This window comes from Sparus aurata, chromosome 1, assembly GCF_900880675.1.
Source record: "Sparus aurata chromosome 1, fSpaAur1.1, whole genome shotgun sequence".
In the NCBI taxonomy this organism is placed as follows: Eukaryota; Metazoa; Chordata; class Actinopteri; order Spariformes; family Sparidae; genus Sparus; species Sparus aurata.
In genome coordinates, this window is record NC_044187.1 from 38,967,330 (window position 1) to 39,039,418 (window position 72,089).

Here is a 72,089-nt window from a genome sequence, read left to right on the forward strand (position 1 = left end):
CGTTGACAGAGTTGATGTTATGTTGTGCATATTTAAAAAGACACAAGGGCTCTAATCGTTATAGGATTTTCTGTAGCCAGGCTACCCACCAGAGTATACATCCTGCCTTCTGTTGACACCAGCACACGTTCAGTGTATGTAAACAGCCAACCTCCATCACCACCTGCAAAACAACCATAAAGACCTACACAAACAATTCAAAACTAATGTTAGCCATCATAAACTGTATAGTTAATTATATGCAAACTTAAATATTTGTTTATTTATCGCAAGTTATATCGTCATTGCAATATTAAACAGTGTTATCGCACATCGCAGATTTTCCTCATATCGTGCAGGCCTAGTTAAACTGTGAGTTAACACCCGGGCAAATACAAGACTGATTCAGAGTTCCAGAGCACATGATTGTTTGCATGCTGTGCTGCTCTGAAAGTGATCACACCAGGTGGTGGGTTGTTGAGACCTGATGAGGGAACACTCTAGCTGATGACCATCCCTATTCAAAAACATCTTCCTTTTCATCCAGTGCAGTCACAGTAGACTGCTGCGAGAACACACAGAATATCTGAGATGTGGCTTCAGAATTCAGAATGGCGTCATTCTCAGTTCTCCAGTACTCTTCTCATGACTATTCATTAACGGCACAAAAAAGTATTCTTTCCTTGTTGTGGTGGAGACTGAAGAGAGCAGTGATTGAGAAAATTACACAAGGCAAGAAGGGCATCCTTGTTACGCACGGTCACAATGAAAGATTTGAAAAATTAAGGTTTTATCTGATCTGCAGAGGCAGCAGGCCCAGGGGTCCCACCAGGCCAGACCTTTTGTTTGAAGGGACACTTATTAGGGCCCGAGCAGGTAGACCTGCGAGGTCCCTATTGTAATTGGAAGGAAAGAAATTTTATTCTCCAAGTTTGAGTGCAGTTTTGGATGCCTGAAGATACCTAAAAACTCACCAAATTTGGGATATATGTCACATCCGGCGAAAATTACGATCCTGCATTGTCACTGGGTGTGGTCATGACCTGCAGGCTCTGTAGCGCCCCCTAATGTTCTTCCCTGCCTTCCACATGCGGGTAGACGAACGAAATTCGGTACGCAGATTCATCATGAGCAGACGCACAAAAAAGTCTAGGGGGACCATGCTGTCACTCCAACAGGAAGACAGCCATTTTGATGTGTGGCGGCATTTTTGTCCAATTCAAGCCTACTTTGAAAACTATCTTGTCCTAGAGCTTAAACACCACAGTCTTCAAATTAACTAAATTATCTTCTTCATGCCTTGAAGAACAAAAGTTATGGAAATCATTCAGCTGCGTCAAACTTTAGTGGGCAGGGCGGTGGACACCATTTTTTCCCCTCGCGGTCAAGCATCAAGGCTTTATAACTTCAACATACAATTTCCTATCCACACCAAACTGCTCCTGAATGTAGAGGCTGTCTCCCCGAACAAATCTCAGCATCAATACTAAGGCTGCCATTTTAAAATATTGCCAATCTTCGTACTTAAATGATCTCCTCCTACAGATGTAACACCACCCACTTCATAGTCACTCAGTATTATCCTCTGACCTTGAGGATGAAAAGTTATGGAAATCTTTATCCTACAACATACCTGCTGGCCGCAGTGGAGCGGTCAATTCAAATCCTTCGCCGTAAAGCATCATGTCCTCATAACTTCTTCATACAATGTTCTATCTCGGCCAAATCTCTCAGGAATGCAGAGGGAGACGCCCTGATGAGATCTGTGTTGTCATGGGGCATGGTTGTGACCTGCGGGCTCTGTAGCGCCCCCTATTGTGATGCCCCGCCTCCTACATGCACGTAGAAGGACAAAATTGGTACACACATTCATCATGACCAGACGCACAAAAAACCCATTTTGACCCATACTCTTAGTCCAACAGGAAGTCAGCCATTTTGATGTGTGGCGGCGTTTTTGACAAATTCATGCCTACTTTGAAAACTATCTTGTCCTACAGCTTAAACACCACAGTCTTCACATTCACTCAGTATCATCTTCATGCCTTGAAGAACAAAAGTTATGGAAATCATTCAGCTGTGTCAAACCTGGTGGGCGTGACGGTGGATGCCATTTTTCCCCTTTGCTGTCAAGCATCAAGTCCTTATAACTTCCACATACAATACCCCATCTCCACAAAATTCCTCATAAATGTAGACAGCCTCGCCCTGAATACATCTACACATCCCTTCAAAGTCGGCATTTTGAATTTGGCGGCCTTTTTGAAATATTGCCCGACATCATACTTTCACGTCTTTCTCCTACAGATTGGACACCACAGACTTCACAGTCAGTCAGGATACTCCTCGGACCATGCCAAAGACACGCTAGGAAAATCTTTATCCTACGTCATACCTGCTGGCAGTGGCGGAGCCCGCCATTAAAATCCTTCGTCATGATGCATCGAGTCCTAATAACTCCTTCATACTATTTCCTATCTCAGCTAAATCTCTCAGGAATGTAGAGGGAGTCGCCATGAATAGATCTGTGCATCAATACTGTGTCATATCCATAGTGCCACCCACTGGACACATGAAGTAAGTTTTATCTCAGTCAATTTGGGCTTCCTACATGCATGTACATGAATGAAATTTGGCACGCATGTGTGTTGTGACAAGACGCACAAATAACTCATTTAGACCCATACTCTAAGTCCAACAGGAAGTGGTCAGTTTTGGTTAGAAGCACATATTGTGTGGTGTAAGTGATACAAGTCGCCACTAGATGGCATTGTTGTCTTTCAAGTCACGTGTATCGAACCTCAGAATAACCTCTGAATAATCCCATTCCATTCCAGGAAGTCAGCCTCATATTTATCAGATTTTATTGAAACTTCAAAGTGTGGCAGCATGCACTTTATAGAATGCAAACTAGCAAACAAAGCAGAAATTAGATCAAAAGCTTGACATTGATAGACAGCCATAAATACATTTTTGAAAGAAGGCAAGTGAAGCATTACTTTACACTCATTTATGTGCATTGATGACAAACATAATCAGATGTACATGGCATGTGCAGGTAGTTTTGTCCAAATTGCACATTACAACATGGCATAATTGAAGGGTAATGGGTTGAGCCACATAATGGATAAGTCAGTGGTAGTAAGCCACAGCACACAATTTTCAAATAAGCCAATTTGCTAAGAATGCCATTTGCGTGTTGTGTCTGCCCTGTCAATGTGGCACAAAACAAGATGTGTGTAGTTGTGATTCTGCCCAACTTTTCCGCGATGAACGCAGTGGCTTCCCCTGCGATTTGAAACAACTGAGTTAGTTCTTTGGTTAAACACGGCTACTGCAGGATGCTCGTCAAACTTGGTCACTTGACCTCTGTCCCTTTCCAAAAGGAAGTATCACATCTGGCTGCACTCCTTTACCTCTAAATCTGTGGCATTCCACTTCCATCCCTCCCTATGATGCGCTGCCTACCTGCCTTCACAATGACAACAGAAGGCAGTGTCTTAGCTGCGCCCGTAGTCGAGTGGTTAGAGTGCATGCCACATACGCAGTGGACCCAGGTTCGAATTTAGGGCGAACAAAGTTTACTGCAAGCCACAACCCCCCCCCCCCCCATCCCAATTCCAATTTATTCCCTGCAAAAACACAGGTGTCTATGCCTGAATTCCATACAAAGGCAAAGAGAAGGCCGGAACACTTAACACAACATAACAGTGCAGAATCAATTATCAAAACATATCTGATTACTGAATGTTTTAGAAATCATTCACCTGTTGTCCACTTTGGATTTCTGTGGATTGAAGGAAGTTGTTCTGACTTCACCTGAAAGCGCTTAATACTGGCAGGGGCAACACACCACGTTACAAACACACGTTTGGAGAAGACGCTGGTATTCACCCCCGGCGTGCACTGTCCCAAACACAGGCGGCTGCCGCCTCCGTGAACAACGATCAAGCAATGGGGCTTAAGCTGCAGCGCGTTTGGACAGCAGCATGCCCCGACGATCGCGGACTGCGAGGGCCCGTTCATCACTGCTTGCAGTTTTAATTAAGATTATTCTTTGGAGATTATATTGGTCAAGCAGATGCTTTTAGATAGTGCTGATTTTGATCATCCAAGTTTAGGTAAGCTAATCTGTGTGTGTGTGTGTATGTGTGTGTGTGTGTGTGTCTGTGTGTGTGTGTGTGTGTGTGTCTGTCTGTCTGTTTGTTTGCCAGGGAGGAAACGACTATGAGATCTACTCCGACCCTCGGACCGTCGGCCATGAAGTCTCCTGTCCAGAGGAAACACGACGACTTTGTGAGCAGCTTTTCTTCTCATGAGAGGACTCAACTCACAGATGTCACTGTTATGATCCCGTCACTTTTACAAGACAAAGAGGAGAAGACGTCTAATAGGCTTCATCTGTTCCATTCTTACCTTTAGGTTTAATAAATTGTCACAGTATCTTTGGTAATGTTGAAGAAAAGAGAGATTTCTGGTTATTTGCTATTCAGTTTTGATCTTTAGGGGGCTTTACATGTGGACAGTAAGGTGATGGTTTAAAGTTAACTCTTTTTTTCAAATCATTGAAGAATCACACAAAATTTGCATTGAGCTTAAAGTCCTGGCCTTTGCAGTCTCATCTCCTTGATGTTATGGAACAACATATATAAAAACTTTCATAAACAGTCTTGTGGCTGTCAGTGGAACACAGCAAAACATACAAAATGATTCTCAATGACGTTTAACCATTCCTGCAGAGTCACAACAGCAGACAGAATTTCTTCTTTAAAGAGGTCACAAGAATTGAACTCGGCCACTATGGTTCCTTATGGTTAACGTGAGAATGTGTCTGAGAGGTTCTGTGTACACAATTGTGTGATGTTCCCAACACACTGACTTGAATGAAATATCCACTTGTATGAAGGTTCTGCTATCTGTTTCTTTTGTATATTATGATGTATAAAAAATCCACACTGAAAAAGATCACATGTGAAATGAATACATGCTTTGTTATGAATCCCACTGACACTGATCTTTTTAAGGCCCATATTCATATTTAAAAGTCTAAAAGTACAGTAAGATTTTGGCTTTTTTAAAAACTTAACTGTATAACGAAAATAATCCCTGCAAAGGATGCCTTGAACGTGTTTATTCAACAATTGTTGCCAAACTACAGTATGTCCTGAGCAGGACGTGTTGGAGTTGTCAGTGCTCCCTGATGGACAGACGTCGAGAGTTCTCTTTAAGAAGAAGCATCCATGTTGTAGTCTTACACGGAAGTATTCTGTTGGCAATGGCTGAAGGAGTAACATGCATTTAAAATTCAGACATTTTAAAATTGTGAAATAATATATGTGTGTTGAGCTACGGACTTAAGATTAATATTATATCCTGGCATACAGAACAGGATGATGACATCGATACAAAACGGACCAAACCATTACACACTGTGACTTACAAATATCCTGAATCCAAAAAAAAGGCTCAGTAGATATCACACAGATAGAAAAGCTTGATTGTTAACACTTTCACATAAAAGGTGTAAAATCAATGAAAATAACAGAAAAGTAACATGTAACGTGAAAAAGACATGATTGGTTAAGATTATAAATACAAAGAATCACGAAAATTATTAAATTTGATTCAAAAGATGGATGGATGTGAAACACATTTGGAGCACAGCTATAGAATTTTGCATAGTCCCATGGTTTTAATAGAAGTTTCGGATTCATTTTCTAAAAGGATTCATGACATGAGCAGGAAAAGGTTTCATGGCATGGAATGGCCCAATAATGTTTGCAATGATCTAAACCAATAAAATAATTCTCAATGTTATAATGTTCAAACAATTCAAACTGCCTTTCATATGGTGTGTTGAAGAATAAGTCAGACTCAGTATGCTGCAGATCCTTCCCTTTAACAGTGCATTTATTGATACATCATTCACATCAATGGATACAGGACACACTCATGTACACACACACCACCAGCTATAGTGAAAAGTACAAGTTAAGAGGGAGAGGAGAACCCGGGACTTTCAACTCATTAGATTTAGTCAGTGTTGTGACACACAGCAAGCAGCATGGTGACGTTTATCATGCTCTTCCGTTACCTTCTTCCATCTGCCACACTGCTCGACAGCTGCAAATACGAGAACTTTTCCCAATCTACCAACGTGGAAAAGGGCAAAACCTTTTTTCTTTTTTCTTGACTTGCTCAAATGAATGTCAGAAGTATACGTGATTTCTAAGACATTGGGTCTCATTCACCAATATCCTCTTAAGAATCTTCTTAGATTCTTTCTTAAGTTGTTCTTAAGAGGTTCCTTAAGAAAACCCTACGTCAGATTCACCAACTCGTTCGTAAGCCTCAGAATTGTTCGCAGCTGTGTTCTTACATTGATGAAAGCCGCAGGAGCAATATATATGCCATTGTTTTGCAGGCCTTGGATGGAGAAATGCCACGTATAAATTGGGGGGGGGGGGGGGTTACTAATTGATGGCATTAGTTTCCAATTTACTTGATTTATCTTAAATCATTGGCACATTTAATTTATTTTAGAATTTAAATTCTTTGTAAATTACCAAAAATATGAAATGAATAAATAAATGAATAAATATGACAGAATTATCACTGTAATATTGCATTTTATTGAACTACACAAGAGAAGAAAACACAACCATGCCAACATTTCGGCACTGAAATGTCCGTAAGAGTACTCCTGAGTGTTCGTAGGATTTGTTCTTGCCTAAGAAAAAATCCTAGATAAGAAAAAATTCATGAATGCCTCAATCTTCGTAAAATCTTCGTAAGTGGGACTTAAGAACAAATTTGTTCATAAGAACGGTTCATGAATGAGGCCCATTGTTATTGAAAACAGTGGTTAAATATTGGGCTACATGACACTATGCACTCTGCAGTATTTGGTCACATTCTTTGTTCAGTCCTCACTAGCCGTTTTTAGACAGGGCACCAAGCCGCCAATTTGCCCGTCCTTTTGGCGGCTCGGTCCGCGGTTTTAGACAGAGGCCGGCAAATTGGGGGTCAGTTCTGGTCTGCCGATTTTCCGCCTCGGAGGGTACACTTATTTCCGCCTCCTTTGCCATCTAAAAACGAGGCGGCAATGTGCTGGCATCTGTGTGAGGTGGGCGGAGGTGTCGATGACCTGTTGTGCGACCCAGAGCCAGGGAGTTTTAAAACCAATAAACTGCTGACCATAGCAGTCCGTCCATCATTTCATCCGTGGACATTAAGATGAACAACTGGACAGCTGCTGAGATCCAGGAGATGCTAGCATCTCCACGGTCTCTGTAGCTGTTTGGTTGTGTTAGCTTGTTGTTGTGTCAGCAAGCCAAGACCGGTCGCTACTTCCAAATTAAAAGCCCCCCGCTAAGAACCCAGTTCTAAACTCCAATGGGGTGCAATGTAAAGCTCTTATTTTGAAGACAAATTCGTTGTCAACTGTTCACAGCCGAACTTCGAGCTTGTTTACGCCTACCTCAGAGGCGGCTTTTGGAAAAGGAGGAATATTACGCCTCCATTTTAGAAAGACAGGCCGGCACATTGCCACCCTTACCTTGGAGCAAATGTGCCGCCTTTTCTATCTAAAATGATAGTTCTAACTGCTCAGCAGTGAACACACCAACAGCTGGTGGCTTTAAGATGCACAGCTCAATCAGTGTGTGTTTCTGTCTACACATTCAAGTACAAGGAGCCACAGGAAGTGCTCACTGTATGATTTTAATACACCAACATCACAATGTACCTCCAAACAGAGAGACCACTCTGGACAAAGTAGAGACCATGGAACAAACTGAGACATTTGTTCTTGCTGTTGGTAATTCATCGAAGTGGGAATGTCAAAAGTTACAGATCACCTGGGAGGACACAAACTATAAACTCTCAAGTTGTTAAAGTGCACACTGGTCAAACATAGTGTATATACTGATATTCAACATTAACTTCACTGAATTTCATAATAAACACTTTTACATCTGTGTGGATATCAGGGCCCATATTCACAAAGAATCTTAAGGCTAAAAGTAGCTCCTAACAGGCGAATTTAGGAGCAACTCCTGAAAATAATGGGTGTGTCAAGGGGGGCGCTGTTTGCAAGCTCCTGCCGATTTCATTTAAAATTGTAATTCCTCCGCTTTTTGGTCACATATTTAGTCCTGTCTCACGTAACAGTACTTTTTTGCTGGAAACTTTAACTCTGGACTTCGTAACATGTCTGGAAAGAACTCTAAAGCTCCAAATGCTATTCAGACACAACTGAGGCCTGGTCAACAAACCGCGACCACACCCTCGAGTGAGCCATCGGCTCCTGCAGAGGCTGCCTCGACACATGCTAACCTTGACCCCGCTGCCCTCAAGCTTGTGTTTCTGGCCTCGCTGAGGAAAGATATTGCTGATATTTTTAAAAAGAAGCTCCAGGATACTCTCGGGGATGCTTTGTCTACTATCAAGCTCGACCTGCAAGCGGTGAAGACACAGCTAGCGAATGATAAAGCTGCTACCGATGCTACCATGTCCAAGCTAACAGGTACGGTTGGAGAGATGGAGCACGCACTCACCGAGCGCAGCGATGACATCGCCGAGATGAAAACTACTACCAAGTGCCTCACAGCTAACGTAGCCAAGCTGGAAAATAAATGTGAAGACTTGGAGTCCAGATCACGGCGTAACAACATTAGGATAGTGGGAGTACCGGAGGGTCCCGACACCTGTACCACTACTGCTGTAGCCGCCTTACTGAGGGAAGCGTTCACTCTGGTAAAGGAGCCGCTGCTGGATCGGTCCCACCGGACGCTTCAACCCAAACCTAAGCCCGGCGACTGTCCACGAGTCATTGTCTGCAGATTTCATTATCACAGTGACTGTGTTGACATTTTACGCCGCGTTAGAGAGCTCCGACAGATTAAAGTCAGAGACTTGACCATCTCAGTCTTCCCTGACTACACTGCCAAAACAGCTCGTGCTCGGGCTGCATTCAATGAGGTCAGGCGCCAACTTTGTGGCTTTGACGGTGTTCGGTATGGTCTGATTCATCCAGCGCGACTTCACATCACATTTAACAGTGTTGAGAAGGACTTTGTTTCAGCGGAGGAAGCCAGCGCCTATGTCAAAACCCTGATTTCTGGGTGAGCTCCTATAGCTTTTTAGGTCTGTGTCCTGTTATTGCTTAGAGTTTGTGGACTCACTAGCCTTAGTTCTCTACCAGTGCAGTATTGGGTGGTTTTCTGGTCTGTTGCACTTAATAGGTAAATGTCACTATTGTTTGTTTATAGCAGGCAATTGTCTCCCTCAATCTTACTGGATAATGTTATATGACAAGGCTATACCATATTTTGTATATTTGTACGAAATTTGATTTGTGCTACTGAGGCAGTTATTTTTTTTGTTTTGTTGGAATGTTCACCTTTAGATGAAACAATATTTTAGCATGTGAGTTTTTTCAATATTACGTGATTATCATTGTGCGCATACTGTTAAATAGTGTTGAGGTCGGCAGAAGTTTTTTTTATTTCTCTCTTTTTCTCTCTTACTTTTGTTTGTTCTGCATAGTCTCCTGGTTGTTCAACATCATTGTGGACAACTTTTGGTTACTGTGGGAAACACTACTGTCTCCTTTGTTATGTGGTTATTTGGGGACTTTGGGTGTATTCGCGTTTAGGGGTATGTTGGGGGGAGGGTGTCCCTCCTCAGCTCCTAATGACCAGTTGTATTTTTTTTATTTTTTTTATTTAAATGGTTAATGGCAATATAGATCCCAGCTTTGCTGGGCCAGGCACACCTCTCAGATTTATTAGTTGGAATATCAGAGGCATGGGTAACCCTGTTAAGAGATCTAAGGTTTTTACACACTTGAAACATTTAAACTCTGATATAGTATTTTAACAGGGGACTTACCTTCATGTTAAATATCACCACAGGTTACAGTGCCCTTGGGTAAGTCAAGTCTTCCACTCAAACTTTAATTCAAAAGCTAGAGGAGTCGCCATTTTAAAAAAGTCCAGTTCTCATCCACTGATGTTATCACTGATAGGAATAGAGCTGTCCCAAACGATTATTTTTCAAACGATTAATGTAGCGATTATTTTTTCGATTAGTCAACTAATCTAACGATTACCAAACAAAATGAACGTAGTAACTGTAACTGTCGTTGGTAACTTATATGAGGAAAAAAAATACCGCAGTTGTAGGCGGAGCAGCGTCTGTCCTCCCGCCTGTCCTACCAACTCTTCGTCATGTTTCTGCCCGAAAAACAGCGTCCGTCACCGGCAAAAACCTTTACCTCACTCAAGTGGTTCTGTTGATAGAAATCACCGCGATGATCAGCCCTCCCGACCGAGACTTCAGTGAACTTTCCCCCAGAAAACAGCCTCCGTGATAGAGTCACGCAGCGACCTGTTTACTGATGGCGATTATGTAATAATGTAATTAAGTGCGAACTCTTTTACCTTCCAGGATGTTTAGGGGGCCGGGTTCTCAATCACTACACATTATAAACGGTCCACAGGTTTAGATTGACAGGGGGGACACCTGGGAAACACCCCGACGTCATCATCATGACGTGTACCATCACGTCTCTTTAGGAGCGGCAGCGCAGCTTTCTGTGTGAATTACATGGCGGTCTGCTTTATTCCAGCGGTGCTTCGCACTGTGTGAATGACCAACGGCGGAGAATTAACGAACCGCTGCTGTAGCGTTAATGCAGCGTCTCTGTGTGAGAGGGGCTATTCTCAGCCTCCGCAGGTACCACTTCCTGTTTTGGATGACGTGTCGACGCGTTGTCCCAGCCCTACATAGGAATGGCAGATACCTCATAGTTGCTGGTACCCTTATGCAAAAAAAGGTTTTGTTGGTAAATGTATATGCCCCGAACTTTGATGATGTTGAATTAACAGATTGCTGAGTAACATCCCTTTCTTGAATACTCACCTCCTGATCCTCGGAGGGGATCGAAATTGTGTTTTTGACCCAATCTTGGATCGGACTAATCCTCTTAATCTAACTCAATCTGCTATGTCTAAAACATTCTCTGACTTTATGAAACAGAATGGTCTTATTGATCCATGGAGATCCCGTAACCCCTCTATTGAAAAATGTTCTTTCTTCTCCCAGGTGCACCATTCATATTCTAGGATCGATTATTTTTTAACTGACAGTACTCTTAATTCATGTGTAAATTCTTCTGACTATTTAGGTATCATAATATCTGACCATTCACCTTTATCATTAGATATTCAACTTTCTACCTATAAATGTAGCCCACCACTTTGGAGATTTAACTCTCTTCTTTTGGCAGACAAAGAATTTTGCAAACTCATTTCAGATTCTATTGATGAGTTCTTGTCTTTCAATCAAAATGACTCCTCTTCATATTCATTGCTATGGGAGACACTTAAATGTTACCCGAGAGGTCAAATTATTACTTATTCTACTCTCTCTAATAAAAAGATTAATGCTATGCTTAATGAACTTACATCTGTGATTAGTAACCTTGATCAAAGATGTGCACTGGACCCTCTCCGGAACTACTTAAGCAGGGTTTGGATTTGCAAGTAGAATTTGATCTCATTTCAACTAAAGAGTCAGAGCGCTTGTTACTATGCAGGCGTGGCTCATATTACAAACATGGCGACAAGGCAAGCCGTTTACTGGCACATCAGTTACGATGTCAGGCCACTTCCCGTTTGATACCTAGTATAAAAAACACTTATGACACTATAACTACAGATCCTTTAGAAATTAATGCTACTTTTAAATCATTTTACTCTTTATTATATAAATCTGAATTTACTACCGACAATACTAAAATGAACAAATTTCTTCAAAACCTTTCTAACCCTGTCATTGACGCTAATACTACCAGACAACTGGACTTACCACTCTCCCTTGAAGAAGTCTCAAATGCAATTAAAGCTATGCAATCTAACAAAGCCCTATTCATTAATTGGCAAGATCAATGTTGTTAAAATGAATATTTTACCAAAATTTCTTTTTTTATTCCAGTCAATTCCTCTTTTTCTGCCCAAACATTTCTTTGACTCACTGGATAAGATAATTTGTTCTTTTATTTGGGGTGGGAAATCACCTAGGGTTTGTAAAACTTTACTGCAGAGATGCTTACTATTGGGCTGCTCACATCAATAAACTTTGCTACTGGTTAAATTCGCCTGGATCCTCTCGGTGTAAATTGGAATTATCATCCTGTAGGGCAGTGGTTCCCAACCTGGGTGGCCAGAGTTCGCAGGGGGGGCGCACAACTTTGTCTGTTATGAGCTTGTGAGGTTAAAGTTATATTTGAGCAACCCTCTGAGGTCGATTGATGCGCCGGTACTTCAAAATCACGTGACCTATTTAAGATGACGTAGCAGCAAGACGGAGCCTCAGTGAGTCTCGGTCCAACTTGTGTGCTGGAGCAGCCTTCAAGCTGTGTACCAGTTTTAAAATGTGTTGATAGGCCAAGTAAAACCGGACTTATGATAAATAATGTACAACACGCTTTTTCGTTAACATTACCGTCACGTTTGCTGCGCGTTTGGTGCAGGAAGAGACGGTCAACACGGACTTCTCTTACGAAAGTGTCGGCAAGCAGGAAAAGTTTGCGAGCGAAAAAACACGTTCCACGTTCCCAATCAAAACTCTCTATAATCCAAATTGAAACATATTTCTTGGTCCACATTTAAATTCATTAAGCTATTTATAACACCCCTATGAGGTAGGCCTATTCTGTTCTCTGGTAGGCCTATTCTGGTCGTGTGTGTGTGTTTGTGTGTGATACACCTGATGACACAAAAAGGAAGAAATGTATCTATATACATTGTTGAACTAGGAGAATATAGCTGTTGTTTATTTTTGCAAATAAAAGTTTGTAATTAACCACTTTATTCTTTTAGTGTATGCGGGTTGGGGGGGCCTGGCTTGTCTTGGACACAGGCAAGGGGGGCTTCAAGGAAAAAAGGTTGGGAACCACTGCTGTAGGGGATCTTCTATTCCTTCCCCTTCTTTATTCCTCTTTACCTACAAAACCCTCTCTATATACTGATAATCAAGTGGTTCTTAATACACTCAAGATCTGGTATCAATTTAGATGGCATTTTAAATTTGTAGCTGCATCTTCCTTGGGTCCTTTAAATAACAACCATCTATTTCCTCCATCACTTTCGGACTCGACATTTTCAGTGTGGTATGACAAGGGTATTACAAAATTTAAACATTTGTATGTAGATGGTGTCTTTGATAGTTTTGCCAATTTGTCATCTCTCTATGGCCTCCCTGTTACTCATCTGTTTCGCTATTTTCACACCCGCAATTTTGTCACTAAGTGTTTTCCTAATTTCCCCTCTTTACCTCCAGAACAGCGATGGGAAACCACGCTATCATTTGCTCCTCATCACAGAGGAATCATCTCAAAGTTGTATGATATTATTTTGGCTTTTAGCAATCACTCAAGTGCTAAAGTTAAGTGTACATGGGAAGAGGAACTAGGAATGCAAATACAGGAGGGGTCCTGGGAACAGGCCATAGAGAGAATATGAACTACCACCTCTTGTGCTCGTCTTGGACTTATCCAATTTAAGGTCTTATACAGGGTACATTTCTCTAAGTCAAGACTATCTAAACTACATCCGGAAGTGGAAGACAAATGTGATAAATGCCATGGCTCTTCTTGTCACCTTAGCCACATGTTTTTTCTTTGTCCCGACCTGGAAGGTTTCTGGGCGGGTTATTTTTCTATTATGTCCACCGTTCTTGGGTTAAATCTCCAAACTTGTCCTCTGATTGCTATATTTGGGGTTCCTGACCCCTCACTTGCACTTAACTCTACACAAAAGGACATTATAGCTTTCACATCCTTACTAACAAGACGTTCCATATTGTTGCATTGGAAGTCTGCTAAATATCCTTCTATCTCCCGGTGGCTCAAAGACATCATGTTTTTTTTAAACTTGAGAAAATAAAATACACGTTGAGAGGACGTACAGTCAAATTTTTTCACAAATGGCAGCCATTCATTTCCTATTTTACTAATTTAGAGGTACTACCTGATTGAATGTGTGCCTGTTACTGTTGGACCTATTCTATTGCATAAATAACCACTAATGTGTGTGTTGGTCATGATGAGCTGAGTGGGGGTGTGTGTCGGGAGGTTGTTCACTGTTTATTACACATGCATATGTGTTTAAAAAAAAAAAAGGAAAAAGGTAAATTGTATCTCTGTGATCGAAAGTCTTGTATTGTTCGTTTTTCAATAAATTTTTTGGGAGAAAAAAAATAAAAAATAATGGGCGTGTCCTAATTTTTAAAATAAGAGTTATTCACAAAACATTTTAAGCCTAAAAGTAGCACCTAAGTCTGGGAGACCTTAGAGGTAGTCCAGAGGACTCCTAACTCGCTAAGACCTGGTCACAGCCGAGTGTTTTGGAGACGCTAAATGACAGGGAATTATTAAAACGATGTCGGATGGACCGCGAAGGGACTGAAGTTGTGGTTGAGTTGGTGAGGGACGCAACAACGTCCCCAACCAACCAAAACAATCCAATAACGCTGGAGTTAAAATGTAACTCTGGTGTAAATGTAATAAATCCGGTATTTGGCTGTGGGGAAAATGTACCATTCTTTGATTAGCTGAGACGTCGTCCAGTCAATTTAGGGCTATCACAGCCATCAGTAAGCCACTCTATCTACCAAAACATCAACGCGCCCTGTAGACCCCATATAATCCGTCAGTTTATCCGGTTTCCTTTAGACAATCGCCAACAACAAAGAATCAAAGCCAAATTCATGGAAATTGCAGGTATACCCGGTGTGATCGGTGCCATTGATGGGACGCATATTAAAATATTGCACCTTCTCAGGATGAAGATGTCTTTGTCAATCGGAAAACTGGACATTGTTGTGAAATGGCCCGGATCAACACACGATCCCCAAATTTTAATGGAGAGTGGTTTTGACGCAGCTTTTCGAGCAAATGCCGCTTTTATTGACAATTCACGTTTTTCATCACAATCTTCTAATTTGTATTTGGCCAAAGCGTTTTTGTTGGGGGGGTGCACTTAATTCTCCTCATAAACACATTTCTTCATCCAATATCTTTTCATAGGCTTTGTCATGGGCTTCTAGGCAACTTCCTTATTTTCACTTCATGCATTGCGTAGCCTAAATGACTTTTCAATGGGCTGCCCTGTCACTCAACAACCAATCACCGCTGTCACCACTTCTAAGTGTGTCCTTATAAATTGACGTCATCCATAGCAACAGAGAGTTACTTCTAGTTTAGGAGTTCACTGTTTTCATAAGTAAAAGTAGGTCTCAGCGGCTTTGTGAATTACTTTTAAGAAACGACTCCTACATAAAAACTTTTAGTCCTAACGTTAAGATAAAAGTCTTTGTGAATATGGGCCCAGGTTCTTACTGAAGGGTATACAGTAGGAGTAAAACATAACAAAAAATAAATGGCTTTAAACTGATAAATTGCCCACAGACAAAAGAAACTGCTGTATTGCAGTATTTATTGTAAACAAATATTTTTGTTCACATTTTGATTCCTGCTCCTCATAATCTGATCATATAACCAAATGTTTTAACTAGGTCAGCCTGACAATCTTTTCTCTTCCTCTCATACTTTTATAGCTGAGTGTGCATCTTGTATTTTATAAAAGAGCCTTTGGAGGATCCACATTAATGTCGCTGAACTCTTCGGGCTCTCAAACTGTTAAAACCTGAATACAAGTGGCTGATTAGTGTTTAAAGGAGAAATATGTTTTTTGAGGTCACCAGGACAAGTTAGAAGAAATAATAATAATAATAACAATAATAATAATAATAATAATGGGGTGGTGGTGACTTTAAGTTAAGGTATCTGCTGGCTCTACAAAGAAGTACCTCGGACAAGATACTATTACTATTACTACTAGCAATATTCATATTATTTCATACTGAAGAAGGAAGACTGGATGTAAATGAATGATTCAGTAAATCTTCCACCATGTAGTAAGGTATCTGACATGATAAACATGGACTGAGTGTGTTTGCTCTGTCTGAAAATCTACAAGTGTTTCAGACTGTTTCACTCTCCTCATCAAACCTGCGGCACACATCATCAGGCTGGTTTGATTCACATTTGTCCATCTCACAGTAGTAACAGTGAGTACAAATGACAGTAATTGAGCCTACCTAAAACTTCCCTGTAAAAAAAGGAGCCTTTCTGGCCTGCTGCAAAAAAAAAAATAAAAATACAGTCAAATGAGAACATTAAAATGGTGTCTTTCAGTGCCTACATCTAAAAGCTGAACTGTTAACCAGCCATTGAAGTATCTCCCTTAAGATCACTAGGAAACAAAACATAAAATCCCTCTACCTGTCAGTCAGTCAGCAGCCATCTTTTCTCTCACCTTCCAGCCAAACGGCAGCATTCCCTTTTTCTACTCAGGTGGTAGTAAAGACAGCCTCATCTGAGTCCGGGTCCTTTCTGTCTTCCCCGCCACTGGACGAGCGGCTGCTGAGGTCAGCCACGCCTGACTCCAGGTCACTGCAGGTGGAGAGGTCATCAGGGTCGTGACTCTTCAGATGGCTGTGCAGCCCTAGAGGTAGGGTAAGGGCGGGATCCTTGGTCTGAGCCTGGTGATTGGCTGCTACAGAGGAGTCTGCCTGACTCTTGTCCTTTGCAGGGCTGGTGAATGAGTCTCTGTAAGTGGTGGGCGGGTCCGGCCCGCAGTGTTTCTGCCGCAGGTGACTAGTCCTCCTCCGCGGAACTGTGATCTTCTCCCATGTGATTGGCTGTCCTGTCAGGGCTGCTATCCTCTGCGGACAGAGAGGACATACACATGCACATTCTTTGATTAGCTGAGACGTCGTCCAGTCATTTGTCAGCAGCATTAACAAAGAAATAATGTCCTAGAATTGTGTTGCTGAGTTATTGACTGAATTTAGCATCTAAACCAGTTAGGTCAGGGTTAAAACACCACACTTAGAAGAGTGCAACCGGGGGCTCTGGCACACGGCTACCGGGATTGTTTAAATACATTTCTGTTTCTTGTTAAAATCGAAATTGGTTAAAAGATATCCCTAATCAAGAGATAAAATAATAAAACAACCTTAGATAGGAAAATAACATGGTAAACGTGGATAAAATAAATAAAATAAAAATATAAGAATAAAAAAATATTTTAAAAAACTTAAAAAGACAGGGATGGCTCGACGGCAGAGGAAGGCAGCAGGAGTATTCCTGTTGAAAAACACACCCCAAGCCAGCATGGTATCTCCCCCAAATGTTAAAAAGCGGGGCACGCCCGTATGGTGGCTCCGAGGTGAATAAAATATATTTAAATGATTAAAAAATGTATTTAATAAATTATTTAGAATATATAACAACACATACATGTGCATATATATATATATATATATATATATATATATATACACACACATATATACACATATATACACACACACACATATGTGTGTGATTTTAAATGTAAAAAAATGTATGCATAAAATGACATACAAAACATAAATCTTAATGTAAATCTGGGCGGGCAAACACATTTTGTCGAGGACCCCTGCAAACACAATAATAAAAAAATAGGTAAAAGAGAGTTAATAAATGAAAAACCATGCAATAAAGGTATAAAAACAAGTGCTGTAAAAATAAGTGCTTAATAACAAGATTAGTAAAAAGGAAGTCCTATGTGGTTGGATGCTCGTATGTACATCTATAGTCATTCAATAACCATATATTATCAATATATTTAAAATTGCATATAAAATCTCAATCAAGCAGTCATCTCCATATTCTCAGACATGCATGTGAAACTTCTGAAATTTAAAGTGCTAAGTGGAGCCAGTGGGAGTGTGCCCCACCTTGGTTAACATCAGAGAGCTGCTAAAACTGCAGTCGGCGCCAATCCTCCCATACTCGTTAAAAGAAATTACAAATTCCGCTCTGTGTGCTGTAAAAATAAATAATAAATTCAAGGGGATAAAAAATTTGATAAAATGCTGTCTATGCTGGTTTTTCCAGCAGGGTCCCCCGGTCCAGACTAGCTGTACAGCTACCTCAGCTAACTTGCTAATAGCAGCTACAGTTAGCAGTTTCTATGATGATATGCTGCCCTCTATTTGTTTTGATAGTCCCCCCAGGAATCCGCGATTGCGGAATTTACCGCAGATTTCTCAGCCGTCTGCGGATTCAAAGACCCTCCGCGGAATATCACATTTTGCATGTAGTTTTCATCCCGGCCGCTAGATGTCGCTGTCAGATAGACTGGGCTCTAGACTCACAGTAGAAGTACACGTTGATAATGAAAATAACTTAATTATCGCTGATAATGAAGTTATTTTTATTATCAACGATAATTAAGTTATTTTCATTATCAACGTGCAGTGAAGCGACAGACTCAAGTTTCCATCCACCAGGTGAGTGAAGAACACCTGCATCATCGTCAAGCAAACGTGTCGCAGCTCTGAATGTACAGTCACAGTTTGAGCTGCTGTTGAGCTCGTGTTAATCACATGCTGTCAATCACTCCACCGCAGGAAGGCTGACTCAATGTGTAGAGAAATGTTCCGACAAGCAGCTCAGTCTGCTTCTGTGTTCACTGACACCAGCTCTCCTGCAGTGACACCAGAACTTCAGAGGAACTGGTTTCACTGCTAGTTCCTAAACCTTCACCCATAGTTTGGTGAAAAGTTTTGCACTTTTTATGTTGCAAATAAATCTGCCCAACAGGGACAAAGAAAATGTTGATGTTGATTATTTTAAAACCAGTAATAGTAGGTTCCACAATGTTCTGCAGTGTTCTGGTATTGCAATTAATTTCATAAGAGAATACTACGGAGCCCTGGAGGTGACATGGATAGGGTTTTTTTTTATCTCGTGAGTGCGACTTATTATCTCGGACGCACCAGTTACTATCTCGCACGCGCGTTTTACTGTATCTCGCGCGCGAATTCAAGCGCATTTTGACGTAATTAAACAGTGCAGTCAGTTAAATGCAGGCTTATTAGCATGGATCGAGACCATCTCAGAATTCTAATTGATTAATTAATTAAAGTTAATAAAGTGTCTTATTGTTATTGTGTAACGGTAAGAGGTACATGTAACAGGTATTTTGATGATCCACGATGAGTGTCCAGGTGTTTTAATAGCCATTGTAATAGCTGTTTTAATGGCTATTATGCTAGCCATGATGGAGGAGTTGTAAAGGTAAAAGTAGTTTGGTTATAATTCATTTATGAAATAACGTTGCAGCAGTCACAACTGGCAATCAGGACAAACGATTAACAATGGATGCAGGTGCATATAGTAGGCTATCATATTCATGTGAAAGTTGTGACAGAAAACCTACATTTACTAAAATACCTTCAATTGTCCACGACATTCTCACACAGACCACATTCTCTCGGCTTTCACAGTACACTAAACACGTTTGTTGTCTTCTGTTATTATATAAAACAGATATACTATTGCTCTTTAAACCACAAGGGGGCGTTGTTGTATAAGACAGGTCATAGTTAACACCTGCACGTAGAGAGGTCAGAGTGCAACAACAGGCGACTATGTACGATACGACGCTGCTACTGAGAACAATGTTACAGTATAAGTTGTTGAAGTAAACGGCACTTGTTCATGATTCCTGCGTCCCATCATTGTTGAGTTAACACCACAACGTTCACTTCATTCAATCATTTGAGCCAGAGTGCCACTGCATCTACTTACTATCTCGCGAGTGCGAGTTACTATCTTGCACGCGCCAGTTACCATCTCGCGCGCACAAGATACAACAAGTCGCACGTGCGTGATAGTAACTGGCGCGTGCGAGATAGTAACTGGCGCGTGCAAGATAGTAACTGGCGCGTGCAAGATAGTAACTGGCGCGTGCGAGATAGTAACTGGCGCGTGCAAGATAGTAACTGGCGCGTGCAAGATAGTAACTGGTGCGTGCGAGATAGTAACTGGCGCGTGCAAGATAGTAACTGGTGCGTGCGAGATAGTAACTGGCGCGTGCAAGATAGTAACTGGTGCGTGCGAGATAGAAAGTTGCACTCACGAGATTAAAAAAAACCCATCCATGTCACCTCCAGGGCTCCGTAGAATACTTAATTCATTAGTACATTAAAAAAGTATGTTTTTTAAAAGAAAGTATGTTTTTTTAATGTTTGCGGAATTTTAACGTTCAAGCCGCGGAATCAAGAATTGCTCTCCGCAGAATCAAAATTGCTCTCCGCGGAATTTAAACTTTTTCTCTGCAGATTCCTGGGGGGACTATTTTGAGAATGAATTTGACAGTCAGCCAATTCCTACATAATGCACGTTTACATACACTTGATTACCCATCTATTGTTATGTTCGAGAGCCTTTCTTTGGGAATACAATAAGATATAAAAATAATTTGGAAAAATGTGTACCCCCCCTCGTGCTGCAGAAGATATTGAGCTTATTAGGGTTACTAGGCTAAAACATCATTTTATATCCACCACAAAGGGCTTTCTCCTTCTACTGTCTGTTTACAGCGTGCAAGGTTTATGTGCATGCTCCGTCTCTTCTTCTCCATTTTTAGTGAATTTCAAGATCCACCTATAGACCTGGAATATGAACTAAAGTGTGTTGAGTTGTTTACAATGGATCCGTTTGGATGGGTTAAACGATGCCAAGGAAGATGGGGGGGTGTGGACATGGCCTTAAACTTGTACTTAAACATACAAACGAATTAACAGTTAGCAAATCAGGTGTTCCCTGAACACTAAGCCAGAAATGTCATCTGAATAATCTTACAAACCCACACTATTTACTGTAAACAGTTCATTTGTCATTGGTTGCATAAAGCAATTTTATTGTCCTCAGATTTGTGAAAAAAGTTAGGCGGTGTTGAACTGCATGTATATCAGATGTATGTTGTGTACGTTTTTCTTTTGTTCTGATTGAGCTGTACATACATTTTGAAGTTTTGTTTGTTTTTAAAAAAGTTACATTTGGAGAAGTCCAGTTGGAAATTGGGAATTTCTAACTTCAATACATCCAAATACTGCAGGATGAGTTTCCAGTCCTGATCATCTGCTTGTCTTCATGTACTATGCATGGTTTACAGTTGTATTGTTTTGTTGTGATGAGGGCAAAAATGGGACCAGAGACAATAGATTTGAATTGCTTTCAATTGCCCAAATAACAAATTGGGACAAATAAAGCTTTTTTTAATTGAACTGAATTGATTTAGAAAACCCTGAGAGATTGTTGGATTGTTTGGAAAATAGATGTTGAATTGGGGTGATGGTGGTGTCGGAACAGAGGGTGTCTTTGTGTGTTGTATGCCTTGTCTGGAGCCCAGGTGGTGGTGGGCGGTTCCTCCTGGCGGTACCTCCTGGTGATTGGTCAGCTCCTCCTCCAACTGCTGGGATTCCTCCCTCACGGCAGACAGGAAGTCAGCAGGTGACTGGCGAGGAGGCGATGATTTCTCCATGTGGTTGTACAGACCCTTCCACATTCTGAAGATGAGGAGAAGTGCAAGGAATTATACTTATTTATTTTTATTTTTCTCCCTTCTTGTAGATTAAGTCTGGTAGCAGGTACACATCCTGTTTTGATATGGAGGAAAGAAAAAAACAACGATTTCTGCTGTATCAATCCATGCGATGCTGTCTGGAGTAATGTAATATAATATAATATTAAGTATTAATATAATAAAATATATTCATATATAACTAATATAATATAATCCAGACATATATTATATTAATATATTGTTTTTATATTCATATATATATATATATATATATATATATATATATATATATATATATATATATATATATATATGTATATATATATATATATATACATATATACACACACACACAGATATAGATATAGATATATATAGATCATACATTGGTAAATAGCTTTAGTAGTCCGTGGCAGAGCACAATGATGTGATGTCAGTGCGTGTGTCTTGCTGCAGTGACTCACTTGAAGCAATAGGGGGTGGTGTTTGGTCTCAGGACCCCCTGAGTCTGGCTCATTTCAGCCTTGTACAGAGGGTTGGTGTACTCGACTCTGTCCTTCCACAGCTGAGGCCACACAGAATGACTCCGCTCACAAAGCCTGTAGTCAGACAAAACACACCATCCCACAATGCAATCAACATCTGTATGACGCTGCACTGGGATTACAAAAGCGTCTGGAGAGACTTGTGTTGTTTTTCTACATATGTATTCTTTGAACACATGCTTGTCTGACAAACAGAAATCATACACATGTTTAGGTGATTGTGCTTCTCCGTGTATTCACTATTATAATGTGATTTATGGCTCTGCAGTACTAATGCCCACAGCTAGAACTTGAATCTTAATATGTAACAGAGTCTGAATCACTAGGGAATATTTTTATGTGAGTACATATTCAGTATTGGACACAGTGCAGGTCACCACCCTATCATCTTCTCTGTATCAGCTGCAGAAGTTCACTCAGGACAGGACAACTGTGACGCGTAAATGAATTGATTATATGAATGTTACTGTCCTGTGTCATTAAGTAACATACACACTGCTGTTTTCTGTACCTTCCTATTTAAACTGTAGTGGGACTGGAACGTTATAATGTTTGATCTTTTATGGTTACAAACTGTGACAATTTTAAGAAACCAAAAAACCAAACCAAAAAAGAGCGGCAGAATTTAGCTGGTGAGCTAAACAAAACCAGACCAGAGGTGAAGTTTAACAGTGTCAGAGTTTAAATAAAACCAGCAGTTCTGTAAATATTGGACTCAATGGCAGTAAGGTGCATATGTGCATGTGTCGGCTTGGGTATGTGTTTTTAAGATTTTTTATGGCATAGACACCTTTATTAAGCAGCAGACAGATAGGAAATATGGGAGAGAGAGAGGGGGGGATGTGACATGCAGCAAAGGACCTCCGGCCGGAATCGAACCGGGGTCGGCTGCTTTATATGGCATGCGCTCCAACCACTCAACCACCTGCGCGCCGGCTTGGGTATGTGTTTGTGTACATCAAAGACATACAACATTTTAACAATAGTTACAATAATTATAATAATAAAACATAATCATGAATCTAAACTTACTATATTTATTTCTGATTACATAGATTTAACAAATCTCTTCAGACCATCCAATGTGTCTACTGTATGTGTGAGTCCCACCTCATATCCCTGCGCTCCTTCTGGCAGTTGCCCAGGAAGTTTCCAAAATGGCAGGAGTAGACGTGTGTGTGTATGGCAATGAGGAAGCGCTCGTTGAACTCAAAGGCACAGGGGAACTGCTCTGACAGCTGCCACACACACTCCAGGAACTGATCAATGACGGGAGACACCTCTTTAGGATCTCCATCCAGGTGAGCATACCTGAAGGGACACAGCTCTGTCTTAACTGTCCATCACACCACACTCTCTTTAGAAAAACAAATAAGCAATCATTTATTTAATTCTGAATTCAATTCCAAGATGTGACTAAGACAGCTTCAGTGGAAAAAATCAACTAAAGAGCAGTAAAGAATGTACAAATTCATAGATAAATTCATTCAAGAACATATGTTTTATACCTTTATAATCAATCATCAATAATGGAACAGTGATTGAATGGGGGGTTGGCACGAGGTTTATTTCACCATCATCGATTGGATAGTCGCCAGGGGAGATGGGATAACAATGGCAGCGTCAACAACATGAGCAGAACATGCTGCTGCATGCGACCTGCCTGAAGACCCCCCGCTGTGTAAAGCCGCTTTTGACAGTTGGAGATAGAAACATTACTTTGAATTTGTTGAACGTAAGGAAAATAACTTGACTGTTAGGTGCACACTTTGTCCATGTTGGAAACTTCTCTCCACCGCTGCTAACACTACCTCAAACTTAACGAAGCACCTACAGAGACAGCACGCACACACAAAGCTTGTTGCTAAGGAACCGTGGAGCAACATGAATTCAACGAGTAATGTAACGAGTAATGTAACTCATTACTTTCTTCAGGGAGTAACCATGTAATGTAAGGCATTACTATTTTTGAGAGTAATGTGTAATGTGTAATATATTACTTTTTTGAGTAACGAGCCCCAACACTGCTTAAAAAACACTCATTACAGAATGATTGTAATGTTATTGCTCTGCAAACACTGTTGAAGTCAGACCAAGCTACTGACCTGTGGGAGAACTTGTGTCCAAAGGAAACCCAGTCTCTCTCTATCAGCACCTAGGAGAGAGTAGATGAAGAGGAGGAAATAGTAAGTAGGGCAATACAACAAAGGATGAGAGGAAGGAAGGAGAAAGAGTAGAGAGGAAGAAGAGGATTTGATAAGAAGCAAGGAAGTCTCAGAATAAGAACGAGTGATCATCAGTGCTATGTGTTACCATGAGTCCTTTGGTGGTTCTGTAGAATGGGTCCAACAGTATACTGGCGACGGAGCAGGCCTGGGCTGTCCTGTCCCAGCCGTCTGAACAGTGAACCAACACACTGATGCCTTCATCAGCAACTGCCTGGAAAGACAGAGACACAGAGGGGGTTACTGTCAGCCCTGGGCCCTGCCAGTTAACATAACAATGACCAAAACAATGACGTCTCACTGAAAATCCAGGTGTCAGGGAAACAAATGTCATATTACAATGGGAACACAAAACATAGAGAAGTGTTTGGAATACAAGTATAAATGCCTGAAAATAAATAAGTTCCACTGGAAGGTTCCATCCTGCAGTCGATGAAGTGAGTGAGTCAGCACGCAGGGTGTTTTATACAAACACATGACACATTCACATTCAGGCTCCAAACGCATCTGATGTACACAATAGGGAAAGTATTGTGACATGTAAGATGTATAGTGAATACCTGTCTGTGCTTTCTCCTTATAATTACAGATTGCTGAAAAATGTATTTTCAAATGCATGTTTCATCATGACAATTTGAATTGTGTTTGTGGGAATATTTCCATAATACTACTGACATGAGCGGCTGTAGCTCAGGAGTAAAGCCAGCGTCTTGTTATCGGAAGGTCGCTGGTTCGAGCCCCCTGGGATGCATGTCGAAGTGTCCTTGGGCAAGATTTTATACCCCAAACTGCTCCTAATGTGCTGGTTGGCACCTTGCATGGGAGCCACCACCATCAGTGTATGAATGTATGGATAACTGTCAGTCACTTTGGACAAGAGCATCTGATAAATACCCTAAAATGTAAATGAGGCATACAGTTGGTTTTGTATACCTCCAAAAGTGATTAGGCTGAAACATATCTTAGCTTTTTTGCTGTATTTACACCTGGAATTTATCATTAACCCGTCAAGAGTGTTTTGTCCATCTCAGGGAAGCAGCAATTTGCCAATGTCACTATTCAATGCAATTTAAAACATCATGGATTTGTTGATGTAAAGGCTTAGCAGCACTGACTGTTTGTGTTTTCACTCTCCAAAAAAGGTAATCAAGGTTCATTATTTTCCACAGAACAGTGAGGAGAATTAAACACAGTGTCTCCCATACAAAAGCTCTATGACCAAGAGCCTATGATCTATGATCTATGATCTAAGATCATCAAAGCCTGGCCTGAAAATGCTCTCAACCAGCTGCAGGACTGCTTTGCCTGCACAGACTGGAGCATTTTGGAAGATCAGGACCTGGACACACACACCGAGTCTGTCCTCTTCTACATCAGGTGCTGTGTAGATAACGTCACCGAGGATAGACGCATCCGGATCTTTCCAAACAGAAAGCCCTGGATGACAAAGGAAGTCCAGACCCTGATCAGAGCTCGTAACTCGGCCTTCAGGACGGGAGACAGAGCTCTCTACAGCACTGCCAGAGCTGACCTGAGAAGGGGGAATCAAACAGGCCAAGGTCTCCTACAAGAACAAAATAGAAGAATACCTGACAGACAATAACCCGCGTCAGATGTGGAGGGGCATCCAGGCCCTAACCAACTACAAAGGCAACCCCCCTCCCACATCCTCCAACAGCAGCAGCACACTGGCAGAGGAGCTAAACAGCTTCTTTGCCCGGTTTGAGAACACCACCACACACCTGCAGTCACTGCCTCCCCCTGGTTCCAGCACCCCACCTCTCTCTCTCCAGGAGCACGAGGTGAGAAAAAACTTAAGAGCAGTGAACCCCAGAAAAGCTGCTGGTCCTGACGGTATCCCAGGGGCGGTGATTAAAGCATGTGCAGACCAACTGGCAGGGATCCTCACCAAAATCTTCAACCTCTCCCTGACACATGCCACCGTCCCCACATGTCTGAAGGCCTCTATCATCGTCCCCATCCCCAAAAAACCTGCCATAGACAGCCTGAATGAGTACAGACCTATCGCTCTGACGTCTGTAATCATGAAGTGCTTGGAGCGATCAGTTTCCCAGCACATCAGAGACTGTCTCCCTCCCTCCCTCGACCCCCACCAGTTTGCCTACAGGGCAAACCGTTCTGCAGAGGATGCCATCGCCCTCACACTCCATACAGCGCTGAGCCACCTGGAGAACAAGTAGAGCTATGTGAGGATGCTCTTCGTGGACTACAGCTCAGCATTTAACACCATAATTCCAGACATTCTCATCACCAAACTGCTGGAACTACAGATCCCCCTCCCCACCTGCAATTGGATTAGAAACTTCCTGTCAAGTCGCCCACAGTCTGTGAGACTCGGCCCCCACCACTCCACTGCACTCACACTCAGCACTGGTTCCCCTCAAGGCTGCGTTCTGAGCCCTCTTCTGTACGCCCTGTACACCTACGACTGCTCTCCAACTCACCCAACCAACCGCATTATTAAATATGCGGATGACACCACAGTGGTTGGACTCATCCGAGGCGAGGACGAGACAGCGTACAGGGCCGAGGTGGAGGAACTGTCACTATGGTGCTCAGACAACAACCTGACCCTGAATATCCAAAAGACAAAAGAACTCATCATGGACTTCAGGAAGAACAGACATGACCACACCCCCCTCCTCATAAATGGAGAACAGGTGGAGACTGTCACCACCTTCAGGTTTCTGGGCACCCACATCTCCACAGACCACTCCTGGACCTTCAACATCAGGGCCCTGGTTAAGAAGGCTCAGCAGTGACTACACTTCCTGCCTGTCCTCAGGAAAAACAAAAATACGAACAGATACACTCACAAACCCCCCCGCCCGACAAGAACAAACCCAATCTACCTCCTCCTACCTCCCTTTAGCACCTTAAAGGGCTATATATATATAATTTATTATATTTATATTACTATTGTTCTATGTGTTGCTTTTTTTTATTTGATGCTGCGGGAGCACCCTCAATTTCATTGTACTTTCCTGTACAATGACAATAAAGACTATTCTATTCTATGACGTAGACAATGTAATTTTACAGCGCACACAGACCGTCCACCCTGAAGTTATATACTCTAATACAGGTGATGGTGGTGTGGTTTTTAGTCTGCCAGTAAAACCAATGAAAAAGAGGAGAAGTGTTCTGCAAAGAAGATGGCTGGCCTCATCATCGAGGAGCAAGCCCCCAGGAAAAATGCCAGGCTGGAAGCCATATTTCGTAGGGGCTTAAACGTATAATTGTTACATCGTCACATAATGCACTGGCGCCCAAAAATACTTTTTTAGCCATAAGCTAACATTGTGAAAGATGCATCTAAAAACGTAGATACTTGTTTTTGAGCCTCGCAACCCCCAATATTCATTTTACTGTCATAATTTGAGCCATTAGGCCCAATAAAATTGAGAGAATCTAGAAGTGGTTACACCCCGCCTTTCCGAAACCCCGCTGTTCCGAACATAGACTTCAATTCATCGTAATGGCGGGGTTTCCGTTTTTTTCAAAGACCCCGCTATTCCGAAAAGGCTATTGGGGAAACCCCTCCATTCCGAAACCCCCCCACTCCAAACGGACACAATCAGAAAGGAAACGGAGGCTGCACATTTATCCTTTTTTCCTTTGTAGGTTCAAACGGATCATGTGGCTGATTAACCGCAAAACAAGCTGAGCAGCAGTGCTCAATCCACTCATACATTGTTAACCTTCCACAAAGACAAGTTATGTTAAAACAAACGAGCAGAGGGGTCATTCCCCGGCAGATCGCACCCATGGGCCACAGTTTATTTCAGAGTTGTGCGAGTGCGGCTGGAAGTGGGGATTCCAGCATCACGGATAGTGCGTGTAAAAAGATTAGACAAACGTTTAAATGTGTTTGCTGCAAGCGAAAATATACTACATAATAAATGAAGATAGTGACAAAGGCCTATTAGCAATAAAAAGCAATGCGTTGTGCGAGTGCGGCTGGAAGTGGGGATTTCAGCACCACGGATAGTGCGTGTAAAAAGATTAGACAAACGTTTAAATGTGTTTGCTGCAAGCGAAAATATACTACATAATAAATGAAGATAGTGACAAAGGCCTATTAGCAATAAAAAGCACTGAGTTGTGTGAGTGCGGCCGGTGAGCGGACGGCAGTGTTTGATGTAGAAAGTAATGTAAACTTGAAAATCAATTTCAGAACAGGTGTTTCGGAGTGGGGCTGTTTCGGAATGGAGGGGTTTCGCAATGGAGGTGTGTCGGAATGGAAGGCTGTCCCCTCAAGAAGTGCGGCACAATTATTATCATTATCATTATTATTTTATTCCCATTGATGTTAGTTGGGTGCTAAACTGGAAGCTAGACAGCTTGGATGGCAGAAGTAGAGATCTTAAAGGCAAAACAGAGCTATAAATCGTTTTGAGATGTTCGATTTTAGCAAAGAAATACAGGAACTAAAGCGTGAACTGTGTGACAATCAGCACTTCTCTGTAAAACAAGAGGATGTTGAAAAAGCCTTTTACTGCACAAAGGTCAATAAAAGTCACGGACCTGATAACATCTGTGGTCGGTTACTCAAAACCTGTGCAAGGGAACTGAGTCCAGTTTTCCACAAGATTTTTAATAGATCTTTAGAAGCGCAGCAGGTCCCCAGGATTTGGAAGGACGCTGTAGTTGTCCCGGTCCCCAAATCCAGTCGCCCCGGAACACTAAATGACTTCACACCGGTGGCCTTGACCTCAATTATTATGAAAATCTTTGAAAAACTTGTACGGCTGGAAATCTTGAAAAATACAGAGAGTGAAATAGATCAACTGTAATTTGCCTACAGGCCCAAAAGAGGAGTGGAGGACGCCACACTCACTGTGATTAAGTTGCTTTTTAAACATCTTGAAGGAAGTGGGTGTCATGCCCGGCTTTTATTTATTGATTTCTCTTCTGCTTTTAACACAATCCAGCCGCACATTTTAACGCAGAGGCTTTTAGAACATTTTAACCTCAGTAAAAATCTTGTGGGCTGGATTTTAAACTTTCTTACAAACAGGACACAGAGGGTCAGAGTTAATGGGGTCTTATCTGACAAAGTGTGCTCTTCCACTGGCTCACCACAAGGGTGTGTGCTCTCACCCTTGTTATTCATTCTATACACGAATATGTGTCAGAGCATTTTTAAAAATCGCCTCATCTTAAAGTACGCAGATGACTCCGTGATTGTTAGCCTGCTCCAGGGAAGTCAACATAATCACGGCCCGGTTGTCGACTACTTTGTGAAGTGGTGTAAAGACTCTCACCTACACCTCAATATTACTAAGACCAAAGACATGGCTATTGATTTTAGAAAGAATGCCAAAACACCTGAGCCTGTAATGATCAAGGGACAAGTCACTGAACAAATTCAATCTTATAAATATCTTGGGATTTGCCTTAAACTTTAAAGAGAACTGCAAAGCTGTGCGCAGGAAGGGACACCAGCGACTGTTTTGTCTGAGGAAGTTGTCCCCTTTCCATATTGATAGGACCATGATGACACTCTTTTACCATGCTTTTATTGAGTCTGTGTTAGCTTTCTCACTTGTGTCATGGTTCGGAAACCTGCCCTTAAAAGAAAGGAACTCGCTCAACCAGATCATCAAATGGTCTGGTCGGCTGATTGGAGAGACACAGCTGAGCCTGGAGTCGCTGTATACCAAACAGTTGCAGCGACTAGCCAGCATCATCTCCAGTGACGTCTCCCACCCTCTTGCGAGTGAGTTCCAGCTCCTGCCATCTGGACGGAGATTCATAGTCCCAAGATCTAGGACCACACGCTATAGGAACAGCTTTGTCCCTGCTGCTGTTTCCCCTTTAAATAAGTCCTAATGCACTTTGAGGTCTATTCTGCGACTTGTTGTTGTTATTTATCTATTTATTTGTATTTATTGAAAATGATTTTTAAACCTATTTATTGTCCCTTGTATCATCACTTTGTCGTATCTTATCTGCTTTTAATCCTGCTCAGTGAACTTAGGAAGTACCCATGTCTGTTTCGTGCTCTTCTGTATGTCCTGTCATCAATGTTTGTGTGACACCCTCTTCTGCTACTGCACAACAAATCTACCTACGGGTATTAATAAAGTAAACTGAACTGAACTGTTTCGAGTGAGCACTTTCTATGCACCCCACCCTGTCAGTGCAAAGTACACACAGCAAAGCAGGTAAAGGAACGTTACACTGCATAGAAATAAACAATCAGCAAATCAACATGTAATCTCAAAGGCATCACACCTGCATAAGAGCTGTTTTTAATCAATTTCTTTCATTTTTACCAAAACTTTTGTATTATTAAGTTACTATGAAATGTTGTGGGGACAGCATAAAATACAATCTCTGTGATGGAAATTTTGTACTTTGTGAAGAGAGATGTGAACTGAAGTCTTAAGGGGGGTACACACTACAGGATAATCGGGACGATTTTTGTCCCGATTTCCCCCTTACGATCAAAGCCAGCAAAGGCCCGATTATCTGATGTGTGCAAAGGACATCGTGTCTGATTGTCCTGTGGTGTGGGGTGTGTTAAGAGTGATTTTGTCCGGTCGGATCCTCTCGGAATGCGTCGGAAGGAGAGATCGTAAATAATGAACATGTTTAATATTTGCGACTAGAAATCTTGTAGTGTGTGGGGTGTTCCGAGCGGAGCCGATCACGCACAGCGTGTGATGTCACGTGTACCGGACCAACAGCCAATCAAGAGTCAGCTGTGTCAGCTGTGTTTCTCCGTCAGCCTTTTGTTTACCTGTTGCCATGGTTACCCGCAGTACCGGGGGCCAGAGTGTACAGTGCTGCTGTCGAAGCTATCTGTAATACTTCTGACAATTTTTACTCACCTCCAACTCGCGCTGTAACGCATACAGCCCTCACTCTCGCCGTCTCCATGACTTTTTCCATAGCCGATTTGTTTTTGTTTTTGTTTTTTCAGTTCGTCCGCCATGTTTGTTTACACTGAAGTCACGTTTGACCACGCGAGATTTGTAATATTTAGCGTGAAGAACCTGATACTCTGCTGAAGAATCGGTTAGTGTGTGGTGTGCACTACGGAGAACACCACACACTATAAGATCAGCAGAGAGAGATCTTGTGCGATCTGTCTTTTGTTATCATCAAGTGTGTGGTCTCCTAATCTGTGAAGGTTTGAAAAATCCTGTAGTGTGTACCCGCCATTACATAGGAATGTTCAATGTAACTGTTTAACATGACCTGTAACCTGTGACCTTGTTTTAGGCCGTTTTATTATCTATGTCTGGTATTGAGTGACCACTGAAGCTTATCACTTCCTTCTCTGTGGAGTATTCCTTTAAGTGCAGGTCATAAATTAGGAACTAATTGAGTGAAAACACACCCACAAAGAGGGATATATACCATGCTTTTCTCTCCAGATATTGAGTCTTCACTTTGTAACAGACCTGCGTGTTGCTCTGTGAATGCTCCTCTTGTACAAGATTAAAACCTTGTTGAAACCTTGAGCTGACTCCCATCTCCTTCCTCCAGTTCTAAATTATCACAGAATTATTTTAACAATCTCTAAAAGCAGTTCATGTCATTTTATTCATCCATAGAGCAAATATAGTTAAATCATTTAATGTGTTTTAAGGTGTGTGTGTGTGTGTGTGTGTGTGTGTGTGTGTGTGTGTGTGTGTGTGTGTGTGTGTGTGTGTGTGTGTGTGTTTGTGTGTGTGTGTACACACCCTGGATATGAAGACCCCAGCGTCCAGTATGGCTTTAATGTGTTTGAGCCAACCAGAGTTCTCCAGACCCCACAAGAAGTCAGTCATGGACGGAGATCTCATCTCGCCCACTGCATGGAAGATAGACACACTCAAAGTTTACAAACAAACAAACACACACACACACACACACACACACACACTCTTCCTCTTACCGTCAATGATTTTCTGCTGACTGCTTCTCATTACATGAATGTTTTCAATGCCAATGAACTGCAGCTTGATGTTGGTGTAGTGGTCCTCGTTCTCGTAGCCTTTACCTGCCGCCCGATTCGCCATCGCATTCAGCTGGAGTCAAACACACACATACACACACACAGAATTTTGTATGAGAATAGTATAGCTCATTGTATGCTGGTATTGTTCACTGTGCCCGAGGAAGTGTGTGTACCAACAGTAAACAGCCTTTATTTATATAGTAATGCTGAAGCAGTTTACAAATTTACAATTTTAATAATTTCCCAGTCTGGGATCATTAAAGTAATTCTATCTATCTATCTACAACACAAGACAGCATTCGGGCATTCACACACACATTCTCACATTGGTTGGTGGCAGAGGCTACCTGCTCATCAGGAGTGATAACTATTCATACACACAAGCACATTGAGGTTTAGTATCTTGCCTAAGGACAAAGGCAGACTGCAGAGGTTGGGATGAACCACTGAGCCATTGTCACCAAGGTGCGTGCGTGCATGTGTGCATGTGTTCGTGCGTGAGTGTGTGCGTGTGTTACCTTGGGCCGGGTGTCCACCACATAGATATAGTCACTGCCAGGGTTAGACTTCATCACAGCCTGCAACATCATCTCGTCCTCCTGACAGCGTCCACTAAAGCCTGACAGTGGCTGACTACACCGGCACACTGCTGCCTGTATCAATCAATCACCATCATTGTCACCATCATCAACATCTTCACCATCATCATCATCATCAGATCTTGCAAGAGATCTTGGGATCCTCTCTCTTTTCATTCATGTATTTCCACCATATGATTAGATGATGTGGATAATGTATAATGTTGTCTCTTCAACTCTTATTTAAAGGGTAAGTTCACAGTCCGATCTTCTGAGAAACATTTATTCATCTAATAGTTCCTCTGTGTGTGTGTGTGTGTGTGTGCGTGTGTGTGTGTGCTTCACACTGACCAATGTGTCCTGGTGGAAATAGGCCAGAGCAGGAAACCGTCCTCGACTCCTGAACCTTGAGCTGCCAACAATGATTGTAGGGGTGGCCGACTTTGGAACGAACAGCTCTGAGGGGTATGTATCGCACACCTGGGGAGGGCACACACACGTTAACATACACATGAGTTCACAGTTAACAAAACTGTTGTTTTGAGTTCCTGTGCACGCATTTGAGGTGGTAAAGCAGAAAAGAGGAACATGTAGTATAAGAATTAAGCTGACAAGGAACATGTCACCCAGTATGACACTGTGGCTCACTGGTTTATTTGTGATACAACAATAGAGGTCTAAGACACAGAGGAATGAGATCTACAAGACTTTTGAACACATACATAAACTGTTGGTAGGATCTCAATACATGGTTGATTTGGGTCAGAAGCATACAATTTTCCATATACACCAAGTTGCTCACATATGTAGAGGGTGTTTCCCTCAGTATGTCTATGCATCAATACTGTGTCATATCCAAAGCACCACCCACTGTACACAGAACGTAAGCCTCATATCAATCAATCACACTTCCTACATGCACATACATGAACGAAATTCAGTACGTTAATTGATTAATAAACCTTACTAGACATTCTTACAAAGGTCTGCTTCTTAATGGTTTCTTCCTGATAAATTTACCACCATCACCAACACCAAATGACAGGCCTCTGAGTAAGGTCATGCATCAGTTCTGTGGTGGCCTGTACATGTTTTTTTGATAAGCTTTGACTATCAAAGATATTTCCGACTAGGTTCGATGCCTCCTGTGTTATTTGAACCTTCCAACCCTTGAAAGGCACGTTTTCTTTGTGACAGCCAGGATATTTAACAATCGAAGTTACTGTCAGATTTCCAACAGTCCATGAACTGACCATGCACTGGAAACACTTCTGTCAGGGAAAGTAACCAAATCGTATCTTAAAATAGTGTTGCTTTAACAAAAATTACTTATTTAGGGGGGCTGTTTAGCTCAGTTGGTGGAGCGGGCATCCCATGTACAGAGGTTCTGCCTGTTTATGTCAAAGAACATGGATTGATAACCAATCGATTATTATGTTTTGAGTCTATAAGCTTTCATTCCAAACACATATCAACAGCAGCGTCACTTGCTCCTAGGTGTGTGTTACTAGCCCTTTTTACACAGCGTCTCCGCATTATCTCCGGAGCGGTGGTTCGCTAATTCTCCGCCGATGGTGATTCACACAGAGCGAAGCATCTCCGCCATACCGCCATGATAGAGGAGGTAGCTGCTGACAAAAAGTCAGTGAGGCTGACAGGAGGCTTGTGCCATCTTATTTATAACCTTGTAAATGTCCGCAGTACAAGGCATACTCAGTGCACCTAACAAGAGAAACCTTTACAGACCACAGAGTTTATTACAAAAAGTAACGTAGGAAGTAGCTTTATTTTCAAACATTAATTTCTAGCATACGGTGACCCCCCAACTCTATAAAAATAATGTAAGGATAACAACCGACCAGTTTTCCAATTACTCTTAAAAACACATTTGTACCTGAATCTTATTTTCACAGATGCACAAGTCAAAATGAGACTGACCCTGTATTCATTGTTGGCGGCTGTGGTGACCCACAGGTTATTGGGAACTCCCATCCTCTTGTAGTCTGCCATGAGGTCTACGAACTTCCATGACTCTTCTCTCTCCTCTTTGTTCACACTGGGATTAAAGGACAGGCAGTACAACTCACTGTATTTCTCTGAAAGAGAAGAGGAGAGGAGAGGAGAGGAGAGGAGAGGAGAGGAGAGGAGAGGAGTGGAGTGGAGAGGAGAGGAGAGAGGAGACTCACTTTAAATTAGTAGCAAAAGCTATATGACATGACACATTTAACCACACACACACACACACACACACACACACCTGGTCGTGACAACCTGACCAATGAGGTGTGGACGTCCATACAGTCTCTCTCCTGTGGAATGAGGATCTGGAAGACCCTGAAGTCCTTACAGCGCAGGATTAGCTGACTTCCTGCAGGAATGATGGGTGGCCTTTCCACACTGCTCACCATACTGTGCAGCACCTGAGACACACACACACACACGACTCATTATCCTCTGTGGACACTCTTTATCCATGCATATTTATGCTCTATGTTGTCTTTCAGGTCCTTTTGTGAATGATTTAATACCTAACTGAATTAGGTTTTTATCTGAAAGTGCTCAAGTCAGCACAATAAAAACTAAAAACAGCATTAACACGCATCACATTATTGTGTAATCTGTCATGTGATATAAAATATTTAGGAAGGAATGTGAACATCAGTTTATAGGGAAGATCCTTGTCCTCTCTTAGCACATGCAGTGAAGAAGAACAAGTAGACGGTTACTTTATGAACTGCTTTGTTTTGACACAAGTTAACTGAAATATCTTGTCCTTGTTCCTGCAAATCCAGTCGGTGCCTGTTGGGTGAAATCTGACACCCCTGGATGCCTGTTTTATCTAGTCAGGTCCAGAGGGATGGGGCAGTGTCCCCAAGGCTTTATTATCGAGTGAATATATGAGTCAAACCTTTTATGTAAACGCATAATTACAACGAAAGAGGCACTTTAAAGATTTACCGTAGTTTTGTTCTCGGGCAAGCTAATTTTCAATGGGGTGCAGGGGCACTTCTACGCTAGCATCAACATCGCTATTTTTAAAACACTAAGAAGGCTCGACACAACATGAAACTTTGCTCGTAGTATCACCAGGGTCTCTACACACATTGAGAACATTGTTGGTGTACACAGAGTTTTCCAAAAACAAGGTTTCTGGACAACTCACGTTAGCAGTAGCACCTCCGGCGCGCCACCATCATGGCAGACAAAAAATGTCGATCCCCAAGTGCGACCTAACAGGCAGGCTTGAGGAGTGGTCCACCATCACTCTCCTGCCTGTTAGGTCGCACTCGGGGATCGACACTTTTTGTCTGCCATGGCGGCAGCGCGCCGGAGATCCAGCTCCTGTGGTGAGTAGACCTTTGTTACATTGTTTTGTTGAGTTGTGTTCTTAAAATATCCGGAACAGTTCCAACAGAGAAATCTGTCATTTTATTTAACTAGTGCAGTGCCCGTAAGAAAATTGTATTCCTATAAAAAAGTGGGAGGTTAAGGAGCTTTTTCATGGATGGCCAAATGAGGCTGTGTTTGAAGGTGGGGCATCAGGGATATTTAGGTTTGTTGTGAAATCCGATATTCCAGGGTATAATTGGCTGTTTTTGACTATTTTTGATTTTGCCATTATATTTCACCTTAAAAATTATTTACTTGGTGTCATTATTTTCAGCACAACCTCACATGTGTGACTGTACAGTTATTTTTTTTTATTTTGACATACTGTATTAACACAATGGACCTAAAATCACAAAAAATACATGAAATTCGGTTAGAAAAAGTTAGATTTTTTTACTGTGAAAACCACAAATATGTTTAACAAACCATTTTTTTTTTTTTTTTTTACTTATAATGCAAATATAAATTGTTGTTTATCTAAATGTGTGCATACATTTAAAATATTTACAAAGTTATATGTAACTATTTACATTTAAATGCAGGCAATGCTCAGGTCTGCCTGTGCTCCTTCCAGCTGAATGAAGAGCTGCACTGCCTGCTCCACATTCAGCTTCTCCTCATTATTCTGACTCATTAAACAAAAAAACGAGTCCACTACTCACTAAACACACTACACCAAACACTACATAACACACTAACTACACACTCCAAACACGCTAAATGTCACAAATCTCTCAACTCTCACACACACCGACCGTCGTTGCATGTCAATCATCCGCCTAGGTCCCTCCCACAACTTCCTGTTCCTCAACAACCAAACTTGCTGCTTGGACACTTTCGTGAAAAAAGCCCGTTTTTACCGTTTCTTCCTGCACCAGACACAAAGCAAACGTGACGGCGATGTTCGCGAAAAAGTGTGGCGGACATTATTTACCCTAGGTCTGGTTTTGGACGTGCCGATGCTTCCGGTCCGTCGCTTCGGGAGGTGGGCCGTGTAGCTAGCAACTTTGTTGTCCGCGCGTCTCCGGATCTCCTCAGACCCGAACAGACTCGGTCCGGACTCGTTTAATCTCATTAATCCACAACAGTCAGTTTAGATGCACAGAACAGAACAGAACGGGACCGAACCGCCGGCAAAATCCCGGTCCAGCTCGCGCCGCTGCAGGTATAAATCTGCTTGTTTCTTAAGGTGGGGGGTCGCGGTGGGCTCTGCAGTGATTGGCTCTGGTGCGCGCGTGGCCACGGTGTGCAGAGATTGGCTCTGGTGCGCACGTGACTGTAGTGGCTCCCGTGGACATGCTCGTGGAATTTGTAAAGCATTTATGAAATAATTTATTAACGGTATCATTGCAGTCCAAACAAATGCGAAATAGCACACCCTTGAACCACGCAGCAGCCATGTTGAATCTGTCAGGTCAGTCTGATCCTGATCCGCAGAGATATTTGAGGAACACACACATACACACACACAGACAGACAGACAGAGGTTATTTGCTTTTATAGAGAGATGTAACAGTGCGTTTCATTTGGTCTCCTGTCCCTACAACTTCAAGGAGAGTCAGAGAGTGAAGAGGGAAGTCAGACAAATGAGACTACACATAACATAAATAAAACTTTAATACATTGCCTCGACCATTACCTTCCATGATCCCATGATTGTCTCTAGCAGTACAAATTAGCGTGTTAAAGATTTTTTCATATGGTGATGACCTTTTTATTTTCTATCTGAGTAATAAACAAATGTATTTCCTGAATTTGTCTCAGAACATTTTTCATAATCAGTATCAGAGTTCCTTTATTTTCCTGCAAACGGGGAAATTTCTTTGCCACAGCAGCAAGAGGACAGTAATATTACAATAAACAGTAATAATAGTAAAAAACAAACAATATGATACAAAGGTTCTCGTACATATAAACATGATATTTTACAATAATTTGGCAGTAACATCACTCTGACTGCGGCCTGATGTAGCCTGCAGCTACACTACATTGTTTATTAAGCCTTACTTCAACAGTCAAAGGATGAAAAGATCAAATTATCTAGTCTCATCTCTTTGTTGCCATTCAGCTCATACTCAAACAACTAAGTCTGACATCTTGCTGGGAGAAAGTATTTGGATGTTTCTGTAACACATCCAGCCGGTTGAACTGTCAAACGAATGCTCCTCTATCATATTTCTGTAACAAAATGTCTTCATATTCCCATTTACTTCCAGTTTTGAATCTGTCTGCATGTCTGTAGGATGCTGTCTGAAGAATTGTCAACATGAGTCAGCAAATTTAAGAAGAAAGCCCGGATTTAGTTTGGAGGAAGCTATTTGAGATGTGATCAGCGATATGATGATGGATGAAGAGAAATACTATAATATGGATAATAATAATATTATTCAAATAATATATTGATTGATCCAAATAGACTGTCAGTGCGTTTACATGACACTCAAGAAAACCGAATTACTGTGTTAGTCTGACTATGATCGGATTTTTAAGATGCATGTATACACCTTTGTCTGACTAAAATCGGACCGGATCGGATTTCTCATAGTCGAATTACACCACGTAGATTATTCGATTGAAAGTCGCATTACTCCTGCATGTATACGTTTCCAGCGGATCGGATCGGATTTTGCGTTCTGCGCAGGCGCGAGATTTTTCCCCGGGGCCGTGAGCCGGAAGTAGACGGACGGCTGCGGCGACGTCTTTCCTCCGAAATCACGGCAAGAAAAAGCGCCAGAGTGCCCCTAGTCTGTGTAATTATCATGTACACCATATATGAAGTGTACAAAGATGTAGCTTCGTCTCGCTCTTCGTACGCCATCTTTCTTGAATGACGAGGCAGCTGGTGACGTAAAGAGGTCAGCCGGAGGTGGCTCTGTTACACTAGTTGAAATGGGCACAGCGCCACCTAGCGTACCGGGGTATGACATGCTTTCGGCAGTAATTCGATTTTCTCACCAGCATGTATACTCGGATAACTGCAGTTGTCCGATTGAGCAGCATAGTCCAACTATGGCTGTAATCTGACTAAACTGTGCATGTAAACGCACTGTGTGACATATGAGGTGTTTTAAGATTATGTTAGACTTCCATCTTACCCATGTCTCCTTGCGTGTCTCAGGGTTGTTCTCTACAAAGATGGCGTGTGTGGCAGACAGGTACAGAGTACCAACACTGGCCTTTCTCTGGCCCGATGACCGGTCCAGGAGACGTACATTTTCAACCTGCCAGTATCACACAAGTGGAAATCCGAGAAGGAAAACCATGCAGATCAAACACAATGAACAGTTAGGAAGATAAGATATGACATTTCTCTTACTCAATAACACGTTTGCATATACACAACTCACATTATTTAACTGTAACAACAGCCCGTCATATCCTCTGGCATGACTCAGCAGATTACAGTATTCACTGAGCTCAATACAAAGTGTATCTGAAAATCAAGGTCATTCAGTAAGTCATGGTTTTGGTTTAGGCTCATCTGTCAAGTGTGGGAGACTATAAGGATGCCGGTTATGCATGTGTCATTACAGATTTTGCATTGTCTGCCTGCGCTGTTAACCCGTCTATGTCCTGTATAAACAGTCAGACCACAATGGTATAATTACAAAGTTGGATGGGGTCCATATGAGGCCCGTGTGCCAGGATGGCAGGCAGGAGGAAATGGTGGTTACCAGCAAAATGCTACGTCATGGTTGGGCAAGTGTGCAAGGGTAAAATATCTCGTCTGTATGATGAATATCAACATTCCTTAATAAATAAAATAATAATCGAACGCCCGTGGAGGGAGGAGCGCGTGAGCATCATAACAGCCACATGCGCAGGTGTGTTTATAGTCAGGCTCGGTGGCTGGGTTTATTATAGGACGCAGGGTGTCAGCCTCAGTCAGCTTGTCCCCTGTAGGGCAGTCATACAGCTTTAGCACACACAAGGTTTAAAGTCCACGGTGACTCAACACGCTACGTTACTGCTAGCAGGAAGTCAGCAGGGGATGTGTTCGGGCAGGCTGGCCCGTAATAACAGCGAGGCGTCAGTTCTGGGGTGTCCCACTTATACTGAGTAAAACTGTGCGTTGAGACGGTGGCAGAGAGGTGGGATGGAGACATGGATGGAGGTAAAGCTCATAGAAACACCGAGCGAGGGTGTCACAAAATAAAAGGATAACAGAATGGACACAGCGAGAGCGGAGAGACAAAGGCGAAGCCCAGAATGAGCTAGGCTTCAAACAGAGTGTTGTTACCTTCGGCGTCCGGATGTGCTCCATCACTGACAACCAAAATGGTGGAGATGGAGAAAGAGCAGCCCGACGTGTTTTGTGGCTATGCCGTCAACGCTTACATTCGCGGTTTTACTCCAGTTACTGAGTTGTAATCTCCCTGTCTGCTGTTCCACATTTGCCCTGGATTATTTCCCATGCTTTGTGTCCCTCTGTATCCCGGGTTTGCTCGGCTAAACTGGAGGGAAAGGACTATTACTGGCCGCAATAACGGTACCCGGGCTCCCTCAGTCTCTGTCCCTAATAACAGCTGCGATAGTGAGTAACGACACCGCTGTCGAGGTAACGACAATTACATGCACAGCCTCCGGTTCTGCCTTTCAAAATAAAACCCAGTATATTAAGAGGGAACATTGTATTAAATTAGTGGCATTCCAATCAGACAGAGGAGCCAATACCATACCATCCTAGTCTTTAAGCGTGTTTACAGCCAACCATTGTTCAGGGGCCCGTTGCACAAAAGTAGGATTAAGACATCCAGGATAAGTGACTGAGCTGAGCTCAATGAATCCAAAACAAGAGCGTCCAGGCTTAATTGGTTGGACAAAGACCAAGCCAGGATGAGCAGACACGGATTCATCAAGCTAGGTGAAAACAATCCTGGATAAGTGCGTGCTCACGGCTCCCTCAAATAGACCCCGCCATCGATCACAGATTCATTAGCCTCTTTCACACTGCCGTTTGCATGCGGGGATCCTGCGCCAATTCTCCGCACCCTCCCCTGTGTGAAAGTTTTAGATCCGGAGAGGGGGGAAATTTCGCTCCGGCGCTGATCCACCTCTGGAGAATCAGGGCCGCATTATTGGTGAGCCGTCCGAGTGTGAACGGATAATCCGGAGGCGCAGAGTGGGGGCGTGTCGGTCGTGCAGTCTGATAACTGCACAGGTCCTTCACTCAACTAAATACAGAGAAATAGCCCACACAGCAACCTTACATGACCGAACAAAAAGTAACGTAGTAACTGTAACTGTCTTTGGCAACTTATATGAGGAAAACAAATACCACAGCTGTAGGTGGAGAAGCATCTGTCCTCCTGTCCATCTCTGTCTGTCTTCGTCACATTTCTGCTCAAAAAACAGCGTCTGTCACCAGCAAAAAACTTTAACTCACCGAGTGTTTGTGACGAAAATAAATCACCACGACCGTCAGCTCTCCTGACCGAGACTTCAGGGAGCTTTCCCCCAGAAAACAGCCTCCGTCCCTGCCAGTGACAGAGTCACACAGCATCATGTTTACTGATGGTGATTATGTATAAAATGTAATTTAGCGCGAAAAACTTAACTCCGTCACTTCCCAGGATGTTTGGTGGGTCAGGATCTCAATCACTACACATTATAACAGCATCCATATGATTATAAACTGTCTGCGGGTTTAAATAAACAAGGGGAACACCTGGGAAACACCAACGTCATCAACATGACGTGTACCGTCACGCCTCTTTAGGAGCCGCAGCGCCGGCTTTCTGTGTGAATTACACACGTGAAGGCGGAGATGCTTCGCTCTGTGTGAATCACCATCGACGGAGAATTGGCGAACCACCGCTCGGGAGATAATGCGGAAACGCTGTGTAAAAAGGGCTCCTGATTCACCATGGCAAGTAGAGCGGCTTACTTTTCCCCGCCGGAGGCAGAAATCCTCATGGAGGCATACGAGGAGGTTAAAGACATAATAAGAAAAGAAAGGCAACACCGCCACAGTGATAAAGCAAAGAGAAAAAACGTGGCAAAGTATTGCTGACCGCCTGAATGCGTAAGTAGTGCAGAATGACACATTCACCGCTCCGCTGAAACGTCACAATTACAATCCAATAGTTAATTCACATCTCCAAAAACGCAGTTGTACTCTGATTATGAATCGGTTGAATTTTTATTGAAATGGACTGCAGATATGAGTGAAACTGTGTAAATGTAACTCCATCAGACTGTATAACTCTTTGATAAGTAGATGAGCTAATAATAATAATAATAATAACCACCTCCGGCGCCAAATACAACTGGCAGATATAGATATGCAGTATAAGAAGAGACAGATGGAAAACCTTGCACTGGAGTCCGAAATACAAAAGAGGACAATTAGAAAATTGGACCTTGAAATAAAAAAACTTGAGCGGGAGGTGAGTTATGCCTTCAATGCACACTGTATGCTGACTGTAACACAAATGTATTAAATATTATTCTCCTTTCCTCCCCCAGCTCCAAGAAGATGACACATCTTGAATAAAAAAATAAAAGGTCAATCCTCGTAAAGTCAAATGAGCCAATAGCCTATATGAAGGCCCAAAACAGTGTGTTCCTTTCTGCTCTGACAATGGCAAGTGAGGGACCAATATGTGTTAAATGATTTTAGTTACTATGCACGCTTTAAATTTAAGTTAAATATGTCCTGCAGTGGCAGAGGAATGTGTGTGTTTTTTTTCTTTTAGTTTTTTTTTCTTTAATTTAAATTGATTTGGCTTCTTATGATGTTTGTGCTGTATACTGAAGCTTGCAGAGAGGCTACTGCATCCATTCATTTGTCTGTTCATTTGATGTGTATGGATTCGTCCTGCATTTATTTCAGTGTGCAGACATGCAGGGTGTATTATTATATACAGACCTTTGAACGTGTATTTATCCTTGTGTTGTATAATACGCTTTGATTCTGTGCTTTCCATCTTGTAGAGTCACTGTGTGACTTCAGTTTTGAAAGGAGCTGACGGTTTACCTGTTTTGCTTTGTCCTTATTCAATAAAGGAACATAATGTTACACTTTGATATGTATTTATATTTGTATGGGATGTGTATTTTATACAACGGATTAGGGCCACACTGAGGATGAAAAAAAAAGTCATACATTTATGAGTCTGGTTCTTTCTGCGGAAAAGATGCTTTTTCTTGCATTTTCTTTTTAAAGTCTTGATACTTATGACAATGTGATGCTGAAGTGCCAAAAGATTAAGTATCTCCTTGTTTGTGAAACCTATACTGAAGTACAATTCCACGAAAAGCTCCACAGCCCTAATTTTAACAACTCTCCTCCTTTAAAACAACGGGTTACAATATTATGACATTATTCTCGTAAATGTATGACTTTATTCTCGAAGTCTGCACTATAAAAATTAGTTGTGCCCATTAGTCATGATAACTTCTAATTCATTGTCAGTATGACTACAAATGATTGAAACAATTGTGATGACTCAGAATTGTGTGTTTATGTCTTCTCAACTAGTGAAACGTTTTCAAACTAAGAAACATGATTCAATTGAAATTAAGAATGACAGTCAAAATGATGTAAGCATAATCGCTTCTGTGATTGGCTGTCATAGGCTGACGTAGGCACTTCAACTAACGTTCCAAAAGAAACCGTTTATGCTGCCCGACTTTTTCTCCCTCTTTCACCACATCCAAATCTGTTGGCATAGTGTAACTACCCTGCTGGAATATGAGGTAACCAGATGTACCTGCTTCTGTTCAGATGGCATTAATGTCGTTTTGAACAAAATTCTAGCTCGGCAAAACCTATATCTGAAGATGTTTGAATATAAAAGAGAGAGAAAACTATTTTTCAAAGCCTTTGGTTGATATCTCTGATGTCCCTAAACTTGTTTGTAACCGTGGTGTCGCACATAACCCCGCCTCCCTGTCTGCAGCGCCGGCCGAGCTGATTCTGTGCCCCGCTGGTGAGCTCTATGTACGGAGAAACCCACAGCCGCTGCACGGAGACACGCTCCTTTCTTTCTCCTCAGAAGAAACTGGTCCCTGCTCCACAGTTTGTCATCAAGGTGGGTTGAATTAAATTGCTTTTGTCTTGTATTTCTTTTGTAACTTGGTAAGTTAGCAGTAGCTAACTCGGTAAGCTAGCGACTGCTAAATTAGCAGTAGCTAACTTGGTAAGCTAGCAACTGCTAATTTTGCAGTAGCTAACGTAGCTTGTAGTAATATTGATGTTGTAACAGTTAGCTAGTTTCAGCCCAGCTTGGGTGGATTGGGTTTTCAGGGGTATGTCATGATGACCACGAGACTCTAGGTCTCACGTCCAACTTCTCATAAAGTTAAAAAACAGAAAAACACATTCATAACTGATAATGTAACAGCGCGAAAAAGAGCCACGCATGCACACATACAGAGAGCGGCACAGCGCGTTCTCTGCTGTGCTGTTACGTTAATTTATTCAGAGAAATATCCACAGGCTATTTAATTGTAATGTATTCCCGTGCTAAGAGTAATCTCAGTCATATGCATGATGCATAATGTTGCATAAAGGAGGAGGGGAGGGTGCGGCGCGTCCTCTCTGGCTGCCCAAGCTGCAGTCTTTTCACGACCCTGCTGTTAGGCAGGTGGTTCAGGAGCATCCGAACCAGGACCAGCAGGTTCAGAGACAGCTTCTGCCCACACGCCATCAGATTACTGACCTGCTGAGAGACCCTATGCAGACACACACACACACACACACACACACACACTCTCTCCACTTTAAGACTCTACCGTTTACTTTCTGTTTTTTGTTTTTTTATCTTTTAACATTTGCACTTTAATCTGTTTTCTTAATTGTAATGTTATTTATATTAAAAGTAAACTAGTGGAGTCTTAAAGTGAGAAGTGTGTGCATGTAGGTTCTCTCAGCAAGTCAGTAGTCTGATGATGTTCAACAAAACATTGCTTAAAGAAGATTATACATCATTCTTGAAGGAGAGATGGTGGAAATAACACTTAAGGTTGAAGCTGATGGGCCGTTCGAAAGATGGCGCCAGTTTTCATTCCATACATTCAGGTTTCATTCGATGTATTCAGACATTCATAATGCTGAAACATGTTCTTGTCTTTCATAGACGGTTAGACAAATACTAAAAAATGCTCAATACTAAAATATTTTTGCCCTTCTTTGTGAAGCCCACAGACATGGAGGACAGCATGACTGGGGGAATGAATGTCAGCATTCTCCTGGGAAAATAAGGAGAGGATCTTCGCGACATATCGGTGGTCCTGGAGCAACAGATTGTTCTGCGTGGCATCAGTGACTACTCTCATGCGGTAGTTATGTTAATCGGTCTGCTATATGCACTGAACATTGACTACCAGAAGGAGCTGCAATATACGTTCAAAGTCATCCAGAAGGTTGTCATGAACATCGCGGGTGAGCACCGCTCTGCAAGGGTTCATGGACTTAGGAATAGACTGAGAGTTTTTGTTTCTGACCTGTTTGGATGTGAATACTCATCATCTCAGGTGAAGAGATACTGACCAGACTATATAAGAACTTCAAACTCAGATATATATTTATAATATATATATATTATATATTTATATAATATAAAGATCTTTAAGCATAATCTAAAATAAAGTTGATACATTGAAAATGTGCATCACAACCAAAGCAACACAAGGATATCCCAAGATTGGGCGGGTACAAGTATAGATGGTACGATTAAAAAGCCTGTTATCCTGTACAACTCACAGAGAAGGAAGAAGAAAAATAAATAATTAAAAAGATAGATAATTAAATAAAAGGTAAATAAAACTAAAAGATAGAAGATAAGATGATAATAATACTAGATACATTGAATAAATGATAATGCCATCCATCCATCCATTTTCGTCCGCTTATCCTGGGCCGGGTCGCGGGGGCAGCTGCCTGAGCAGGGACACCCAGACTTCCCTCTCCCTGGACACTGCCTTCCAGCTCTTCCGGGAGGACCCCAAGGCGTTCCCAGGCCAGCTGGGGTGACATAGTCACACCAGCGTGTCCTGGGTCTTCCTCGGGGTCTCCTCCCGGCGGGACATGCCAGGAACACCTCCCGAGGTAGGCGTCCCGGGGGCATCCGAAACAGATGCCCGAGCCACCTCAGCTGGCTCCTCTCGATGTGGAGGAGCAGCGGCTCTACTCCGAGCTCCTCCCGGGTGACAGAACTCTTCACCCTATCTCTAAGGGAGCGCCCTGCCACCCTGTGGAGGAAACTCATTTCGGCCGCTTGTATCCGGGATCTTATTCTTTCGGTCATGACCCAAAGTTCATGGCCATAGGTGAGGGTCGGAACGTAGATTGACTGGTAAATCGAGAGCTTCGCCTTTCGGCTCAGCTCTCTCTTCACCACGACAGACCGATACAACGACCGCATTACTGCGGCCGCTGCACCTATCCGCCTGTCAATCTCACGCTCCATCCTTCCCTCACTCGTGAACAAGACCCCAAGATACTTAAACTCCTCCACTTGAGGCAGGAACTCTCCTCCCACCTGGAGGGAGCAAGCCACCTTTTTCCGGTCGAGAACCATGGCCTCAGATTTGGAGGTGCTGATTCTCATCCCAGCCGCTTCACACTCGGCTGCAAACCGCCCCAGGACATGCTGGAGGTCCTGGCTCGAAGGAGCCAACAAGACCACATCATCCGCGAAAAGCAGAGATGAGATCCAGTGGCTCCCGAACCAGATCCCCTCCGGCCCGTGGCTGCGCCTAGAAATTCTGTCCATAAAAATAATGAACAGAACCGGTGACAAAGGGAAGCCCTGCCGGAGTCCAACATGCGCTGGGAACAGGTCTGACTTACTGCAGGCAATGCGAACCAAGCTCCTGCTCCGGTCGTACAGGGACCGTACAGCCCTTAACAGAGGGCCTCCGACCCCGAAGTCCCGGAGCACCTCCCACAGAATGCCACGAGGGACACGGTCGAATGCCTTCTCCAAGTCCACAAAACACATGTGGACTGGTTGGGCAAACTTCCATGAACCCTCGAGCACCCTGCGGAGGGTATAAAGCTGGTCCAGTGTTCCACGGCCAGGACGAAAACCGCATTGTTCCTCCTGGATCCGAGGTTCGACTATCGGCCGAATTCTCCTCTCCAGTACCCTCGAATAGACTTTCCCAGGGAGGCTGAGGAGTGTGATCCCCCGATAGTTGGAACACACCCTCCGGTCCCCCTTTTTAAATAGGGGGACCACCACCCCGGTCTGCCAGTCCAGAGGCACTGTCCCCGACTGCCACGCGATGCTGCAGAGACGTGTCAGCCAAGACAGCCCCACAACATCCAGAGACTTGAGGTACTCAGGGCGGAGCTCATCCACCCCCGGTGCTTTGCCACTGAGGAGCTTCCGGACTACCTCAGTGACTTCGGCTTGGGTGATGGATGGGTCAACCTCTGAGTCCCCAGCCTCTGCTTCCTCTATGGAAGGCGCGTCAGTGGGATTGAGGAGATCCTCGAAGTATTCCTTCCACCGCCCGACGATGTCCCCAGTCGAGGTCAACAGCTCCCCACCTCCACTGTAAACAGTGTTGGTGGAGGACTGCTTCCCCCTCCTGAGGCGCCGGATGGTTTGCCAGAATTTCTTCGAGGCCGACAGATAGTCCTCCTCCATGGCCTCCCCGAACTCTTCCCAGACCCGGGTTTTTGCTGCCCGCACGCTTGGCCTTCCGGTACCCGTCAGCTGCCTCAGGAGTCCCCCAGGCCAGCCGGGCTCGGTAGGACTCCTTCAGCTTGACAGCAACCCTTACTTCCGGGGTCCACCACCGGGTTTGGGGATTGCCGCCGCGACAGGCACCGAAGACCTTATGGCCACAGCTCCGGACAGCCGCGTCAACAATGGAAGTGGAGAACATGGTCCATTTGGACTCAATGTCCCCAGCCTCCCTCGGGATCTGGTCAAAGCTCTCCCGGAGGTGGGAGTTAAAGATCTCCCTGGCAGAGGGTTCTGCCAGACGTTCCCAGCAGACCTTCACGATACGTTTGGGTCTGCCAGGTCTGTCAGGCTTCCTCCCCCGCCAGCGGATCCAACTCACCACCAGGTGGTGATCAGTTGACAGCTCAGCCCCTCTCTTCACCCGAGCGTCCAAGACATACGGCCAGAGGTCAGATGACACGACCACAAAGTCGATCATTGATCTCCGGCCTAGGGTGTCCTGGTGCCACGTGCACATATGGACACCCTTATGCTTGAACATGGTGTTCATTATGGACAAACTGTGACTAGCACAGAAGTCCAGTAACAAAACACCACTCGGGTTCAGATCGGGGAGGCCGTTCCTCCCAATCACACCGCTCCAGGTAACACTGTCGTCGCCCATGTGGGCATTGAAGTCCCCCAGGAGAACGACGGAGTCCCTGGTTGGAGCACTCTCCAGTACCCCTCCCAGGGACTCCAAGAAGGCCGGGTACTCTGCACCACTGTTCGGCCCATAAGCCGAGACAACGGTGAGAGTCCTATCCCTGGCCCGAAGGCGCAGGGAAACGACCCTCTCGTTCACCGGGGAGAACTCCAACACATGGCGGCTGAGCTGGGGGGCTATAAGCAAGCCCACACCAGCTCGCCGCCTCTCACCGCGGGCAACTCCAGAGTAGAAGAGAGTCCAGCCTCTCTCAAGGAGTTGGGTTCCAGAGCCCAGACTGTGCGTGGAGGTGAGCCCAACTATTTCTAGCCGGTACCGCTCAACCTCCCGCACCAGCTCAGGCTCTTTCCCCCCCAGCGAGGTGACATTCCATGTCCCCATGGCTAGAGTCACCATCCGGGGATTGGGCCGCCGGGGCCCCGGCCCACGACTGCCACCCATATCCCACTGCACCGGCCCCTTCTGAACCCTCCCGCGAGTGGTGAGCCCACGGGAGGGCGGACCCACGTTGCTCGTCCGGGCTGCGCCCGGCCGGGTCCCATGGGCAAAGACCCGGCCACCAGGCGCTCTCCTGTGAGCCCCAACCCCAGGCCTGGCTCCAGGGTGGGGCCCCGGTGACGCCGATCCGGGCAATGTGCACATCCTTGCTGTTCTTTCTGTCATTAGGGGCGAGTGAACATGAAAATGATAATGAGATTAATTAATTAATTAAAAATAAAATAAAAAAATACATATATATATATATACATACACATACATATATATATATATATATATATATACACACACACATAGACATACATACACACATATATAAATATAAAGGGATAAAATAAAATGCATGTATACACATACACATGTATTAGTTGTACAGAGAGAGGTAGAACATTGACCCTACCCCCCCAGCCACCCACCCACCCCACCCCTATTAAGAATCGTTCATCACAGGGCACACAAAAAGAGAAATCCAAAACAGTGTGTAGAAACAAAAAACGGTAGTCGGCAGGCTTGTATGTGGCCATATTCTATACTGTATGAGAGTCATGGAAATAGGTCAAGAAAGGTTTCCAGGTATTAAGACAGTGCATAATGTCTCTGAGCCACTGAATGTGCATGGGCGAAGTCTCCTCCTTCCACCTGAGCAAAATGGCTCGCCTGGCCAAAAGCAAAGAGAAAGAAATCATATGGCGTTCAGTGGAAGTCATTCGGGGATCAAGTTTACGCTTCAGAATTTTTGAGAGAGTGTGAAAAACCTTGTTCCAAAAAATTTGTAATTGAGGGCACAGCCAATACATGTGGAAAAGAGTGGCGTCTCCTAGTTTGCATTTGCCACAGGTGGGGGTAATGTCCGGGTATATACTAGCTAATTCGGACTTCGACATATGAGCTCTATGTACCGCTTTGAATTGTATTAGGCAATGTCTTGCACACAGTGATGATTTGTGGATTGATTTCAGGATCGAGTCCCAGCGTTCAGCAGTTATCGAATGCCCTAGGTCCTGTTCCCACGCCACCCTGGCCCTTTCCAGTGTCAATCGTGACAACGTGGTGACATTTCGGTACAGCATTGAGAGCGCGCCCTTAGACGCTGGATTAAAGGAGAGAAATGTGTCAACTGGATTAGGACCAGGTTTGTTGGGAAAGCATGGTAGAGTGCGACGCATGAAATCTCTGACCTGTAAATAACGAAAAAAATGCATTTTGGGTAAGTGGAATTTCTTCGAGAGTTCCTCAAAAGAGGAAAAACGGTTACCCGTGAATGGGTCTGAAAATGAAGTGATGCCTTTTTTGTGCCAGTCTAAGAAGGAGGTATCACATTGAGATGGAGTAAAAAGGGGATTGGAGGCAACAGGGCTGAGAATGGAAAGATCAGCGTAGCCAAATGTTCTTCTAAATTGGGTCCACACCCTCAGAGCGGATCCTATTACTGGGCTTTCTATTTGTTTGGGTATCGGGTGGTGGAGTGGAGCACCAAGCAATGCAGAGAGTGATATATTTCGGACTGAGTTAAGCTCCACTGTTGTCAATTCTGGGCCGTCCGTTTGAAGATTATATCTATGCCAAAAAACGAGAGAGCGGATGTTCGCTGCCCAATAGTAGCAACGCATATTAGGGAGTCCCATGCCTCCGTCTTTCTTTGCACGCTGAAGCACAGTTTTGTTTATTCGGGGTTTCTTATTCTGCAATATGTATGAGGAGATAGTCAAGTCCAGTGAAGCAAAAAAAGGATTTGGGAACAAATACAGGTAAAGACTGAAATAGATATGTAAACTTTGGTAGTATGTTCATTTTAATGGCGTTTATGCGGCCAGCTAGAGTCAGTGCAAGGGGTGACCACGGTTGTAGGGAAGTTCTTACCTGATTTTGGAGAGTTATGAAGTTTTCTTTGAACAGGTTCTTAAAATTACGGGTGACCTCTATTCCTAAATAGGTGAACTGTCGTTTCTCAATCTTAAAAGGTATGTCGCTATAATCGGCGTTCAGGGCCTCATCGTTTATCGGAAGTAGTTTCGTCTTGTGTGTGTTAATTTTGTAGCCTGACATGGGTCCAAATTCTTCAAACAGAGACAGCGCCGCAGCTAGAGAATTGGTTAGGTGTGAGGTATACAGCAAAAGGTCGTCAGCATAGAGAGAGACTTTATGCTCCACACCGCCCCTGTGAATGCACACAATGTCTACGTTGTCCCTGAGCGCAACTGCAAGCGGCTCTATTGCTAAATCAAAAAGAGTCAGGCTTAGCGGGCAACCTTGACGTGTTCTGCGGCCAAGCGCAAAAGATTGAGAGATTGTGCCATTTGTCTGCACAGCTGCAGTAGGGGCGGCGTAGAGCAATTTGACCCAGCCCATGAACATGGGGCCAAATCCAAACCTATGCAAAACTAAAAACAGATATCTCCACTCGATACGATCGAATGCCTTCTCCGCATCTATAGAGACAATGCATTCAGGGGTTTTGTTGTTGGAAGGTGTATAAAGCACATCCAGAAGGTGTCGAATGTTAAAAAAAGAATGGTGATTTTTGATAAAGCCAGTCTGAACGGCGGATATTATGTGAGGGAGGACCTCGTCTAGTCTGAGGGCCAAGATTTTGGCTAGGATTTTAGCACCCGTGTTAAGGAGCGAGATAGGACGATAGGAGGCACAGTCAACTGGGTCCTTCCCTTTCTTCGCAATAAATGTTATTGATTGCCTCCGTCAGCGATGGTGGGAGCCACCTTGGTGCGATTCAAGTAGTACAGCTGCAAGTTGAGACGAAAGGGGCTTTGAGAACTGTTTAAAGAATTCAGCAGGGAAGCCGTCAGGCCCCGGTGTCTTCCCAGACTGCATCGAGGAGATGGCTTGGGCTATTTCTGCTTGAGTTATAGGAGCCTCTAACTTCTCAGTAAGGTCTAGCGGAATAGAAGGAATGGGTAGTGAGTCGAGAAAGGTGCTAATCCTAGACTCATCTCCGTCAAATTCAGAGGAATATAATCGAGAGTAAAAGTCCTTGAAAGCGTTATTGATCTCAATGGGGTTGGAGGTGACTTCCCCATTTTCAGAGCGAATCCCAGCTATGTGTTGTTTGGCTCTGCGTCCTTTTAGCAGATTAGCGAGTAATTTCCCTGATTTTTCCCCATGCTCATAAAATGAGCTGTTGTTTTTTAGTATAATATTTTGGGTTTGATGAGTTGTCAGAAGATCAAATCTAGTTGGGAGGTCAATCTTTTTATTGTAAAGCTCAGGAGTTTGATGCTGCGCATATTCCTTGTCTGTGTCGCGGATTTCAGACAGAAGATCTGATTGTTCTTTACGGGATTTTCTTTTTATATTTGCCGTATATGAAATAATTTGGCCTCTCAAGTAGGCTTTGAGCGCATCCCAGACTGTGAGTGCGGAGACGTCCGGAGTATTGTTAGTTTCAAGAAAGAATGAAATATGTTCCTCCATATACTTAATAAAGTTGTCATCTGAGAGAAGAGTTGAATTGAATCACCAGCGCCTTGTGGGATTTGGAATTCCGGGAAAACTCATTGACATCACTAATGGGGCATGGTCAGAGATCACTATACTTTGATAATCGCATGAGCTAATTTGGGGAACAATCCTAGCATCAACAAAAAAATGGTCAATCCTGGTGAATGTGTGATGCACAGGAGAGAAAAAGGAGTACGTCCTATCTTTAGGGTGGATACGGCGCCAGATTTCAGAAATTCCGCCTTCTGACGGAAAGGATTGAATGTAAGAGGCTGACCTACTCCTTGGGATTGGTTTGGAGGAAGAGCGATCTAGTTCTGGGTCAAGCCAGTCTGCTTTAAATGTTTAAGATGGTTGAGCACTTTCCTCCTCTTGACAATGTGGTTCAGACCCCTGACATTCCAGCTCAGTATATTAGCCTGTCTAGCCATCGCCGTTCAGAAAAAGAAAAAGATGAAAAGAAGAAGATGGACTTAGATGTGTGCCTGCCTTTAAGAGATAACAACATCCCCACCCAGTCCCATAAACCCTGAAAACCTTGAAAAAACCAAGAACAACAACAAACCATCTCACCACATCCCCAGGTGCAGCTGAGTCTAACTGCAGCTGCAAACTCTTCCTATTTACTTCCCCATCCATATACCTCTCTGGGTTTCACTCCTCCTCCCTTAATCGAAAGTTCAAGTATATTTAACAAATGAAACAATAATAATAATTATTATAATAGCAACAGTAATCACTGTCAATCAGGACATAACCATTTACAATAACTGACTGTGGGTTTAACCTTGGCCCCGTGATCATTGCCCGATAGCTCATAAGCAGAAAGGCCAAGAATATAGCTGCGGATCAGATAGTCACAGCACAGTGTCAAAAGACAAGAGAAAAAACAAACAATGACACTTAACCCTGAAGTGGAGCACATGTAGGCTACCAATATAGAACACTACATAGTGCCAAAAATGCTGAAGGCACCCAGCTGGGAGCTACGTGTCCAATATGCTGCGCAACAGCGCCACTGTCAGTTGTCGGATTACCCCAGCTCAGGGCTAGAGGACAGGAGCAGAACAAATTGTTAAACGTTCACATAATTACCGTACATTTCTCTAGTCTCAGTTTTGTGAAGCCAGAAAGTCCTCAGCATCCTTCACCGAGGCAAAGTGTTTCCTCCCACCATCCTTAGTTGTGATTCGCAGCTTCGCTGGATACAACAGCGCTGGTTTGAGGCCCCGCTGGTAAAGAGCGGACATCACCGCTCGATAGGCCATGCGCTGCTCCATAATTTCAGGGCAGTAGTCCTCATAGATCGCCACTGGATTCCCCTGGTAGAACAGTTCGCCTCCTCTTTTGCGGGCTTCTTGAACAATCTTTTCCTTGACCCTGTAGCTATGAACTCGTGCAGTCACCAGCCTTGGTTTACCCCCTGAGCGCTTAGCGGTCAGGGCTCTGTGTGCTCGGTCTAGCTCCGGGGCCAAACTCAGAACCTCATCGCCGAAGATTTCGAGCAGGAGCTTTCAGAAGAAGGCAGTAGGCTGTGCGCTCTCAGCAGACTCAGGCACTCCCGCTATTCGTATATTGTTGCGTCGGCTGCGGGATTCAAGGTTGATAGCTTTAGATTTTAGCTTGTTGTAGCTATCCTCCAGAGCGGTGAACTTAACTTCCATCTCCCCCAATTTGTCACTGACTTGGTTCGCGTTGGCTTCCAAAGAAGTCAGTCTTTGTCCATGGTCGGAAATGGTTGTTTGGACACAATCCAGCTTAGTTTCGAGGGATGTTATGGCCATCTTAAACTCGGCGGAGAGCGCTGTTCTGTGCTCCTCTAGTAGTTTAGTCAGGGTCGCCATGCTAGTGCCCGCTGACTCGTCGTCTTTCCTTCTGTCCTTCTTGCTCGACTTGGACGCCATTCTATCTCCGAGTAACGTTAATAGCAGAATGACAGCCACGGCGAATGCCGAGTTGCAAGTGAAAAGTTTGTGTTAAATATTAAGTTAAAACGAAATGTTGCGGGAGCTTAAGCACTGAGCGTCTACTCCATTCGTGACCCGGAAGTCCTCTCCAATTTAATCTTAAACAGAACTAAATTATGAAAGTTGACTCAAATATAAATGTATAATGAAGTTGACATAACATAAAGTCAGATAAACTAGACATTGTAGGTAGAGTGAACTGTAGATTAATTATTTTCAGCTTTGGAATTCCTGTTGCAAGAAATTAAGATTGTGTTGACTAAACTTAAGAATTCAATGGGAACTGAATTTTGATTAAGTTATGTAAACTATAGATCAAGTTTATTTGACTTGAAAAGTTTATTTGTTTTGAATCATTACACAATAGTCTCAACTAATCCTAACAAGTTCAGCTAACTTAAAATTTTAAGGCAGCCCGGACACTAACTTTTGTTAGTTGAAACAACTAGTTTTTTTTTACAGTGCATGAACAAAATCGGACAGGAAAATGAAAATATAATTACAGATTGGAAACAATAAATTTGGTTTTTTTTGGTAGATATGTGAAGAAGATTTTTCTTCTGTCTCGTGCGCTTGAAGACAGTCAGATAAGGAGGGCAGAATTACGCACGCGCAGCTGAGGGTGATCCTTGGAGCGCACGAGCACGCTCTTGGCACGAGCTGTGAACTAGTATTATGTGTGCAAAAATAAGCTATATGACACTTAGTGTCAATTTTCAAAATAAAACTCAGGTTTTAAATTGATATAAAACAACACTCGATAGTAGAAATTTCACCGCATAAGTATCCTGGGGCCCGTTGCACAAAACTAGGATAAGGGATTAAGCCGGGATATCTTGGTTATCCTGGCTCAACTTATCCGTCATCCGGTTGCACAAAAGCGGGATAGGGGGCAGTAGGATATGTTATGGTATAAGTTACCATGGAGACTTATTCTGTGGAGCTAGCCTTCTCCAGACCAGGTTAAGTTCCAGGATCTATTTAATCTCATCCCTTATCTCAGTCAGCAGTCACCACAAATGGAAACCAATAGTTATTCCACTGCCCACGACACATTGTTATCACATATAACTAGACCCACTGTCATTATTTAAACGTTTGTGATCATTAATTTCAATCATTTTGGATAAATTATGATTTCAGATGATGTTGCTATCATTAGATAATTTACAGTTTCCCATAGACTATAAGGCTATATATAAAATGACGCAATATTAGGGCCACAGAGAAAGAAAAAAAAAATTCATGTTGGTTCTCACTTGTTTGTCACTGTTTTATGAATGTTTTTTTTACTTTTATATGTATTTTATTGTCAGTGAGACACCTTATGAACAGTCTAGTAAGTTCAGTCACAGTTCAGATGCTTCCTGGTTGTTTCAAGGAAATATTCTACAGCAAGATTAAATGATTTTGATGAAGTGAATTTTTGTATGATTTAATATTCCAGTGCTCTAATAAGATTTGCTGGTAAAACTCACATACTCTTTGTTGTTAATTAAGTCAATGAAAGAAATTTTGCTTCATATCATTGGCTCTGTTCATGATTTATATATTCATTTATTGTCAGGTTGATAATTTATCAGTCCAATATTTATTTTGCATACCTAATTTTTGACCAAGTTAGAATTTCAGTTTCATAAAATGTTTATTTTTATTCATTCATTTGTGTCCTATTTTCTTGCAATGTGTAAGAATTTTATAATTTGTGTTTTTAGTAATCAGTATTTAACTTTCATTATGTATGTATCTGAATTATTGTATCTGTAAATGGTTAACTTCCTGAACTGTAACATGACTAACACTGACACTCTGTTACACTTTAAGATTGTTAGTGAGACATAACAACACTATCAACTAATTTTTACATCATTATATGAACCAGTTTCCATTTTTGCATGTGTCTTTTTTGGGCTACTAGATGGCAGTGTTAGAAATAAAACTATCGATTGTGTAGGCAGGTGAGGTAACGTGATCCGTTCTGAATGTATATTAAATCTGCAGTAAAGTTAAGCACTTTATCATCCAGTACCAGCTACTGTCAATAAAATTGAACTGACTTGAAATAACAAACATTCATGTTTGAAAAGAGAAATATATGATAATATACCTTATTATACATGTTCAAATGTCTTTAGGGTATTACAGCCTTAGGCTACAACATCAGCATCAGGAGTTCACTGATTCATTGCTTAATAAAATTTTACCAAACTTTATTCCTCTGCCTACTAACATAGTCCCTCAATCTGTTAGTAGGCTGGGGGTGTGGTAATTAATTAGACCCATTAACCGCTGATTATCACAGGTGTGTGCGTGTGCGTGCGTGCGTGTGCGTGTGTGTGTGTGTGTATGTGTGTGGTGTGTGTGTGTGTGTGTGTGTGTGTGTGTGTGTGGTGGGGGGTCTCCGTGTGACTCAGCTGATCAGACAGGATTGCAGCGCTCACTCATCTAGAAAGGATTTATCCAGTAGCGTTTCCGGACCATAAGAAATCAGGATATTTGACGGAATTTGGAGAATGTGCGTCAGACATGTGAAGTAAACGCGTCCTCTTGTGGATCCAGATCCAGCTGCAGTCGGGAGGTTGGTAATGGCTACGACGGTAAGTGAAAGTTTAGTCCACTGACACTTACATTTTGTGCATTAGTTTCTTCACACTGGTACCTTAGCTGTCCCGATGAACGACTGGCGGAGAACTAACCTTGTGTTTTAGCAATTTTAGCAATAATTGCTAAGAGTGCTGCTTTATTGTATTGCCATTATGATGAACGAACGGTGGGGCTTTATATTTACAGCGCAGTTTAAAGTCTGCTCTACCAAACAGTATCGATACAGTCAAAGAGCATTAAATTGACATTTTTATGAACGGAGTGTGGCGTCAACTCTTGCCTATTGCAGTGAGCTACGTATTTCGAGGAATGGTGCTGTGTTTCTTTAAATATACAGGGAACAAGTTGACACGAATCGACACAACGATTTCAAATATTTTGTATTGTGTGTATTTTTGTTTTTAATATGTAAAAGGCTATTCAAAGTTAATTACAGTTTTCAACTCGTTGCCTAATCGTTTAAGGAAGAATCGGATTTAAATCCCAGCCAGCAAAATTCCATCCCCTCTGTGTTGTCATGGCGCTTCCTCTCATCATCAGCAGTCTCGTCACTGCGTATTGTCAGTAGCAGATTTATTATCATTATTATTATTATTATTATTATTATTATTTTTTAAATAATTGTATGTTTCTTAGGCTTTGCATGTCTGTGTGCACAGGTGCAGTTGTTGGTTCAGGTGTTTGTCTTTCTGTTGAGGCTACACTTTACTGATGTCCAGTGCCGCCTGCTGCAGCCGTTTCTGAGTGGCATTGTGCAGTTATGTCCGTGGCACTGCTTGTGGCGTTGTGTATCCATGCAGTTAAGTGTGCCGGCGTGTAATGGACATTTGTGCTGCAGCAGCATTCTGAGTGTTACATAACAGGTTGTCCTCTGCATCATCCTGTAGGCAGGGCTGCCCAGGATTAAATAAAGACTCAGTGCTTCTCCTTGGCATGGTCGAGTGCTTTGTGTGCAGGAGACAAGCAGGCACTTCAACTTCTTTGTCACATACTCTGAGCCCTGTGCTGAATGCTTATTTCTATCCCACAGAACAAGGTAATGAGGCTCACAATAACTCAACAAATGTCAAATTGTGAGCACTTCCCAAAGCCCAAAGTGATGTCTTCAGATCTCTTCTTTTGTCCACCTGGCAGTCCAAAACCCAAATATAGTTTCAGCGTTCAGCCATAAATTCCTTGCATATAAGAATGTGGAACCCGTCAAATGTTTTATATTTTTGTTTGAAAAAATGACTTAGGATCAGTCAATTATCAAAATTGTTGCCAACTGAGTTTCTTTTTATCCACTAATGGGTTGATCATTGCCGCTCGAGTCTACAGCATGGTGATTTGCTTCTCAGTCTTCTTGTGATCTATTTCTGTCCTTGAAAAACTATGGTACACCCTACCACAGCAGTTCCTGATGCTGGTGCATCTCTTGAATTGCTTATCACTGCAGCTGATACTACTGCAGAGCATGTCTTCACAGGTTAGACTGGGAGTTAGGTGTTGATGGATATAAGCAACTTTAAAGAGAGACATTAAGTCTACATCAGCTTTGAGTCTAGGAAGAAATGCCCCAACCAAGCAGTATCAAGTTCTTAGTTAAACTGTCTTATTAAACTAGTTAGGTTTTAAATGAGAAGAAACATTAACAGTCCTGGGTTATAACCATGAAAATGCGACCAGTTTAATGTGACTGGGTATCATGCCACCCAATGATATGATAATGTAAAGTAAGAAACTTGATTGAACTTGAGATATATATATATATATATATATATATATATATATATATATATATATATATATATATATATATATATATATATATATATATATATATATATATATATATATATATATATATATATATATATATATATACGTACGTACGGCAACATGACTTCATAACACATGGCTGATAACGACAACCTGGGGTCAAAGGCTACTCATAATGCATTGGGGTTTTCCCACTACGGATCGTGTAGTAACTGAAATTAATCTCTTCCCTTCTTACAATGGACTTACTACAGAATATAACAAATGAGTGTCCTCTCAAATTCTTCTGTTTTCACTATTACATAACACTAACAATCATAATAGACATGAACATTACCCATTTTCTTCATCTGCCCAGCTAACTGTGTTTGTTTACAACAACTTTCTCTTTTTTTCATTTTTATTTATTCATTATTATGCAATCTTAGGAGTGAGGGTAAATTGCCTCATGGGGGTTATTCTGCCTTGTTGACTTAGGTCAGTTTCTATCTAGCCTAATAACTCAGATGAACACGAGGCCACTGCTCTCTGGTGGGGTATCGGTGGTCTGCAGAAACATCAGTCTCTGTGGTCTCTAATGGAGAGTTTGCTTCAGGTGCTGATGCAAAAGAGGGTGTCTCAGTCTCTTTTCCAGTCACATCCACAACTGGAACTTTTGTGATTGAGTTCTGCACTTGAAGAGGTGGATGATCTGGTGGGTTGACAAGTGCATCTGTAGGATCTCCAAAAGACAGACGCTGGTGATGTCTGTAGGAGTTGATCCACATGCCTTCTCAAAACTATCAGCAGTTTGAACTGTATATGAGACTGATCCTATTTGTGCAATAACAGTCGCAGAAACCCTTAGGCTCGCCTCTCAGTACGTTTACATGCACAGCTTAGTCAGCTTAGTCTTTGTACATTTCTTATATAGTGTACATGATAATTACACAAACTAGATGCACAATGGTGCTCTTTCTTGCGGTGATTTCGGAGGAAAGACGCCGCGGTCGCCGTCCTTCTACTTCCGGCTCACGGCCCCGGGAAAGAAATCTTGCGCCTGCGCAGAACGCAAAATCCGATACGATCTGATAGAATGTATACATGCAGGAGTTTATTCGATTGCTAATCGAATAATCTAGGTGAGAAATCCGATCCGGCCCGATTTTGGTCAGACTAAGGTGTATACATAAAAATCCGATCATGGTCGGACTAACCCAGTAATTCGGTTTTCTTGAGTGTCATGTGAACACACTGATTGTAGTTCCTGGCCAGCACAGATTCTACTCGAGTGAAAACTCTGTTCTCTGCCTGATGTTCTCTGTACATAATTTGTTTCTCTTGTTGCTTTTATACAGTGTTCTTCACTTCTGAGGTTTTTAAGAGATCAAAGGTGATACGCAAATCTCTCTTAAACATCAGGCTGGCGTGAGATGTCTTTGTGGTTGCATGTGGACTGTTGCAGTAGTTCCTTGTGTTCCTTGTCCTTGTGATGCTTTCAATGCATGTTTCGTTGTCTGGACAAAACTTTCCGCAATGCCATTCGTTGCAGGATGGTATGGAGCTGATCTAATGTGTTGCACGCCAACCAGTTGAGGTCCATTGTCAGAGACTAGCTGTGTAGGAGATCCAAAGTGACTGAACATTTCTCCTAGTGCCACTATGGTCTTCTCTGTGGTGGCTGACTTCATGATAGCTACATCAGGCCATTTACTGTGCGCATCAACAGTGACAAGAAACATTCTGCCCTCAAATTGACCTGCAAAGTAAATGTGCACATGATTCCTTGGCTCCTATGGGAATTCCTAGGGATGGAGAGGAGCTATGGGCGGGTTGTTTCATACCTTCTGACAAGATGAACAGAATTTCGCTATCTCTTCAATGTGTTTGTCCATATTTGATCACCAAATATAGCTTCTCACTATTCTACTGTGTCCTGCATGAAGTTGCTGTAACACTTTAATTTGGAGTGACAGGGGAATAATCACTCTCCTCCCCCACAGCAAGCAACCTAACTGAGCAGACAGTTCTGCTCTCTTTCCCTGGAACGGCTTCAAGTTTGCATCATCACCTACAGGGTGTCCTATAATGATCAAGTCCATGACTGCAGACAACACAGGGTCATTTCTGCTCACCTTTTTTACCTGCACAGCTGAAATGGGTGCTTTTCCTACCTCCGTGATGTACAAAATGTTGACAGTGTTCGACTCTGGCCTCGTGACAAGAAGCGGCAGTCTGGATAACAAACCTGTATTGCAATGAGAGTCTGACTTGTGATACTTGATGTCATATCAGTGTCCTGACAACAGCAACACCCACATCTTCAGTCGGGATGCAGCAAGTGATTGTATTCTTGTGTACAGTCCAAGTATGGTCATGAGAGGTCAGTGGTAAGTTAAGAGCGTAAACTTCTTTCCATACTATTCCAAGTATTGTTGAAATTTTCTAAGACTGAACACAATGCTCAGAGCCTCTCGTTCTAGTTAAGCATAATTGGTCTCTACCTTGGTTAATTTTCTTGATGCAAAAGCAATTGGCTTTTCTTCACCATCCGGCATTATGTGGGAAATCACCGTCCCTACACCATAAGGAGAGGCGTCAGAGGCAACCTGAATTGGAAGCGATGGGTTGAAGTGGGTTAGAACCTCTGATGCCATCAGCGCATCCGTAGCCTTTTGAAAAGCCTCCTGAAAGTTGCCGTCCACTTCCATGCTTCCTCTTTGCGTAGCAGGTTATGCAGCAGTAGTGCCAAGTTGGGTATGAAATGTAATAGTTCGACAGTCCAGAGAACAACTTAAGCTGACTGTCATTTTGGGGTGGAGGTGCGTCCACAATGGCTGTGTTTTGGTGGTGATGATGATGATGCAGTATGTAGTCCTTTAGCATTAATCAAATGACCTATGTATTCCACAGATGACTGGATCACTCTAATTTTTCTTGACGGATTCTCAACCCATATTCCCTCAGTCTCTGAAGAGTTGCATCCAAATTGTACAGATGCTTTTCATCATAAGCTCCAGGGCACAGGATATCATTCAGGTAGCACTGCACTCCTGGTAACCCACTCAGGATTTGATCCATAGCCTGCTGGAATAGTGCTTGAGCTGATGAGATGGCAAAAGGCAGTCTATAGCATAGGTCGGCAATAGGCGGCCCGCGGGCCAGAAGTGGCCCGCAAGCAAAAACATCTGGCCCGTGAGATTGTTTGAACTAGAGAATGAAAATAAAAATATAAAGTATACTTTTTAAAAATCGGACTGCCAGTCTCAAAAATGCCCTTTATTTGGAAACTTCATTTTCCAGAACAGAAAAATTTATCTAAATGCTTATTTTTTTTATCTGGATACGTGAGTGAATAAGCACATCAGCGAGGTGCAGCGTGAATGCTCAACATGCAAAAACAAATGAAGTCAGTGGACAGCGCCTGGTGCTGAAATTCCAAACTAGTCCCTAAAACACAAGTTGTCAGTCAAACAACGGACATAGGCTTCATATTGTAGTGAAAATTAAAACACGACTTCTTTCAAACAGGCCAGACATCAAACATAGGCATTTACGTACATAGAACTGTGAAAAGTAAAACACGAGTTTCAAACATAGCGTGCGTGTTATTTAGGCCTTTATATAACTGTGATGGCACCAAAAATGTAAACTGATAACAATGCACTGCACTGTCAAATCGGAGCAAATCAGAGCAAAAAAGTACGCAGCAAAAAAGCTGAATCCACTCGACCATGGGCTGTGGAGTGCTCGGCCCCTGAAACGACAGAGGAGACGTGCTACATTTACTGCCTGAAATCTGCCTAGCCTACAACGAGACATTCATTTAAAATACAGTCCAGATTTTAGACACAATAACTGGTTTAGATTACTCACCTAGTGTGAAAAGTGGCATCTCCCACTGGTCACTATTTGCTGGATATCTGGTGAAATAGACGTCACTTTAATCCTCAGGCAGTTCTCGAGATTTTGGTGAGTCAGTCTATTCCTCTCGCGCGTTTTTATTGCATTCATAGCTGAGAAGGACGACTCACATACGTAGGTGGAAGGGAACATTGTCAGAATGTAAAGTGCGACTTTCTTGAGGTTGCTGTATTCCTCGGGGCATAGTAGGCCTACCCAAAAGGCACTCACGGACTCCGCACTTCTGAGCGCATCTCGCACAATTGAGGTGGCTTGGAAGTCAATTATTTCCATTTCCAGCGCAGCCTGATCTAAAGAGGGGATCATTTCTTTCGCCAGGGAGGAGAAGTTGTCGGCTGGTTTTACTGCTGGGTCACGTATAAAGTCAATGATGTCTTTTGGGATGGAGTAGTCATCAAACCGAGAAGTGAAGTTGGCTCGTAGCCTCTTGATGAAGTCAACCATCAGCTCCGTCACTTCTCCCGCTGTCTTCTTCAGTGTGCTGAAATGTAGGAGCCTGCCAGTAGATATGTTTGCCTCAAGCATCTCCAGCTTCCTCGTGAATGACTCCAGTTTTTCAACCATGTCCACGATGGTTTTGTCTCTCCCCTGTAGCTGAAGGTTAAGCAGGTTTAGGTGGCCAAATATGTCAGATAAAAACGCTACATTGGACATGAACTTTTCATCTTCCAGCAGGATAAGGTGGTCAGCTGCTGCCTTGCTCTTGCTCATTCCAAGGAACGCTTTGATCTCATTCAGTAGCGCACAGAAGCGATCCAGCGCTTTCCCTTTGCTGAACCAGCGCACATCATTGTGAAGCAGCAAGTCATCGTGGGCGGCATCTGCTGACTCAGCCACAAGTTGTCTGAAAAGCCTATGCTGGGTGCTTGATGTACCTCTGACAAAATTAATGACTTTCATCACTTTGTCCATAACATTCTTTAGCTCGCCATTCAGTTTGGCACAGAGGACACTTTGGTGGATGAGGCAGTGCAGCCCGTGCATTTGGGGGGCGAGTTCTTTCAGCCTGCTCACCAGACCTCTGTGCTTTCCCACCATAGCAGGAGCCCCGTCTGTCACGATTAGGTTAACCCTCTCAAATGATAATGAATGCAACTGAAACAACTCTTCCAGTTTTGCAAATATAGCATCTCCAGTGGTGTGCCCTTCTAATGGAATTAGAGACAGCAACTCTTCCTTGAAATCCTTCCCATCAAAGTATCTCACATAAATGCACAACTGGGCTACATCTGTATTGTCAGTGCTCTCATCAACGGCTAAGGAAAAGTAGTTTGCGTGACTGACACCGTCGATAATTACACCCTGCACCGCATCAGACAGCGCTTCTATGCGGCGGGCAGAGGACCTCGCAGAGAGCGGCATCTGTTTCACTGACCCGATCACATCATCCATCGACTTGTTGGTATCAAGTTCCTCCAAAACTGTCACCATCATCTCCTTGAAGACCTCTGCGTCAGTGAATGGCTTGTTGTGCTTTTCGAGCACCCAGGACGCTTTCAGAGATGCACTAGTTACCTTCTGTTGGGATGTAAGGCCTCGCACCAGGATCCTGTTGCTATGTGCATAAGCACCTTTAAGGACTTCGATTTTGCGCTTTCGTGCCTCTGTCTTCTGAGGGAACGCAACCTTGAAATTAGCGTGCTTCGTTTCGTGGTGCCGTCTAATATTGTACTCTTTGCATGCAGAGACACCCTCGTTACAGATCAGGCATGTGGGCTTTGCATTCATAAAACTAGGGAGGATGAAGGCATAGTTCTCTGTCCATTCATCATGAAAGATCCTGTTTTCACTGTTAACTTTTCTCTTGAGATTTTTTGATAGTGCCATTTTTGCCAGCTAACAGCAACAAGAGGAAATGGTTTTGTTTTTTTAACAGGCATATAATTAATAGCGCCCCCAATGGTCAGTCCACAAATTTCACCTACATCAGACCGCTTGAATGTCTCAGTGCGTCTGCTCTGTCATTTCAAGAGCGCCTATCATTTTCATTATCACCCCTCATCCCCTGTTAATTCATTATTAAATTAGCCATTGTTTTGGTTGTGGCCCGCCATGTAATGGCTTGGAAAATATCTGGCCCTAGGCCAAACTTAATTGCCAACCCCTGGTCTATAGTATCTGAAGAATCCTTTATGCGTGTTTATACTCAGCATTTCAAGTGACTGCTCTTCTATGCACATTTGTAAGTACGCCTGGTTGAGATATATCATACTGAACTTTTGTCCCCCACTCAGCCCAGCAAATGAGTTGTCAATCAGGGGAAGGGGATGCTGCTTCACTGTTAGTACAGGATTAAGTGTTACCTTAAAGTCTCCACAGGTCTGGATTCCTCTGTCCTTTTTTGGTGCTGGAATGATGAGTGTGGCCCACTCACTGGTTGTCACAGCCCCTAGAACACCATTCTTGACCAGATCATCCAGGTCAGCCTCCACCTTGAGTCGGATGGCTAATGGCACTGGTCTGGTTTTCATAAACACTGGTTTACTATCAGGTTTTTCATGCAGCTTCACTGTAATTTTCTTCATGCTGCCTAACTCTTCACGAAAAACCTCATTGTGCTTTTCCATTATGGCCTGCAGCTGAGTGGAACTGTGTGATGGCTTCCTCACTTCTTGCCAGTCAAGTCTGATTTTTTTTTTTTTTTTTTTTTTAGCCACACACGCCCCATTGTAGCAGGATAGTTTTTTGTGGTAACATAAATTGGGAGCTTGGCCGTTTGGCCATTGCAATGAACATTCAACTCTGTCATCCCGGATTTCTGGTAATGACGTGGTCGTGAGAAGTCGCAGAACCCGTGTGCTCTGGTAAAATGTATCATTACATATAAGTAAACCCATTTGTTTAATTTGTAAAAAGTCTAAGTCGAGTGATATAAGTGCAAGACATAAGTAGGATCCAAAATGAGGTCAAGTAAACCCAGTACAAGAGGTAAAGAGAAGAAGCCCATGGGCTAGCAGAAGCCTCCGACACCCAAGCCAGTGATGAAGGAATTTTAGCAGCTATTCACGCTCTTCGAAAAGACTTCTCTGCTTAGCTCCAAGAAGTTACCACTTCAAATCACGGGGTCAGGGAAGCCAGACATTTCCCGAAACCATCATCCATTGACCAAGCCTTCAGATTATTATTATTATTATTATTATTATTATTATTATTATTATTATTATTATTGGATAAGATCATCATATTCCAGTGACAGGTATCACATATTCAGGGTTTCCCCTTCATGTAATTGACTGTGGCGCACCGCCACGGCAAAATAAAAGCCCCCACACCTTAAAAATTCAGGCATAAATAAATCCAGCGTTAGAGAAAGGAAATATTTTACCGTCGTCTTCCACTGCAGTCTTTGACGTTAACTAGCATGTTTGATATTTAGCTTGAAGCTCATATGAAATATAAGTGCTTATCATTTGTGTCGCTAATATGACTGATGATAAGTGACGCCTTGAAAATGGCAATCGTAAAACCCGACCCGCCTCTCCAGGCGTCCGACCCGATCCGCATCTGTGTCCGACATAGTACATTATTTTTCACCCGTGCAGGACTCTGACTTAGATAACTCCTCTCTTGAGACAAATAATAAAAATAGTATTTCTTTACAATATTAGATGAATCTTCATTCCAAGCCCATGCAGGGGAGTTCATGATGGCTGTGTGAGAGCATTATAACCAGAGAAAAAAAAAAAAATTCCCTAAGTAGCCTATGACATATACGGAAGAGGATTAGGGCCACACATGAATTTTTTTTTTTAGTTCTGACTTTAAAGTCAGAATTCTGCGATTCTTCGAATTGAATCACATGGTTGTACTGCAGGTGGTGGAAGAGGTTGGATGTAAATAAATAAACATTTTGAGGACTTCAGAATCAGAATCTAAGACATGAGACAAAATAGTAGAGAAGTTGACATTGCTGCTTGATAATATGTTAACCTCTTGAGCATTAGAACTTTTTTTACCACTATTTTCTTTATCATTATATATTTTTGATAGACACAGAATCTGTTTCAGAAGTCAGTGGGTCACATGACATGGAAGCTATTGAGAGAAAAAAATCAAGATTTCTGCATATTAATATTCATATAAAATAGAGGAAGCACTAAAGTACAATAAGCATAGCTGTGTCTCATTCATCCAGTTTACTAATACAATCTGCTGCTGGAGTCACTGGGCCCCATGACATGGAAGATATTGAAAGAACTGCAATTATTTTGTATTAATATATTTATGCTAAGTAATTTGATGACCTAAATCAGTTTCCAGCGATTCAGTGTTATGTTCTGGGAGGTGAGCTAACCGTCCTCCTGCTGCTCACACTGGGTGAACCTCAGTAAAGTGGCGGCTGGACCCGAGTAGAGCTTAGAATCAAGCCCGACCCGAGCCCGTGCACGTTGTGTCCGAGCCCGGCCTGACAGACTGAATGTAATTATGAGGCCGAGACCGATTTAAACCCGACAACAGTTTAATACGTGGGCTGTTATAACTGACGTTCTCGACTACAATTGCGAGTTGTTTGAACTACAGAAATCTTAATGATTAATGCAACAAGTGCCGCACTTAATGCACTCGACAAAGCCGACAAATGTTATTATCGAGGCCCACGACTTGTTTAAAATGGGTCCACACCTCCGACTTTCCTCCAAACCTGCTCAAAGTTAATTCTACTGTTTTTATTTTTTTCTTTACATCTTCATGCTCCATGTTGCACTTAAGCTACACAATCAGTGATGCTGGTAACGCGTTACTAGTTTTGTCATTTTCCTTAGTAAAAAATATATATTAATATATATTTTTTGCTTTCTTCTTGCGTCTCGGGGAGTGACGTCACGTACGCGAGAAGTCACGTTTTCCAGCATGAGGACACTCACGTGTCAGACCACGCAGACACACAAATGCAAACAACAATGGAGGGAGGAGAGAGATGCGCGTTTTCTAGCTGGAAATACAGTCATTATTTTGAGTGAATAAAAAACAAAACACAAATGTTTGATCAATGGACCGGCCCGGCCGAAGACAGTGGCCTGTTGCAGCCTTTGAACGCAGCGTCATTACACAAACTGTCCGCGTCTCACAGCAACCTGGCATAGCTGGTGTTGCATCAGCGGCCGGAGTTTGCCATCAAATTGATGTAAAATAAGCACATCACTATATGCCGGGGTAGATTAATCAAGTGGACCTAACATGTCCCCTGTCCCTAGTGGATGTTATGCCTATGGCACCGAATATACCGACATGGCCAAAATGATGTCGGTTATCGTCGTAAATTTCGGTATCGGTAAATTTTCAGTTTATCGCCCAGGCCTAGTGCTACCCACTTCCAGACTGACTATTTCTCCAACCTCGGTCAGTACAAGGCAGGAGTAGTCAGGAGACTTTTTCTAAACGGTGGGGAACTTCCAACTTTGCATGGAATACCTGCAGATAAGGGACATGTAAGTATACAAATAATTAGCTGTGTGTTTCTGTAGATAAGGGTGAACTCGTGGGTGATGTAGTGTGTTTTGCCAGTGAGATAAGGTTAGCAGCTAACCGCTAACGTTACAAGTTAGTGCTACAGCTGAATCATTGTGTGTAGTACGTTTCTGATCTTGCACATTATGTAATGTGTTTCCTAGGGAAATGTCTGCATGTACAAAATATTTAGCTGTGTTTATTTAGCAATTTTACACGAACTAACCAAGCAGTGTCACATAGTACAAGCTAACGCTAAACGCGAGCTTCCAAGCTAATGCTAACCGCGAGCCTCTAGTTAGCGATCAACACGGTCTCCACATGCAAACCCAGAAACCAGGTCGGTCAAGCAGTACATACACACACCCTCAGCTGGATCTAAGTTTTCAGGATTTTGTGAAATGATGCATTTGAAAATGTTTTCTAAACTGGAATATGTTGGCATAGGCCAGGGCAAAATGAGTGTATGGCTGACTGCTACATAGAGTTTAGATTCTCTGCCCGAGCCCGACCCCGCCACTATCCTTGGCCGGGTTGTGCCGGGCCGGGCCTTAAATCAAGCATTTGTGCTTTTTTGTTTATAATAACTCAAATAATGACTATATTTCTAGCTGGAAAATGCGCATCTCTCTCCTCCCTCCATTTTTGTGTTGCTGTGTGATGTACACCTGAGTTATCCTCATGGTAAAAATGTGACTTGTGACATCACTCCCCGAGACGCAAGAAGAAAGCAAAAATATATATTTTTACTAAGGAAAATGACAAAAATAATTGTAACGCACAGTGACTTGAATAAATAACTTTAATCTGATTACTGGTTTGGAAATATTAACTGTATTTCTGTATTAACTTTATTTCTGTATTTCTGTTCACCTACATATATTTATTTCTGTATTTCTGTGTCCATATGTAAATGAGGAGGTAGGAGGTCCTAACCTCAGTCAAGAGCATGATTGGTTACAGGAGTGTGCTCGATGAGGGTCTACTACTTCTGCCTTACTAGCTGCGCTGATTCCTGTACACTGTACAGGAATGTTGCTGGCTACCAGCAAGCCCGCTCAGCTAACTGTTAGCTGCAGTTATTGACATTTGTTCATGTAGCTATGGTATAGTTATGAATTTGACTGGCGTTCATTTTAACTTGCGAGGGTCCCAGGTGTGCTGGTGGTGTGGTTTGAGAATCCCGTCTGGAGAGAGAGGGGTCCTCAGCCATGTCCGCTAACCAGGAAAAACATTCTGCTCATTGCTCCAAGTCATGTATATGTGTATGTAGACGAGCGCTACAGAGCACAAATCGTCCAAAAGTGCATGTTGTCGGTCTCATATCTTTGTCGTGAATGTCTGTACTCTCAAATAACTCATGGGTGGAACAGGCTGAGATATTGTTCACGCCGAGCGGCTCGAGAGCGGAGTGGAGACCCCTTTTAGTTCTTATGTTAGCTGTTAGCTGCTCGCTGTAGCGCAGCGTCCAGGCTACCTTGTGACACAGGTTACCATCGGGCATTTTTCATTCCGCACTGTTCAAATGGTCGCTTAAAGCCATCGTTCCGAGCCGCATACATCGTTATTAAGCTGAAGCTAAGTCAGTGTGAAAACTGTACACTGTCATACAGCCTGCTGGTCAAACAGTCTGCAGAGTACTTTGACATCCAGCCCGAGCTCAGCGTCAGGTCAATCAGCTGTGGCAAATCGTGAGACGTCCAGATCAACCTGTGATACAAACACCAGTAGCGACAATGGTTCATAGGAAAGCCTAGACATGTATCTCACTCTCGGTGGTAACATGTGTCAACAGTTAACCTGGACGCTACGCTCTTAGCGCTACAGCGAGCAGCTAAAAGCTAACTAGCAGCTAACTGCTAACAGCGGTGTCCACGCCTCTCTCGAGCCGCTCGGCGTGAACAAATGCTTGATACTGTTCCACACATGAGTTGTTTAAGAGTACAGAGATTCAAGACAAAGATATGAGACCGACAACATGCACTTTTGGACGATTTGTGCTCTGTAGCGCTCGTCTAGCAGTGGTTTGCAAGTCGCAGCCCCGGCTTCTCCGTGTGGATAGAAGTGTTCAAGCCACGTCAAAACGAATACACATATACATGACTTGGAGCGATGAGCAGAATGTTTTTCCTGGTTAGCGGACATGGCTCTCCAGACAGGATTCTCAAACCACACCACCAGCACATCTGGGACCCTCGCAAGTTAAAATGAACGCCAGTTAACCTGTCACACTGGTCGAGGCCATTAAGCTAACTGGAGCTGTTTACAACGTTACAGAGAGGGAGGCTTGAGATCAGGAATCGTTTGCTTTTGTCTGGCTCTCCGATTTGACCAATCATGCTCTTGACTGAGGTTAGGACCTCCTACCTCCTCGTTTACTTATGGACACAGAAATACAGAAATAAATATATGTAGGTTAACAGAAATACAGAAATACAGAAATAAATAAATGTAGGTGAACAGAAATACAGAAATAAATAAATGTAGGTGAACAGAAATGTATAAATAAATAAAAAGCATTTATTCTTTAATTTATACTTTTATTTATTTATTTATACATTTATTTCAGCATTTATTTATTTATTCATTTATTTATGCATATATTTATTTATGCATTTATTTATTTATACATTTATTTCAGCATTTATTTATTTATTTATTTATGCATTTATTTATTTATTTATTTATTTATTTATTTATTTATACTTATGTCAGGTTTGGTCCTCCATACTTGACATCATAACACTTTTGTGATAAATGAATAGTATTTATGTGACTAAAAGCTTACTGCACTATTCCCCTCAGACGTACAGGTCCATAGTCTTTCCGGTAAATGTTCAGTGCATTCTGCAGTGCAGATGCATTCAGGCAGACAGGTTACAGGCCAGGAGGGTCCACCATGCATGATGGTGGCTCAGGAAGCTGCTGTAGTCTTCGTGTAGCCTAGAAATTATGAAAGGTAAGTGAGTGACAATAGATTAGAGAAAAGAGAGCCTGCAAAATGACAACCATGTTTGCCCAGTGTTCACACTTACTTGTGGTATTTCCATACAGCAGATATTCTCAGGTTCTGTAGGCATTTGTTCACAATTGCCACAGGAACACCTTTTCTTATGCAGAATTTCTATTATTCATTGGAAACTATGATTGCTAATCACGTCACGTTGTTTCTTTGGTAATATATTTAAAGTTTATAAACCGTTGTAACTGGTTAAAAAATTATTCTGCTGGTAGAGAGGTGATGGGAGGCATCTGTGGCTTATTGAAAACTACAGTTGTTGAAAATTGCTGGCAGTAGCTTATTACAGGTCATCACTGCAAATAAGAACAGGTTCTCAATCAACTTACCTGGCTCTATAAAGGTAAATAATAATATGTCTTTTCTCTTGTAACGGAAATTGCTGAATTGCATCCGCCAGCCGAGGTTTGGCTAAGCTTTATGATGTAAACACTCGAGATAGGAGAAGGGGGCTGTTATCTGTAACAACGCGGGGCAGACGGCCAGTAAGCTCGTAAAACTTTCGTTAGTCTGCAGTAACATAAAAGTATTGTCGAGGTAACAAAGTTAACTACCAACCACTGAGAAACATCCATCCGTTCATTCTTGGCTGCTGACTTTCTTCTGGTGCCTCTTGTTGTTTTGGGTCGGACTCCGGCTCGGTTCCACCGCTCGGTTCCACCGCAGTCTGTTGTCCGGCAGCCATTTCTTCCGCAAACTCAGTTGTTGCCATGGTCACCCGATGCCGCAAAACAGGAAGAGGTGGGCGGCGCACGCAGTAGCTCATTAGCATTTAAAGGGAAAGGCACTGAAACCGGCCACCTGGAGCAGGTCTGTGAAACTGGTGTTTCAAGAACCCTGCTGTACTTAATCCTTCAGCTTTTTTCGACCAAAGCATGTTACTAACATTCCATTTAGAC

General features: G+C 42.8%; 3 protein-coding genes and 1 long non-coding RNA gene across 7 annotated transcripts in view; 3 read left to right on the forward strand and 1 right to left on the reverse strand.

Annotated features, from left to right (window-relative positions):
• Positions 1–4,978, forward strand: part of pmm2 (phosphomannomutase 2) — a 12,286-nt gene extending 7,308 nt beyond the window's left edge. Inside the window, exon 8 of the mRNA XM_030435178.1 lies at positions 4,194–4,978. Within this exon, the coding sequence (XP_030291038.1) occupies positions 4,194–4,298 (105 nt within the window). The 3' untranslated portion in view covers positions 4,299–4,978. The remainder of the gene's footprint in view (positions 1–4,193) is intronic.
• A 9,952-nt stretch (positions 4,979–14,930) lies between these two features.
• mtmr7b (myotubularin related protein 7b) lies at positions 14,931–40,805 on the reverse strand. 2 transcript variants are annotated; one of them, XM_030433173.1, is made up of 14 exons: positions 40,424–40,805; positions 39,279–39,404; positions 35,051–35,213; positions 34,732–34,889; positions 33,145–33,273; positions 32,734–32,868; positions 32,153–32,285; positions 31,959–32,068; positions 24,329–24,454; positions 24,121–24,170; positions 23,126–23,326; positions 21,935–22,069; positions 21,327–21,453; positions 14,931–16,773 (listed from the first exon to the last, which is right to left on the reverse strand). In XM_030433173.1, exons 1-14 carry the CDS (start codon positions 40,445–40,447, stop codon positions 16,399–16,401), a joined length of 1,992 nt encoding a protein of 663 aa, XP_030289033.1. In that variant the 5' UTR covers positions 40,448–40,805; the 3' UTR covers positions 14,931–16,398. The 2 variants fall into 2 exon arrangements, with proteins under 2 accessions (XP_030289033.1, XP_030289849.1); XM_030433989.1 differs by having other exon boundaries at positions 16,558–16,773; positions 21,281–21,453; positions 40,424–40,788.
• Positions 40,806–41,964: 1,159 nt separating this feature from the next.
• LOC115595529 (uncharacterized) lies at positions 41,965–43,204 on the forward strand. The gene is made up of 2 exons (XR_003986773.1): positions 41,965–42,572; positions 42,652–43,204. It is a non-coding gene; the product is annotated as an uncharacterized LOC115595529 (long non-coding RNA).
• A 13,618-nt stretch (positions 43,205–56,822) lies between these two features.
• Positions 56,823–72,089, forward strand: part of LOC115588334 (polycystic kidney disease protein 1-like 3) — a 112,000-nt gene continuing 96,733 nt past the window's right edge. For all 3 annotated transcript variants that reach the window (XM_030430617.1, XM_030431346.1, XM_030429868.1), the window contains exon 1: positions 56,823–57,052. The gene's annotated coding sequence lies outside the window, so the exon portion shown is untranslated. The remainder of the gene's footprint in view (positions 57,053–72,089) is intronic.

Excerpts from the sequence above, each read along its gene's own strand:
- mtmr7b (XM_030433173.1), bottom strand. The coding sequence starts at position 40,447 with ATGGAGCACATCCGGACGCCGAAG. Across the intron at positions 32,286-32,733 it reads TGGTGGACACCCGGCCCAAG|CTGAATGCGATGGCGAATCG; the intron begins GTAACACACGCA and ends GTTTGACTCCAG. Across the intron at positions 21,454-21,934 it reads ACCACCCCCTATTGCTTCAA|AATGTGGAAGGGTCTGTACA; the intron begins GTGAGTCACTGC and ends CCTCATCTTCAG.